This window comes from Patella vulgata, chromosome 1 (genome assembly GCF_932274485.2).
Source record: "Patella vulgata chromosome 1, xgPatVulg1.2, whole genome shotgun sequence".
In the NCBI taxonomy this organism is placed as follows: Eukaryota; Metazoa; Mollusca; class Gastropoda; family Patellidae; genus Patella; species Patella vulgata.
Genome location: NC_065879.2, coordinates 63,605,217 through 63,657,450, shown reverse-complemented (window position 1 = coordinate 63,657,450; position 52,234 = coordinate 63,605,217). Strand labels below are relative to the sequence as shown.

Sequence of the window (52,234 nt, the reverse complement as noted above, 5' to 3'; positions counted from 1 at the left end):
GCTACGATTGGATGCCTTTAGTTCCAAGTAGCAAACTGAATTTCTTTATTAATGCATGTAACATCTTTAAAATAAGATCAGTTTATCCTATTATGATTAATTAAACTTACAGAGGCCAGTGTAATGGCAAAACTGTCGCCTAACTCCAAATATTCGCGTTTAAATTAATGAAGCGTTGTTTTTGTCTGACATTCACCGCCATCGAAATCCATTCATAGTTACAGTGCTTTAGATTGCCCTTTTGATTGGCTGTTATAAAAGCCTTCTATTTAGCCCCGCCTTCATGATGACAGCGTATCGTTTAAAAAGATGGTGGTCTTAGTAACGGCTTAACGCCTCGATTTTAAAAACGACAATTTGTACCCAGTTCAGGTAGGATTACATGTATATGGCAGAAATATTATAAATAACAATAATCAATCGTTGTTTTGATTAAAACTATTGTCAATTTTGTTTACAAATACCGGGTGCGAATCGCTCCCGCATGTGCTACGTTGAAGTTAATAGCATCAACTCTTATCTCGAAAAAATGGAGGGTTGAGAGATAAGATTTGTTATCTAGGCTCTTCCCTGCTACAACCCTCCATGAATAACAGAGTGTAAAAAAGACTTTATTGCAGCATGGATCGTATATAATATGGATAGCTGACCCTGCAGCAGCTGTCATTGGACGATGAATTATGTTGTACATCGCATGCGCGAAATAAACCTACCCCAAGTGATTTCCGGTAGAAGCTATAGCTGTTGTTTACAAAGCAAAGTCGTACGATTTGATTGAGATTGATGAAGTCATTGGTGTAAGTAACAACAATTTTATCACTGATAATTTTTTTAATCCATTTCTGAAATAATACGGAATATAATTCAACAGCTTTTTATTCAATAATATAAAATGTTTAAGTGCTGATCTTGATCTATAATAGGCCTATAACACAACACAGTTATAACAATCACTAGGCCTATAACTATAGGCCTATATAGTATTATACACACGACGTGTTGTGTTATATTATGTTTAATCGCTAAATGTCATTCAAAGATTAGATTGATCTATAATACTAATGAATAAAGGAATGTGATCAATAATAAAAATAATGACAATCTACTTCCAGTTCGTTTTTGCTGAAGAAGAGGCAGATAGTATTATTAAGTCAACAGCTAGTACTAGTACTAGTAGTACCACAAATATGTTTTACTTAATTTCATTATTAATGTAATGCATGTAACATCTTGAAAATAAGTTAATTTTATAGGCTACTAGAACTTATTAAACATACGGCATACGCACCCCTCTCTAGATCTATAATATAATAGTGAGACAACTTTGGTTTATCCGCAAATATTGTCAGTTAATTAAATCAAATGTTGTTTTTATCAAAATTGATACAGACATTAATAATTACAGTTTATATCTCCCCAACTAACAGCTTGTTCGATATTCCCACAATACATGTAATTATATCGCATTATGAGCACTGAAATATCTGAAAAAAGATATCACCTGCCCCTTATTGTAACTGAGCTACTACTTTCATGTATTATTATCAATTCTGTGATGTTTGGACATTTTTTAAGATTAAATATTATTACATGATTGATTGATCTCAGTAGTTAAAAAACAATAGGAAGCATTATCCCTTTTTTCTGCATCCTTATAAACTCTTCTTCATTGTGTTGTAATATTCTTTGTTTTGTTGCTTTGTTGATGCGATTATGATAAATTTGTGAACTAAGAATGTAATTTGTTTATTAACTTGTTATTTTTATTTTGTCCTAGTGTTTTCAATTTTTATGGGCATTTTTAGTTGTATTTATTACTCTAAATTTTAAAGATGCATTATACACAATTTAGGTAAGAGTTGGCTGTTCATGTTGCTATAGTTCCGAAATAAATCATTCAAAATTAAATTAATATATTGAAAATTTCACTCAAATTACTTTATTCTAAGCGATTTTTGAATTTTTGACAAGATCTGGCAAGTAGTGTTTATTACTGTAGCATTGTTAATCAAGACAAAGCCTTGCTTTTCCATTTTTATATTCATTCATTAAATGGTGATCACATTATAAATTTAAATCATTAAATGGAGATTGTATTTTAATGTTTACATCTGTGTCATCTGATGGTCTAGAGAGTAGATTATATGTGAATAAATGTTTAAAGAATAATTTATACATCAGTACAGTTCTATGATTGCAGGTCGAAAGACCTTATTGTCAGTAATTTCGGACGGAGGGCCTGGCAAGGACATTGTCTATTAGATTCGTTGGATTGCATGTAAAAGAATCCTTGACAGAATTCGAAATAAGAGTAGGTAATTACGCTGCTGTCTAGGCAAAATTTAGTTCATAGCACATTGTATGACAAACACCTGTCATCATTAGCCCAGCCATGCAGAAAATAGGTGATAATCCCCATTTCATTTCATTTTCACATCAAATGTGAAAAAAATCTGTTAAAGATGTAGCCTCTATCGTGTTCGGAGAAGGGGGGGGGGGGGCTCTGGAACACCTCATTTGTTATAAATCTGTTAAAAACTGTAGGAGCCTCTATTGCTTTCGGGAAGTTTTCAGCAAAGGGGGGTAACTCCAGAACGGACTTTTGTGGAGCATTGATTATCGATGGTGTTCGTCCTCTCATGAACCAACAATCAGGGGTAATAATCCAGGAATTTAAGGTTCGGTGTGTGTCCGAGTTATTTGGGAAATAAACATATATTGTAAGCTTCTTTTAAATTTGATAAAAATTGTGACCTGTAGAGTGTTCACAAACAAATGTGAACAGACGTAAGGATGAACAATGGTAACCGCATAATACGTGACAATACGTCCACATGAACATGTGGGCGAATAAAAGGTGCTTAAGTATGAATAAAGAAATTGTTTTTATGTATTGGATTATTTTTTGTTAATATCTGTAATTGTTAAAAATGAATAGAATAAAGGAGTTCTTTTTATACGCCCACACTTTCATGTGGACGTATATTGTCGTCGCCCCTGTCCGTCCGTCCGTCCACAATTTGTTTGTGGACATTCTACAGGTCACAATTTTATCCGATTTTGACGACACTTGAATTATAGGTCTATCTCTCAAAGATCTCAGTTCCTTTCGATATTGGCATGTATCGGACCATAACTTCATGGATTATGACCCCTGATTGTACGAAAAATCACGTTTTTAGCTTGTGGACACTCTAGAGGTCACAATTTTAATCCGATTTTGATGATACTTGCAATACATGTTTATAACGCAAATATCTTGTGTTCTGTCGATATTCGCGCATATCGGATCGTAACTTCCTGAATGTTATATTTGGCATAAATATCTTTTTTTTGTACTTTCAGTTTGTTTGCCATGTGAAATAGCTTTTACATACCCTAGGTCTTTAGCTCCAAAAATGGACGACTCATTTTTATTCGCTTGAATAACTTGCCATAGTTGGACGCAGTTAATCGAACTTTATGCTGATTAACCCACTCTAAAAAATCACTTTGTAAAACTGTTCTCTTTTCCAAACTAATAGCATCCTCGACAGAAATCAAAATACTATTAAGTAAAAATTCCCTGCAAACATCTGGAACACGAAATACCCCTAAATCGTGGTCAAGATCGAAGACTTTATTGTCTCTTAGAATCGGGATGTCGGGAAATTCTGAAAACGTATGATGTACGGAATCAATGCGCAGGTTGGTTGGAAAAAAACTTAGGTGGTTCTCTGCCAAAGTCTTCCAATTGATGTGACAGACAGGATCCTACAGGCATGTAGTCAAACATGTAGTATCAACTACAAAAGTGGGTTCTTGGTCCAGTAATAGATATGAAAATGGAGGTAGGGGTTCGTTATTCTTAAGATCCGTTTTCAATCCACATTTTGCATCAGGCCCCCTAGCATCATACAACTTCGATTTGACAGGATCCCATTTTCTTTCGTTCTGATCTGTTGTGGAACGAGCAAAATGTGTTCCCATCACAGGTAAAGGGCATATGCTTTTAGCTCTTGGAATGTGCCATGTTTGGGGTTGACTAGTACATGACATGTTATTTAAGGGAATATCTTTCATACCAAGACTGGAAAAATCGTTAAGCTGGCACAAGAGGGCAAAATCATGATGGCAGTGTACACCACTGCCTCCTTTACGTGAGTAGTAGGCGGTACAAATCTCAGCAAATTTATCATTATCAGATTTTAAACCACTAGACTCTTTTAAAGTTAGAAAAAAATGATGAGACTCTTCGTTTTTCTTTATTGAATGGTAACACCTAGCTTTAACATGATTACTTATATCTGTCACAGAACCGATACAGACATCGTAGGCCTAAACGTAGTTTTCATGGAAAAAATTGTAGCTCGTTTTTCCGACGTTTTTTTTTTTTTAACCCCACCCTTCTTTAAGCAGTTAGCCCACGTAACCGGACTAATTTTAGGGGAGTTTCTGTGGGATTTTGTCCAAATGATATGGTCCTTCTTTGGAATACATTGGCAACATCGCACATGCCCTTTACAACAGGAGCAGTTTCGAACGGTACGCCTGAATCTGTTGACGACGACGGCGTCGCCATCAACGTAGTATAATAGTGAACAGGTAGTTAAATAAATGAAGTCCAATTACACTCAAGATAAAGAAATTAACGTTATTTGTTTACACTAAATAGTTATTAAAAAGTATCAATACTGATAAAAGTTATAAATATGCAGTAATATGAAAAATAAACACGAAGGCAGTCACGTTACTTTAAATGAAATTTAACGGTCCAGTCAGGACGTCACGTGATGTAAACACCCATTTCAAGTCACGTGACTTCTTAGCTGAATCGGTCTCTCTCTCTATCATCTATGAAGGTTTTATATTTAACAACAATCACATCAGCTTCGCTAGCTCTACTCAGGCAATGTATGTTACATATTACTACTCTGCTTCATAAATAATAGCCATACATTTTACCGGAAGTAACTTGCGGTACATTTACTTCGCGCATGCGATGTACAACATAATTCATCGTCCAATGGTAGCTACCAATGACGTATATATGTTATGCATCACAATGTGAAATGTTTTTTGTAACTTCCATACTCATGCTTGTACATGTAGTTGTGAATAAATTGTTATTATTATTATTATTAACATGTGTACACGTCATCGGTGGCTACTGCAGGGTCAGCTATATGGTGTCATAATTCTAAGCTCATTTTGTTAACAGATGGCGCTGTTTACAATTGTATTGAGGCTGGTTGGGGGCATGTAAAATCTGGCCCTTTTCATAACCCAACAGACAGAAATCATAAAATATTGTACGTACAAAAACAAATTATTTTAGATATTTTTAAATAAATAAATAGGCTTTTCATCGTGCATTTGCCCTAATGCTACTATATTCATTGATTTGGCCAATAGGTTTTATAAGTTCATATATCATCAACATTCTTTTCTTTATAGCTTCACATTTATTTTTGCAACATTATTATAATACAGAATCCAAAAAAAAAAAAAAAAAAATACTGCAGAAATGGTAACCCTTTAAAGTTATGTATTGTTTTGTATACCGGGTTGCAGTTCAGGTCCATGGGCCTTTTGTTAGAATTTATTATTCTTTCTTAATTTTGTCAAATTGTGAGTTCTGTAAACAGATTTAAAGACTTTCAAACAAATCAGATCAAAAATGTTCAAAATATTGGAATATTTTTCAAAAATTGACTTTAATAATTTTACCTTTTTCTACAAAAGTGAAATTTAATGGTGGTCTGCCTCCAACACCCTCGAGGGTAATTCCCCGTATATGTATAGTGGGCGCTAAACAGAAAATTTCAAAGCGTGATTGTATTATTTGTTGTATTTTGTGTAGGTTTCAATCAATTTCAGAAAAATTATCAAAATTAAATGGAAGACGACGACACGGGTGAGTGAAAGGTCACTTTGTCATCTTTGTTATTAATTTATTAACACATTTTGAACTGAATAAAACGTCACATTTATTCCAAACTTCAAATCAAGTCGAAAACTAAGCAGGCTAATGCTAATCTTAAATCTAGTCTTTGTCCTTAGTTAACTTAGTATCTATCTTAATCTAGTCTAGAAAAATAAGTAAATAATGAGCTTTTGTAAAAATCGCTCGCTAAGCAAATACAATTTTGGTACAACAATTAATTAACAATTAAATTAAAGTAGCTAAAAAACAGTTGGGTAAAAACTGAAATGATTGAATGTATAATTTTTTGTATATACATTTATATTAAAACATTAGCGTGTGTACCAAGCTCAAGGGCAGTTAACTCTTTTTGGCTTAATATGGACTAAGACTAGCAATTATATTGACTTCAATGTTAATAAAATGGCTGTAACATCACAGGCTGTAGCTTTTTGCTCAACATTCTGTTGGTTCCAATCTTTATAGGCCCAATGGGGACCACATTTGGCAATCTCCTCATTGTAGGGGGTTGACCGTTTAGATTTTTTGCTACAGGGATTTGAAGTTGACTGGGGTGAAATCTCACTTCTGCTCTGCAGAAAGACACTTTTCACCCCCTATCCCTCCGCTGTAATATCATCAGTATTACCCAAAACTGCTATGAAATTGCAAAGACCCAGCCCTTACCCTAACCCACAATCTCGTAAACAAGCATGTGCCCTAGGCCTAAACCAGGGCCTAGTCCTGACACTAGCCCTAACCGACAATCTTGTCAAAAATTCATGTGCCCTATCCCGATTTGCATGTTGTGACCTTTAACTAAGTCTGCAGTTGGCCTTAAATATTTAGACCTAGCCATATTTTGACATACAATGAAATTTTAACACGTCACACCAAAATTCACACTCAGGTGACCTTTGGCTGAATCTGCAGTTGGCCTTAATATTTAGGATAAACCTCAAAACATTGTGTCTACCCTTGAGATTGGCTTAGACTTATGTGACACTCAAGGTTTACTTTTTTATTGATTGTTAACTGGTTTCTTGTTGGAGGTTCAGTGACGGGATGTTCGCTAGAAATAAAGAGGCATATTATTTCTATCTCCAGTTGAAACCATTTTTGTTCTTTCTTATTTTCTCACTTTTTGATTGCATATTTATCCCCATCTTTCTATCATTTCAGGTGCCAGGGAAATTTTTCACAGAGTGGAATGATTGATCTCAACACAAGTATTGAAAAAAAAAAGCAAAACAGGTGAGATAAATGTGAATTTTGTACACTTTACGAAGTACATCCAACCTGATCCTCACTTCTGCTCACTAACAGGCTAGAAATTTGGTACTGCACAGGCCTTTTTTATCCCCTTGGCATGTAACTGAATGATAGAATTCCACATTTTGATCATTGTCTGCCAATGTCTGGATGTCTATGATCCATTTCCCTGGATAGTATTCGCCCCAGAATTCTCATTCTCATCCAAATTTAGCATTTCAGGTCTACATCTCAAAACCCAATGACTTCCCGGACTGGCTTTAGTAGAACGATGATGCATATCAATTTCATCTCTGATCTCTATGACACCTGTGTAAGTGGAGAGCAAATCGTAATCAGGTTGAGTTCAAGCCGCAAGGACCTCTGTAAACTTGATTTTTGGTGTGGACTTCATTTCCGAACTTGAAAGGACACCCTTGTGTTTATTATGGACTCTCATGATATTGGAAGATAACATAAATGGCTTGTGTTTTGACAGTTGTGCATATCTCTTGGGTCAGGAAAGTTGTAGGTACCACCACCACTGTAAATCATTTGGCAGGCCAGAGTTAACAGTGAGACCTATAATTGGTCAGATGTATTTGATCTGAATTATTTTCACCTGATCTATATTCAGATAGAAGGAATTGAGTGGGCCGAGTGATCTAACGTACATGCTGTAGATTATAAGATCACCTATCCATGCAAGTAGTTATTGTTTCCACTTCTACATCTGTTGACAGATAGTTAGATATTGTGTGTAATAATATATTACTTATTTTTATAGAACCATGTAGTGAAAACAGTGATAGTGATGATTATCCATGTACATGTATTGATGGATTTTGTGCAGGTAAAAAATCACTATTCTATTTATAATCACCTATCAATATCACCTGATTTGTATATTTAAAACATGTTTAACTACTTTATTTGAATAAGATAAGATTCAAGCACCCTTCGTCATAACAACAAACAATAAGTTATGACTTTAAGTATATTCTCCTAATAATATAGGTGTATCGGTACTATAGGTTTACATTGTCTTTTTACAAACATTCATTACTTTAATGTACTTGGTACAAATCATAGTTGGGATGGTGGCATGATCCACTACACAAACATTTGGATAGGATTCAGAATGGCAGAGATAATAACAAAATGTTGAAAAGAAAAACACAGCATCTTGTTATAAGACAACCCATATTATAATCTTATCTTTTTTACATCTAGTGACCTCAAATCAGAGAGACTACATGTCATGTTGTTTTTGAGTAAACTCATACATAAACTCTCTGGTCAACGCAGGGATTATTCTGCCATCTTACCAAGATAGCGTCGCCAGTCATCCATTTCAATCCGTTAAAATAATTAATTTACTTGTTTAACTTTATGTTGTAAAACTAACATATTGCTTTTCCAACAAATCTTATTTCTAATATAAATTTATTTTCTGACTTGTTTATTCATAATATATAAACCATGTTTTGTATTTTTCAGAATCTAAATGTGAAGAATCATTCTGTGCTCGGTATGCACTCTAGTTTGTGTTATGCTGTACCCACTGATACTGTACAGTGAACATCTATTATTAAATTCAATAAAATAAATTGTGATATTTAACCACTGATATACGGATTAAATATAAACTATATTGGAATATTTAATCACTTGTTTAAAATAAATGAATGCTATTTAGTTCTTTCCTTATAAATTATAATACTAAGCCAACAATGTATTCATCTAAACCAATAACTACAATATATTCATCGGTATATCATCATAAAAACCAGATGAACCAAGATTTTAAAATGTAACCCAGATTGAAAAATAAATAGTTTGTTCTTTCTTTGTTGTTTATTTTGTTTACCTCATGTTGCTGTGTTTGTCCATCATCCATGTTATCTTCTGTAGTTTGTTGTTTATTTTGTTTACCTCGTTGATGCTGTCTTTGTCAGCCATCCATGTTATCTTCCGTAGTTTATTAACCTTAATTCGGTGATGAGTGGACGAAAAAGCAGCTGCCCGGGCAAAATTTCACCCACAATAAACCGCTTTATGTCGATTCATGCTCAACAGTAAAGTTAAGCTTATCAGGAATAAACTGACATGAATTAGGGTGCTCGCCTACTAAAATGAGGTCACTGCCTACAGGCCGAGCACAAAATCTTCTAAGTCTAGGAAATGGCATTTCAGAGAAACTAAATTAAACAAGCCAACAGTGAGGCTGATGTCCCCCGCCAAAATCCAGAAATAAATAGATGACACATATTAATTAATCGCACATTTATTTTTTTCAAAAGTATCGAGCAATCAAACTGATTATCAACTTTATAAGTTTCATCACTCTCTATCAGATAGAATCAAACTTATCTTGTCCCAAAGCATCGAGGAATGGAATTGCTTAGCTTTAGCTCAAAATGTTAATCATTGAACTTGGTAATGAACATTCTACCTCAAATAAAAGTAGAGTTGTTATGTTCCGAAGTCTTGACCAATCAAATTGCTTATTACTCCTTAGCCTAAGCAGAAAATTCTCACCATCGAACTTAGTCAATGTAATTATATAATGAGTCTATGCTCGGAGTTTCATCACTCTCACTCAATTGTAACAAAAGTTGTCGTGCCCCAAAGCATCAACCAATCAGATCGCTTATCTTTGTTTATCATCGACCTCCATCAAAGCATTGACCTAATGAACACCTACACCAAGTTTGAACATTTTACCTCAATTAGAAGGAGAGTTATTGTGTTCCAAAGTCTCGACCAATCAAATCGCTTATCGCACGACTTACCTTGAGCAGAATATGCTCATTATCGAACTTAGTCAAGGTATTGATATACTGAAATTATACACCAAATTTCATCACTCTCTCTTAATTAGAACTAAAGTTATTGTGTCCCAAAGCATCAGCCATTCAAATTGCTTATCTCTACTTACCCTAAGCAGAAAATGTTCATCTTCAACTCCGTCAAGGCATTGACCTAATACACACCTACACCAAGTTTGAACGTTCTAGCTCAATCAGAAGGAGAGTTATTGTGTTCCAAAGTCTCGGCCAATCAAATAGTTTATCGCTCTGCTTACCCAAACAAAAAGTTCATTATCGACCTTAGTCAAGGTATTGATGTAATGAAACTATACACCAAGTTTCATCACTCTAACTTAATTAGAATTAAAGTTATCGTGTACCAAAGCATCAACCAATCAAATTGCTTATCTCTGCTTACCCTCAGCAGAAAATGCTCATCTTCGAACTAGATCAAGGCATTGACCTAATAAATACTTACACGTTCTAGCCCAATTAGAAGGAGAGGTATTGTGTTCCAAAGTTTCGGTCAATCAAATAGATTATCGCTCGATCTGCTTACCCTGGGCAGAAAATTAATTAGAACTAAAGTTATCGTGTCCCAAAGCATCAACCAATCAAATTGCTTATCTCTGCTTACCCTAAGCAGAAAATGCTCATCTTCGAACTCCATCAGAATATTGACCTAATAAATACCTACACCAAGTTTGAACATTCTAGCCAGGGGCGTGCTGTTCGGGGCCCGTCGGTCGCGCGCCGCTGGTAGGGAGGTCTGGGGGAGTTCTCCCCCCACAAAATTTTTGAAATTTGACAACGGGAAACGCGTTTTGCAAGCACTTCTGGGAGAAATCTAGGTATCATATTTTCCAAATTTATGCTGCTATTTTGACTATAAGACATACTACTGTACTACACAAGACACTCATGACAGGTCTGCTTAATATAATGCTAATACAATGTATTTCTATCCAAATAATAAATTTTTAATCAAAGACCATTTCACCTTAAGGTGACAGACATTTGCACGTCAGCATAATATATTTTTACTAATCGTTGTGTATGTATGATTTTTCGCGTGCGCACTCTCAATTTTTTGAGGGGATTCCACGTGAAAATTAGAGCTCTCATGGGGGCCCGCTTATACGGGTGGACTTATTGTTTAATGGGGGCCTGGGAGGACACCGTCCTCCTAAACTCCCTGCCAGCACCCCCCTGATTCTATCTCAATTAGAAGGAGAGTTACTGTGTCCCAAAAAGTGTGACGGACAGAGACGGGCGAACCCATTTTAATAGTCCCCTGCTTTCTTCGAAAGGCGGGGGACAAAAATTTCTCCGGTGCTGAACTCGTGGCTGCGTCACTCGTATTTGGGGCCAGTGCATCAGATGGTCTGAACAAAATCGATTGGTACGCCCCTGGTTAACACCTTACAATATTTTTATCAGTTGATTGTGACACATTGAGCGATGAAATGGTATGGCACTTAAGGGTCCTACTGTTCTGCTCCAACTAGGCTAATGAAGACGGGCAATGTTATGAGGGAAATTTTACCAGAACTGCAGCGCCAAGGACTAGTCTTATATCGAATTTCAACTGCCAAGGGATCTAACCACGCCAATGTGTAATCGGGACCTCGATTTTTCGTTCTATCCGTAAAGACTATGCTATACGTTTTTCCTTGTCATGCCCTCTGTCCTGTACCACTGACAAGGTGAGACAACGCCAGAAAATCCCGATCGACGCAGGAATCGAACACAGGACCACCAGGTTAGCGAGCCAACGTCTGATAATGAGAATCCCTCTTATGAATACGATAGAGGCTGTTTTTAATGGGGTTTTTTTTTAATGAAATATTGAGGTCATAGAATTACAAATTATATCGCTTTTCCACATCCTTTTGCGGCAATAGTGTTATGAAGGCATTTGGGTTTATTTCTTAAAATTTGTACGACCGACTATATGAATTCGACCGAAGCTATATTTATGTTCAAAGCTGGTATGGAGCCATGAGAGAGAACAAACCCATCGATTATGAGAGGGGGAGGAGGGGACCTTGAAAGATACATGGTCTCTTTGGCGGCATACTTATTCCTTATACCCTAACGATGATCCCTATTGTTTTTTGGGGGCATGTCCGACCCACGCCCATTTCTTGTCTTTATTTTGTGTCGTCTACAAGCCGCATTTCTTAACGCATCTTGAAATTTTGCATAGGCCTACTTATTCCTTATGCCCTAAGGAACATCCCTATTGTTTGTGGTGCATATACGGGGGTAGGGGTGTGTATGGCTGAATGGTTAGCACGTGCGTGCTGTATCATGAAGTCTGTCATTGAGTCAACTGGCGTGGTTTCGATTCCCCGGTTGTGAGTGAGGAGTAGGGTCGCCTGTCCAACCTCGAGGGTTTTCTTCGGGTCCTCCCACTGCTAGAGACCCCTACGCGGAAGCGAATTATGGAAATAAAATTGATTCATATGTTAGTCCCGAAATGACCTAGTTTGTATCGGTTGCTCTCTCTCTCTCTCTCTCTCTCTCTCTCTCTGTGGTGCAGAGTCCCGCCCATTTTATTTGTGTGTGTCTATGTGTCGTCTACAGGCCGAAATTCTTAATCAATTGTATTGAAAACTTTTCATACTTATTCCTTATGCCCTAAGGATGACCTCTATTATTTTTGGTGCATTCCCGGACCCCCTGGAACATGTGTGTGTGTGTTTCGCCTACAATTCTTAACAGACCCCTTTGAAACATTGCATACCTATTCCTTATGCCCTAAGGATGATCCCTATTGTTTGCTTTGGTGAATGCCTGACCCCCAGGGACAGAGTCACGTCCATGTTTTCTTTGTGTGTCTGTGTATTGCCTACAGGTCACAATTCTTAATGGATCGTCTTGGAACTTGGCAAAATATTCCTTATAACCTAAGGACGGCAACTATTGATTTTGGTGCATGTCCCGACTCCCAGGGGCAGAGCCACGCCCAATTTTTATGTTTATCGTATACAGACCGCAATTCTGAATGGATCAGCTTGGAACTTGGCACATGTTTTTCTTATAGCCTAAGGGTTGCAACTATTGATTTTAGTGCAACTCCCGACCCCCAGGGGCAGAGCCACGCCCAATTTATGTGTTTAGCGCCCGAAGGCCACAATTCTGAATGGATTATCTTGGAACTTGGTATACTTATTCCTTATACACTAAGGACGGCAACTATTGATTTTGGTGCATGATTCCCAACCCTACCTCACCTTTGAGTGGTGCCACACCCACTTTTTGTTAATATTTTGTTTGTAAATGATATATAGGCTGCAATTATTAACAAGTATGGATCCAATTCGGAATGATCCATCATAGGGTTGTACCTATTTATATTGGTCCATCTCCAACCCCCAGGGGCAGAGCCACGCCCAATTTGTGTGGTTTTTTTTGTCTACAGGCTGGAATTCAGAATGAATGATCTTGGAACTTGGCATATTTATTCCTGTAAGGATAGCAACTATTTATTTTGTACATGTACTGACCCCCAGGGGTGTGGTACCACACCCATTTTTTGTCTGTAAATACTCTACAGGTTGCTATAATTAACAGATTTTGTTCAAATTCAGCATATTAATCATTTCGATACCAAGGTGGTACGTATTTATATTGTTCCAAATCAAACCCGAAGCTAGGGCAGAGCCACGCCCTATTTTTGTATTTATCATATACACGCTGCAATTCTCAATGGATCATCTTGGAACTTTGCATACAGGGGCGTAAATGGGGGAAAAAATAGTCGGTCGCAAAATCAGTGCAGTCGGTCGCAAAATAAGAGCAGTCGCAAAATCAATGCAGTCGGTCGCAAAATAAGAGCAGTCGGTATCAAATAATTAATAAGTGCTCACCGCACACTTCACGCTACTCATGCAAAACTTTAGTATAAAATAACCTTGTCAACTTAATGTGTTTCACTCTTATTCTGTTGTGAGTATGTAGGTCTAAGAACAAAAGTTCCCCCAGGGAGAAAAATAGTCGGTCTCAAAATAAGTGCAGTCACTGCAGTCGGTCTCAAAATTATGCATCGCCGTCTTAATGAATTAATGAGGTAAACAAATAATTCCAGAATAGATCCCAAATACTAGTCGGTTGCAAAATCAGTGCAGTCAGTCGTAAGATATGAGCAGTCGGTATCAAAATAAGTGCTCACTGCACACGTCACTCTACTCACGCAAAACTTTAGTATAAAATAACCTTGTCGACTTATCATGTTTGAAAAAAATGTTTTTCACCCCATGGCAAAAAAATAGTCGGTCTCAAAAAAAAGTGCTCACCGCAGTCGGTCTCCGACTAAATGAATTAATGGGGTGTTTTATGACCATCAGAATTCTGCAACGAGAATTTGGATCCATATTTGCCATGACATTGACTAAAATTGTCAGGCCCAGTCCCAAAAATTAAAAGCTCGGTTACACATCTCAAATTTTTTCGCGCATGCGGCGCTCGATTCCATTATAACATCATTTTTCCACTCCTCTGTTGTCTTATACTGTCTCAGCACTATCATATTCACGGTTATACTGAACTGCCTAGTTATGTTAGTAGCACCACTGGCACTGGTGTGTGGGTCGTGGGGCGTCAGACTATACAAAAGTTCTGTCAACTCTTGCAAAACAGGCGGAATTGATAGGGGCAGATCTCGAGATTTTGTCTAATTGACTCACATTTCTGGTCCTCTCGTCCACAATAATTTCTCCCAGCAATGACCTCAAATGCCAAGATATTGACTCAATTTTTCAAAATGTTCTCAGGTTGCTCAGTGTTATAGGCACAATCATATATGACAAACTTTATGTCAACTTAAATAAAACTGCTTTCCAGCGAGACAACGATCAACAACTATATAATTATACAATGCCATCTATGTTCTACTGGGACGCTTAATGTTATAGCCAGTATTTTTGTGGGGTGGGATTGTGGCTGGGGTGGCGCCCTAGATTTGGACCTCCCCCACCCCATCTAGATCCGCTACTGCACATGGCCCCTACAAAACTCGCACCTGTGGTGCTCGGTTCCTGACTGCGTCACTCGTACTAGGGGTATGGCCATTAATCGGTCGCATTTTGGCTAAACACCCCCCCCCCCAAACAAAATCGTTATGTACGCCCCTGTTTGCATACATATTTCTGATATGTTAAAAGACAGCAACTATTTATTTTGGTGCATGCCCCGACCCCCTGGGACGGTGTCACACCCATTTTTTTGTTAATATTTAGTCTCTAAATTTAGCAAAACAAACCCAACGCCTAGCCTTCTTTGCCTCTTGTCATATTACAGTAATTGCAGCTATTTCATTCTCTTCATTTTAAAAAGTACCATATCAATGAAAGCAGAAATGTGGACGTATATTGCAGCGTTAGCGATGCTCTAGTTTATTATTGTTAACACAATTTGATATTAGTAAACAAAAACATAAATATATAAATATTTTAACAAAACAATCATCTAAATATTATCTTAAAATCATCTTAATTACCCCTTCAATAGAGCACTCAAATTACCTGATAAATAAAACTATCAAATATATATTCATTTAAATATGACCTAACAACTACTTATATTCAGAATTGGAAGGAAAGGTGCAGAACCTCCTAAACCACTTGGTTCTGCTTAAAGGAAAAGTCCAACCATTTCAGATTTTTTATATTTTATTCATTATCAAAATAGTTTTCATAATGCAGAATCAAAAGTCCTCAGGGTAACTGTCATTCATTGTTTATGAACTAATCCATGTGTTTACACAATAATTGCTACTTTTTGTACTAAAAAATTGAATACCCTAAGAAAGACTTATTATGGCATGTACCCACTTTGTTTATATACATCTGTAATGGGTGAACTTCTCCTTAAAGTAAGAAATACAATCACACTTCTACTTTCTTCATAATAAAACAATAAGTTCTTTATTCGATTATTACAGATAGTTTGCCAGACAAACAAAACATACACCAATAGCACCTCAGTCGTCCATAAATGTTGTCGTGTTATGATAGCATATGCAAATAAAACTCAAAATATAATTGAAGCCTTGACAAGATTCTATAAAAATAATCATGGGTAATTGTTGTAATGTTATAATCAAAACAAAAGAACATAAGCTCAAAGTAAATCAGATGTATATAAAGAGAGCAAGGGCCATTTAAAACACTGCCAAAAAATTAATAAAAATTAATGTTGTAAAATTTATAAAATAAACTTAGACAGTAACAAAATCCCAAAATAACCATTATTATATTTTCACTAACATTTTGGGAAAAGAATACAACCATTCATTATATTTTCATTAACATTTTGGGGAAAGAAAAAAGCCATTCATTACATTTTCACTAACATCTTGGGAAAAGAAAACAAACATTCATTATATTATTTTCATCTTGCATAATTATACTGACCTCCAACTTCCAACAGAAACCATACCAAGAACAAATTAATGAAATCCCTATACAAACAAAACTGAAATTATTGTTAAATATGTCATCTAAATACAACCAATGAAGGCTATTTTAGTTTTAATTTCGGATATATCTTTTCCCTTAAATCCTATTCGTTGTGAAAAAGGGTCATATATTTGAAACCTTTTTTTTAAATATTCTTCTTCACAATTCACATACTTACTTTTAAGACAAACTTTGTTAACATTAAAAACTATTTAACTGTCTCTCACAATCTTACGATGTTTCATGATAAAATTACATTCACATACTTACTTTTAAGACAAATTTTGTTAACATTAAAAACTATTTAACTGTCTCTCACAATCTTGGGATGTTTTTTATGATAAAATTACATAAATAATAATATAACATTATATATAATAAACAATTACAAGTATAACAATAATTTATAGAGACATCAGCTCTTAATTTAGAAGTATTCCCAGGTTTGTAAAAAAATAACTTTTGATTCAATGTGATTTGATTATACGTTACATAACTTGAGATATTTATTTTCTTGGTGAATGTTATATCTCCTTTGATTGACAATTGTTAGTAGGTTTCCCCACACAACCTGAAATGAGCATTTTATTTACACCCGTCGAAATTCTAACAATTCTAAAGTGATTACATGACTTTTCAAATCACACTTATAATCTTTCAAATCACATTTATAATCTTTCAAATCACATCATAATTTTTCAAATCACATTTATAATTTTTTAAATTATGTGAGCATCATTATAACTCGAGTACTGGTTAAAATATGTATTTTATGGTAAAAAACAATTCAACAAGTAAAAATAAACATACTGGTAAATGAACTCCACATAACATGGGTTATTTAATTTTGAACATAAATGTTTAGTTTAAAAAATCCAGGCATGAATATACATCATATCATTATCTGTTGTATATTAACTTGAGAGATTAAAATCAACACTTATGTTATTCTAAATTTTAGTTATGTGTTTTGCTGATGAGGTGCCAAATGTTCGTAATCATGGTGGACAATAAGTCTTAAGGGAACTAACTCTAAGGGGTCTAGTGATGTGTAAAAAAGGATGCCATGCGGGAGAATTTGTCCTTTAAATTGAATCAAACATTTTGATTGTACATCATTTGAAATGTTCGTAAACTCTGCAAATAAATATCATCTGGAGCACCTGATATGATCACATATTCCCACAGCTTATTGTCACACTTGACAGCATTTGGTACATGTATTGACCACTGTATTTCACCGGTTGACTAATTTCACTGATAAAACTACTTGTGGTTTTACCTCATACTCAACAGATAACATAACTTACATGGACATTGTATTGATTAAGCTGTACATAAATTTATAGTTTATATGTACTACTAATTGGCAGCCAGTCTATTTTTGGCATATTTTGTTTACAAGACTTTTTTTAAAAAAAGATTATGACAATATTAATGTTTTAATTTATAAATCAATCTATAAGTGTATTATATACATCTATTTGTAGTTATAAAGTCTGTAAAATATTCCACTGTAATTTGACTGACATGTAAACAAGAACTGTGGCTATAACTGTGTGTTTTCATAACTACCGGAATCTACAGACAGAGTTTGACTCCAGATAGCAACTTTTCCATCCTTACTACATGCACCTGATAGGATATACCTATCTTCAGCACGACACATAGATCGTATTGCATCATGATGTGCTGTCAGTTTCTTCCATAATTTATGTTCTTTGGCTCTATATATATGTATTTCTCCTTGTTTGGTGCCTACCCACATCTGAAATCAATAAGAATTCATGCTAACACTCATTCTTGTAACACAATGTAAAACGTAAACAGCAGCATCTTTTTTTCCAACATTGTTTTAAAGATACATTCCCGCTACAAACTGGGTGATTTAATGGTTTTTATGGACTAAAAACATATTCAAACTAATTAATTTGTCATAATTTTGCTTCAAATCCTTCTCAAACATTGTAATTGCGAAGGAATGCCCTGCTATAAAAATTTGATCAAACCAGGTCATGTTTACGTCACGTGACTTACCTCTCTTGGAAGTCAGAGGAGAATTCATTGCATACATAAGACGATGTTGTCTTTAATCGCTTACTATTTATTACATTCTCGGATTATCCACTACCCGGGTCTTTTTCCGTCATTTTTATCACAGAAAGTGTTGTACGTCTAACTCTTCATAAAGTTTATCAACTTGAACATCAAGCGCTCAATGATCGCGTGTGACCTTTGACATCACCCGTGCAGAAATTCCTAATCGTCGGGCTGTTGATTAGGGGAACCCTTACATTTTTGTCCTGTATACGCTTCATGAGTGTTTTTCGGGGAATCCAGTATTTTTCAAGTAAGATTGGATATCTCTACTTTCCATATATACCAAAATTGCCATACTTTTATTGGAAATAACCACCTGATAAATACTTTTCTGGGAACCCATCTTTAAATCTTACAAGCACTTCAACTGAGGGCTTTTATTCATTTAATTTCTGAATTATACCTTGAGTCCATGGCATGGACTTTCCAGTAATAATGTAAAAAAATGAGATTCTATTCTATCACCGGATGCTGCTACCACTATGATATAAAAAGATATAATGCTGCTGATTTCAATTTAATCTGATTGTATAAATATTCTTGTGAATTGTTAATGTAATTGAAAAATACCAAATCGCTACAGCACAGACTGAAAGAAAACTTAAAATTCTAAAGTTTCCTCATGATTATTCTAGATTATTTGAAACCGAGACAGATTTGACATTGTGCTGAAACAACTCTCCACAAAAGTCTTAACATCATAATTACTTGACCATCTTGTCCATGCAGGTGCCAAGTTCAAACAAGCAAGAATCTTTTTAAGCTTCCCCTTTTCTTTGTTGTTAATTTGTCCTTTGATGTCAGGTATACAACTATTTATCATGACTATTACAAAGTTGGGGCTATATGTAATGGTATTTACTAGTCCGTTAAAATGGTTATTGTTTGAATAGTTATTAGTCATGCTTTCAGGGTAGCAGTGACCTGTTATACAGCTAGTAACTCACCTGCTAATTACTGTACTGTATACTTTATTAACCATTTTAAAGATATACCTAACGTTAGTAATAATGATTTGTATCATTTAGTAAAAGCCATCGGGTTATCAAGATATATTTCATATGTATGTTTTTGCTTCCTGTCTTACAAACCTTATCATTGGACAATACTAGAGTACTGATGCCTCTGGCACCCAATCGTATTGTAGTTTTCAATTCTTTACTCTCTCTATCCCATATCAGTATCATACCTTTTCGTCTTAATCCAGCCCACAGCTATAATAAACAATACAAACAGTGAGTATAAATAAAGTTATTAAAAGCTCTGGATAGATTTGAAAGTCTCATTCTCCTTAGAAGACAGTTTCTTGTTTCTTCCTCATTTAATTTTGTGGGGTGTCCATAATGCTACAATGTCAATTGTTAAACCAATTCAAAACAATGTCATTATGATAAAATGAAATTGTATGTAAGATAGTTACCAATCTGATTAAAATACAGTTCTATATTTGGTTTCATTTTTTTTATACTTTCGATGGCCTACACTACATAGCGATAGGTCATGTCAGGGGTCAAAAGACTGACTTTTGACCCTATGACATCAGAAATTTGATTAACCAATCAGCATTGATGTTACTAGTGGATTACCCACAGTAACAGATCGTCGTAACAGATCGTTTCATTGGCTTATCCCTGACACCATTCAGAACACGAGTAAAATAACAACTCTTCCAGATCCTAGTGTAGTAAAAACAAGTAAAACAAAATTTTGAACTATAAAAACGAAACGAAATAGGATCTGTGTTTTAACCAGATTGGATAGTTACATGACATGATACCGATCATTTGATTTAAAATACTGCATGTGAAGGATGAATTTTAGCGACAGAGAACAAATTACAACACAAAAAATTTAGTTCATCAATTAATATTTGCAGCATGCAAATCTAAATATTACTGCCATTCTAACAATACCAAATGTGTCATTTTAATACAATAAACATTTTCATGAAACAGTTTTCACAGTAGAATGAGATAATATTAAGGTTTATGAAGAAGATTTTTAAACTTGACCCGCTTAAATACTGACAGAGGGTAAAATAGTGATTAATAAATATATAACAGACCTCATTGGGTGTAATTTCGAAACATTCAATTTCTTGTGTTTTACTGTCTTTAATAGGAATAGATTGAAAATCTAACTTGGTTAACCAGGAACCTGTCTCATTAAATACATGTATACCTTCCCATGTACCTGTACAAAACAAATACATTAAATACGTGTATACCTTCCCATTTACCTGTACAAAACAAATACATTAAATACGTGTATACCTATCCATATACCTGTATCTGTACAAAAACATACATTAAGGTTTTCATTCTAAGATTTGAAACAAAAAAGACATAGTTTTCTTCAAGATGCTATTCAATTTAAAATTATTTTCAACGTCAGCATACTTTGTGAAAATGAAATGAAATGTGATTTAATGTACTACTTTTCTGCATCAACTGGGTTAATGAAGATGGGCATATACCATGCAGTGTGTTAAGAGGAAAACTTTGCCCGGACACAAGTGTCTACTATTATTTCGAACATGAAACATTGGTTTTTTCGTCCCCTTCGAATGACTTGACACTGCTCATTGCCAGGCCCTCCATCCTGCACCACTAACAAAAAGAAACCATGCTGGAAATTGAAGGGAATTTTGTGCATTTGTATGGGGTGTTGTATGGATTATAACGAAAAACACAAAGATTCTCACCACACCACAGTTTATCATCTGCTAGTTTTAAGGATCGTAAACAAAGTTTATCCTCCAGGTGTAGGACTTGTAATGTTTTTAATGATGGTATTTCCCACTTTATAATAACACCATCTAAACTTGCTGAAAATGCGTACCTGTTGTCAAAAAAAAGAAAGATGTAAAACATTTTACTACAGCATTATTCACTGTATGTATTACTTACTGGTTAAAAAACCTGATTTATTATAGTAGTTATGTTGAAAATATGTAATAAAATTGTTAATTTTGCTAACGCCTATATCACAAATACCTTTTACTGCCTAGTAAAGGTAATAAGGTGTTTACTACCTTTTATCATCAGTAAGGCATACAGAGCTAATTACCTTTTATCATCAGTAACATATAGATCTAACTATCTTTTATCATCAGCAATATGAAGATCTAACTACCTTTATTCATCAGTGATATATACTATTTTTTTATCATTAAAGTAACATATAGATCTTACTATCTTTTATCATCAGTAAGATCTAGGTCTTCATTATCTTTATACCTTGTATCATCAGTAAGGCCTATAGAGCTCATTACCTTGTATCATCAGTAAGGCCTATAGAGCTAATTATCTTTTATCATTAGTAAGATGTATAGAGCTAATTACCTTTTATCATCAGTAAGATATATAGAGCTAACAAGGTCTTTATGATCTGTTAATGTTTTACTGGTTGTCATAGTTTTTGTATCTATGATATATATTCCAAGAGCACCTGCCCACACCTGTTCTTCACCAACAGAAGCAAATGTTATCTACATAGTTAAATAAAAACAGATGCTTTAATACGGTGTTACATACATGTAGAATACCACTCTTGCCTTAAATAGTGCCATACTTAAAGATAGGTTCCCAGAAAAGTATTTATTGGGTGTTTATTTCCAATAAAAGTATGGCAATTTTGGTATATATGGAAAGTAGATATATCCAATCTTACTAGAAAAATACTGGATTCCTCGAAAAACACTCATGGAGCGTATACAGGACAAAAATTTAAGGGTTCCCCTAATTGAGCGCTTGATGTACAAGTTGATAAACTTTATGAAGAGTTAGACGTACAACACTTTCTGAGATAAAAATGACGGAAAAAGACGCGGGTAGTGGATAATCCGAGAATTTAATTAGGATTCGATATTTGTAATAAATAGTAAGCGATTAAAGACAACATCGTCTTATGTATGCAATGACTTCTTGAAGCATAATTATGACAAATTAATTAGTTTGAATATGTTTTTAGTCCATATATACCATTAAATCACCCAGTTTGTACGCGGGAACCCATCTTTAAAGTAGCAATGAGTCATGAACCGAAATCATCCTTTGATCATATATAAAATGTTTAATACGCATATTAATTTAGAAATTCTAACAGTTTTAGTGCTGGTAATTGAATTATTCACGAATAATACCTATTATTTAACTCTCGATAACATTGATTACTGTAAATAGACATTATTTGAGAAATGTTGTGGTTTGTAAGATACATGTAGTGTGATGAAACTCCTTGTAAAAATTCGACATGATTGGTTATAAATTAATAACAATACTGCTACTTTAAAGATGCCACACAAAGTCAATAAGTAAATATACCATCTTGGCAAAGATGTTCATGAATAGAAATGAGCAATCATTCAACATTGAATCAATATAAAGTAATTCTAACTTTAGATCATTCAACTTTAGAACTGATCAATATTTTCTGTTGGATCAATGCTTTTTGGGAAGATTGTGTATGGTCTGAAAGTCAATATTTACATTTTATTCTTGAATATTTTGTCTTTAACAATAGTCTTTATGAGTTATTTTAAGGAAAATATGAAATTTTTCAATGCTTAATCTTAATCTATCCTAATATATACTCCAACAGAGAACACTTTGACTCAATAAAGGGTTCCGGTTAGAAGTAATACATTTGGTAAACTAACAAGATACGAGTGCCTAAAATTCTAAAAATTAAAATCATGTAAAACAGTGTACATACCACGTTATTTTTGGTTGTAATATGATTTGCTTCCAATAAGAAAGTTGAGGCATCAAATATTCTGATCTTTTTGTCCCCCATACCACACCACAATCTAGGGGGAATTTCTTCTTCATCCGTATTAACTGTAACATACAAATAACCTTCAAACCAGAATAAAAAAGAAATCGTGCCGACACAATACTTTTAACTTATTTTCAGAATAACATAAGGCCCATATTTGCCACAGCTACACTGGAATTTCTGCTGTCTGGGGATCTTTTAAATTTCTATGAATCTGATTTGTGGATTAGAGAACAGAAGGCGTTTGTCTAAACCTGTTAACTACAGTGTGGTGTAGAAATGGGTTAAAGGAAAATCTGGTAATTTTTCAGTAAATACTTGTAACTGACAGGCAAAGTTCTTAAAAGCATTGCACAGATACTTAAAGGAGCTAAATCACTAATATTTTGGGTCTAGAAATTGGCACAAATGGGTCGCAGCACATATAATAATGTAATATAAATTTATATAAACTGTTTTACATTCAATTGTTTCCGTTTTACTGTGAATTGTCATCAGTTATGTTCAGCGAAATACGCCAGAAGTCTCAACCGAAAGACAGTTTCTAGCATCTGGTTATTCTAGTCAACATCGATAGTATATATTGCACATGCTCTCCAAATAAGAATATGGCATCACCGTTTGACATGACTTGTGGAATATGTCTAGCCTCATTCTTTGAACACCTTGTTACAAATGGCGCTGAAACGCATTATGGTACACGATTCGTGAACCAATGGTAAAATGTTTATTTTGTCTTTAATATTGGATATCAGAAGCCCATCTTTTCCAGGTAAGACCACAGCACCAAAGCTGATTTAAATTGCTAAAAAATTTGTGTATTCAATGTCGAAGATTTTGGATGATATTGAGTTACGGACTTAGCTACTTTAAAATAAATTAACTCTCTAACCAAAACTTCTGGATCTGCATCAAGTATTTCTTTTTATCGGTTTATTCCTCCCTCTATATCTTATGTAACCCCACGCCACTTTCAGTGTTATATTCATCAATTATACACAAAGATATACATAAAAGCATTTTGATATGATTGACGGTTTCAGACTGTTCAATACAAAAGATGTTTAATGGGTGAAATAGCCCTCCTCTATCCCCTATACTCAATAATTAGGTGTGCTAGAATTTGAAACAGCTATTTTCAGTGTGGAAGATGTAAGTTATAAGCTGCTCTCAATATTGAGGGTATATACAATATTAACCAGCTTCTCTCACTGTCACAGACACATCAGAGAGAGAGCGAGAGAGAGAGAGAGAGAGAGAGAGGGGGGTCTCCTTGTCACTTACAACCTTAACTCAATGAAAGACCCCACGATTTAAAGCGTAGGTCTTAGACCCCTTGACCTCACCCTCAAGTATATACAACGGGTTGGTTATATAATGGCTGATTCATGGAATCGCTACTTTAATAGCCTAGACATGGGAATGGATCATATAATTGTGAGTGTACAATAATTGTAGCTGTTTTTTTTACCACTTACATCCTGGAGTGTAGAGCAATGCTTCCACTGTTGTTCTTTGTCTCTCTCCCTGACAAGGATCAACTCGTTTTTGTAGAGCTGATAAAGTGTTGCTAGGTAAAATATGGCGTTCTTCAGCTACATACCGCGAATAGAAACACAGTGACTCAGCCGAATCATTGATACGATTATAATGAGCCGTCTGCTCAAATAATCCACTGTAACATGATAGAAGGACAATAAATTCAAATATTATAGAAGGAGAATATGTTAAAATATTATAGAAGTACAATCAATTAAAATATGATAGAAGGACAATAAATTAAATAATTATAGAAGGTGAATATGTTAAAATAAGATAGAAGGACAATAAATATAAGGAGAATATGTTAAAATATTATAGAAGGACAATCAAATAAAATATGATAGAAGGACAATAAATTAAATAATTATAGAAGGTGAATATGTTAAAATAAGATAGAAGGACAATAAATATAAGGAGAATATGTTAAAATATTATAGAAGGACAATCAATTAAAATATGATAGAAGGACAATAAATTAAATAATTATAGAAGGTGAATATGTTAAAATAAGATAGAAGGACAATAAATATAAGGAGAATATGTTAAAATATTATAGAAGGACAATCAATTAAAATATGATAGAAGGACAATAAATTAAATAATTATAGAAGGTGAATATGTTAAAATAAGATAGAAGGACAATAAATATAAGGAGAATATGTTAAAATATTATAGAAGGACAATCAAATAAAATATGATAGAAGGACATTTTTAAAATAGGACAATAAATCAAAATATTATGAGCTCTTTTCAAAAATGCTATTAGTACAATTATAATTAACAGTCTGGTCATTTAACCCACAATAATTTGAACCAAAATCGCAGTAAAAATTATCTAAAATGTATTAAACAAATTGGGTAAGAATATTTTGAGTTCAGATTTGAATTGGTGACAACCATAACCTGTGGATAATGGATTTTTGTTTGTAATAGTATGATCTACCTTTTTACAACGGCATCAATCAGAAGAACGTTTTGTGCAGCCTGATGTGTAACAGAATGATCTTTAGTTGCTATGGCAACACGTCTACCACACATCATTTCCTGTATGAGCAGAAACCAGCAATTACGATCTGCTTTTAACCAAATAGAAAACTTTATGCTGCCATCTGGAAAAAGAAATGGAATAACGTCCAACAAATATGGAATAACTTCTCAAAACATAGGTTGCCATGCAACAAAATATATGCCCACAGCAGCTAAGCCATCCAAATTGTTCACAAAGGGTGTCACATATTTGTTTTTTGGTAGGTAATCAGAGAATTTACAAGTCGCTAAAAACTGATCAAGAGTAACAACAGATGAAGTAATTATCAGAAATAATTAAATTTAACTTTCTTCTAGTGGATTGCTAACATTTATTATACAAAACATGAACTTGCAGTCATCTACATATTTTAGCTATTTGAGTTATCGAAAATTAAATGGTTCATTAGTTGGACTTAGTATTTGCCCACACGCTAGAATCTACATTTGATTTTATATTATTAATCTTACCTTCATTTTGTATGGTAAGAGCATCAACAGCTTTAAGGAAGGAATGAAGTTGTGTTTTTTCTAGTCTGGCTATACGATGTAGTCGGATCAATTCTTTAAATGCATTAGATCCATCTTTCAGGAAGAACAACCTGGTTTATTAATAAATGCCAATACTGAGATGTAAATAACGAGTTACTAATATTAAATTATTAATCTGAATTATAAATGTTAAGTCAGTTATAAATGCTAGTTGAGTTATATACACTAATCAAGTACCAAATACTAATTTGATTATAGATGCTGATTCAGTTACAAATAAAATTGATTTATAAATACTATGTGACTTATAGTCACATTCTAATTGCTAATTGATTTATATGTGCCTAGGAGTGGTAATGGAATTAACAATGAGTTGTTTAATAGTGCTAATTGTACGCTTATAAATGCCAATTGAGTTAGTTAGAAAAGTTAATTAAATATCATGAATGCCAATGAGTCTGATTGCATAAATTTTAAATTTTTAAACCACTAGTTAATTAGTTCTTTAAAAAAATATGTATAGAATAACTTTATTATAAAAGAAATCCTAAAGGCCAAGACCCATCAATCAAAATGTGTCCAAAAATAAAATTTTGTTCCAGTACTTTTCTATCAAATTTTAAAGTCATATTTTAGAGAATGGGACAAGAATCTCTACATTGTTAAAACAAGAACAAAACTTAAACATACATTATGCAAGAGCTAAATCTGTGAAGGGGAGGTCTTTCTTTAGGCCTGGCATGTTATCTAAATAATTAATTAGACATTAATTAACCTATCCAGACCATAATCAACTCTAGATGGCATCTTTAGTGGATTGTGAGCTGATTTGCTGCATAACTTTCCTTCACGATTTAATGATTAAATGGATAATCGAGACTATGCTGTTTATCGTACTGACTTTAGTAATGATGATTAAGGCTAGGCGGAAATTCAATCGCTTTGTTCTCGGTTCATAGTGGATCAATTTGAATGAAATTTTCAGCAAATTGCCTTCACATTATCTAGTTTTTAACTATTATAGTAAGAACAGACGACTCGTTATCGAATCTCCCATAATGTATCTTTAATAATAAGATTTGTTTCGATCATCATTGTGGTGCCTGTCAAATCATTATGTCATTAATGTGCTTTCATACCTTGTTATGGCTATAGGTAAATATGTGTATAGACATGCGTGGTTGTTATTGAGATGTACAGTTCCCCCATATGGGATGGAACTAACCTTTTATCAGTGAGACCTACACGTCCTGTACCATAATCAGTTTTAATAAGTGGTGAAATTTGAAGAATATTCTCGTCTGTACCAAGAACATCATCTGTTAAACTTGCTAGACATGTTAAACAATTCTTCTGATTCTCCATATAACATAAATCAAATACTTCATAAGTATACTGATCTACATCTATAATACAAAATATACAATAAAAAACAATAAACATACAAAAATCAAATATACAATAACTAAATATACAATAACTAAATATACAATAACTAAATATAAATATACAATAACTAAATATAAATATACAATAACTAAATATAAATATACAATAAAAATACAATGAATATTAAAAAATCCTAAAAATAGTATCTGTTGATCAAGATGGTTTTAAGCATGCAAATCACCTGGATGTGAAGAATTACCAGAATACTATGGTGTTCTTTTTTGGCCACCACCACGCCACCCTTGAAAAAATCGCCATGCAACACAAATTCATGTCGTGCATCACTTTTTTCAATGTTAAGCTATAGAGCAAAATGACCTAGACAAACTCCAACAATGGTCAAACAAATGGCTACTAAGATTCCACCCAAACAAATGCAAAGTGGTTAGAGTCACCAACAAGAAACTCAAAGAGGAACAAATGACACAAGAATACAATCTCTACAATCAAGCAGGTGATAAGGTAATACTAGAGTATTCAGATGGAGAAAAGGATATGGGGGTGCTAGTTGACAGGGCATTAAACTTCGCGTAAACATATACAGCAGCAAGTAAACAAAGCCAACAGTATAATGGGTCTGATCAGGAGAACATTTACGCACCTAGAAGAGACCAGTTTCAAATATTTATTCCAAGCTTTAGTACGCCCAAACCTAGAATATGCAGAATTAGTTTGGTCACCACACAGAAAAAAAGATATAGATTCAATTGAAAACGTACAAAGAGGGCAACAAAACTAATATACCGTCCCTCAAGAAGCTAGAATATCATGAAAGACTGAGGAAATTGAAAATGCCAACATTAAAATACAGAAGAAGAAGGGGGGATATGATAGAAGTATATAAAATAATGACAGGAATATATGACCAGGAAGTAGTAGATGATTTGCTTGTATTGAACACAAGATCCACAAATACAAGAGGGCACAACTTAAAATTAGATAAAAGGGCATGTAAAACAAACCTAAGAAAATTTAGCTTCACTAATAGAGTAATTGAGATTTGGAATCACTTACCACAAGAAGTCATAGCAGCAAAGACTGTGAAACAATTTGAGAGGAGACTAGATAAGTTTTGGGCAAACCAGGAGGTGAAGTATGACTATAATGAAGATATAAAACTAACAGGAAAATGCGCACAGGGACAAGAAAATAATGAACAAGAAGAGGTTGATATAGAGGTGGAAATGCCTGCGTCCATAGATGATCCTAAGGTATCCTAAGGTATGTAAATATTGGGTCTGTAAAAAAATTATCGCTTGATTTGCTTAATTCTATGTTACTGGTCCCAATGGTCAACAGCTTACTGAGCCTATTTCTACATAGCTAATGTAATAATAAAATTGGGTGGAAATTGTGACACAGTCACACATAACGGCAAATTGGTTTTGGTCATTTTGGTTAACAAAGTTACATAACTCATTTAAGGAATTCCAGTGTTTAGATGTACGTATAAGAGCCAGGAAAACCATATCTGTATATTTTATGAGTCATAGTGGTAATGCTTGTTGTGATTATCAAGTCACTCTTACAACTGAACCATTAAATTCCATAAATAACTAAATTTGTGCCATTCAATTTTAATGACAGATGAATTTTTTCGACTTATCAAGTTTACTGTCATTCGTCATTTTGGGCAAATATTACTGAAATGACAGTCCCAAAAAGAGGCTAAAAGTCTTACTTACAGTTGATAGTCTTGAGAGCGTCAAACAGTGTAGTAGATATATCATAATCTGTGGACATATCATGTAAAGATACGATATCTAAAAACTCATCTAAATCTGAAATAACAATCACAAATATAAATCACTGTGCTGATCTGATCTTGGGCCAGCTGAACAACCCTGTCAGCGACAGCTATGGTCAAGAAATTTTATATCTAGATTACTGGGAAGAGATATATGGTGAGAAACATTCTATATCCAGATAACTTAGAAGTGTCATGATCGGTTCTATGTCTAGATTACCTATAAGAGTGCTGGTTGGAAATTACTGTGGCCAGGTCAGTCTATATCTAGATTACTTAAAGACCTCCAGCCAGGAAAATCTCTATCATTCCAATAGTACACAGAACCGACACTTGCATGGTTAAAATGACATAAGGGGAAATATATCTAAGCTGATTGTCAAAATGGATTCAAAACGAGAAGCTACATGAACCTGTCCCTGGACAACATACGGGGTCAGATCAAATGAGGTCAACAGCAGATGGTAGCAAGTGTTCTGGAACAGATATGCATACCCTTACTCATGTTGACACCCATCCTACTTTGTAGCTTACTTACAACAGTCATGATCAGGATATTCTAGATCTTGATTATTTACACCAGTTATAATCAAGACATTTATACAAGACCAGATTAGGACATTCTATATACATAGATCACTGACACAAGTCATATCTACATAAGGTTTATTTACACAAGTTACAATCAGAACATTCAATATATCTAGATTACTTACATAAGTCATGATCAAGACATTCTATATATAGTCCAAGCTGTGATCAGGACATTCTATATATAGGTTATGATCGGGATATTCTCTCCATAGATGGTGATCAGGACATTCTATAAATAGGGTACTTACACAAGTGATCAGGAAATTGTATCTATTGGTCCTGATCGGGACATTCTATAAATAGGTTACTCACACAAGTCGTGATCAGGACATTCTTTATCTAGTTTTATAGGTAGACGTTTGACTGTTTCATCTTCGTTGAGTAATCTCTCTAACTGTTGTTTATAACCTTTCTGTTTATATAACTCTTCTTTATCTTTCTCTCCTAGTACATCTATCATACCACGAATTAAACTGAATAAAATACAAACATTACAAAAGTAATAAAGGTAATATATTATACATGGTCCATTGTAATGCTATCATCTTCTTTAATTCACTAACAACCATTTATCCATCTTCAATACTATAATTTTTCAATGCTGTATCCGTAGAAAACTGCAACCTCGTACATAAAATACATACACTGCTACTAAGATCGAGTCTGCAAGAAGCATAATATCTGAACTTAAGATTCCACAGTGTATAACAAGCTACATGTACAGAAGGTATACCAACACAGTAATACAGGACAGCATGACCTATATATATGTTAATAGATTTCTTTGTGCACTACTCACGCATCATTCGTGGGGCTGAAAGTCTGATTCCACAGAGGTTGATATCGCAGACAAGTGTTTACAGAAGCGCCAGTTGTATGACAGGATTATCTAGCGTAGGCTGCAGATAGGGGAGCGATTAAGAAAAGTTTTACCGCCTCCATTACATTGATTAAATGCACATCTGTGCCTTTTGAGATAAGTGTTCAATGTTACTGTTATGGACCATTGGGGTAAGGCATGCAGCTGCAGTCTGTCCAGCGTTGCCACGTACCCTAGCTCCTATCTAAAGAGGGGTGATTCATACTACAGTTGTACTATGGCTGGCAGTAAGGGCATCAATGTTTCATTCATGCATCAATTCCCCCCTAGTTTCATAGTACACAGCTCTATCTACAGACAGTGACATACTTCATCCAATTGACAACACCGAAGACAATGATGATACAAACTTTCAGCCAATCCTGGATCCTGGTATAAGAATTGTCATGACTTTCGAAAACCCTACATGTCACCAAATATATAGCAACATGATGACATGTGCTGATATACCAACAGTCACATAGTACACCAGATACATCTATACTCAATAACAAACAGAAACAGTACCTATAACTCACTAAATAAAATACCTACTCTTTGGGTTGTAGACTAGTGAATCCAGTCGGAAGGTTGAAAAGATCCTCCAGTGCCTGTACGTAATTGCCTGCTGCGGCACGAAACATAGCTCGTAAATAACGATAAGAACATCTGGCTGTATAATCACGACTACTCTATAAATAGAAATCACAGTAATCCTCATCAAATGGATTGATTTTTTGTTGCTATTTTCTCACAATATGTCATGTCACCATTCAATATATAATTAAATAAAACCTGTGGCATGATGTTGATCCAAAGCTTGTTTGTACCATGTGTTAGTCCCACAATTATCCCATTTCTCTCTCTTTAGTATGTTCTACTCCATTAATATCCAATATACTTTCTTTAAAGCCAATGTTCAGATCATGGAAACTTATTGATGAATTGACCAATCCGATAATCTCTATATAATGTACTGTCCAAATCCTTTGACAATCAATTCATTTCAATCTTCAAAAATTCAAATGCTGTCAAAGAGGGAGGGAAATGGAGATTGACATCCACTCAATTCAAACCGAGTCACTTAAAGACTAAAATATGGCATTTAGCTGTGAGAAGGAAATGGGAGGACCATTTCAACTTTTTTTGATAACCACAAAAAATAATAAGGCTGTAATGACAATTTACATAATGCTGGCACGTAAAAACACAATACTTTTTGAATTTATGCCTGCATTTAATATTATATATTGTTGCAGGTAAACAAACCTACTTCTATTTTCATACTTACTTCCCTTGTGCTACATACCTCAATTCTACATGAAATACTCTCGATGCATTTACGGACATACATGTTAACAGTAGTGAGACTCGGTAAATAAAACGTCTCAAATTCTTGTCTGTTGAATACAGAAAAACATGACACTGACACATGTCTATTTAACGGCTTACGAGATCTGAAATAACAAGTCAAACTTGGTTAAAAGTTCATGACGAATAATTAACAAGTTTAAAGTTCATGACGAATAATTAACAAGTTTAAAGTTCATGACAAATATAGATCCAGGTTAAAGATCATGATGAATTTTACCAGGTTAAAGTTTGCAAATAACAAATGAAATATGTTTGAACGTCTTACATTCCTGTACCAAGAAAGCTAAGACTAGGCATACACCATGCAGTTTGCTATGAGGGAAGTTTTATCCCGATAGCAGCGCTACAGCCTACAGTTTCAATTGATAGGGTATCTCTAATGTGCTGCCATTGCAAAAATCTAAATAGCCCCTACTTGTAACTTTTTCCACCACAGGGTTAAAGTTCATGTAATGTAAATTTTAGGGTATAAAATTAATGGGATCTGAAAGATGAAGAAAATAAATCTGTCATTTAACGGTAAATGACAAACACAGTTTAAGAGGTTAATCATCTCTTTTCAATTCACTTTGTTTGTAGATATTGCAATAATGGCAATATATTGAAGATTTTGATAATATTGTCCAACAATAGGAAGCAGAAGTGAAACCAACTGCTAGTTGTTACCATTGGAACCCAGTATGTAATAAACCACAAGCTAACATATGGGGAGGGGGGTGTTCTTGTGACAACTTCACATTTTTTCAGTAAATAAATCTCCAAACAAGACAGGTATTTTTTTAAAAAGCTGCTACATACTTTGTAGTGAGTTGAAATCTATCACCAGTTAAACTCATACGTTTGGCTACAGGTCGTGATTTTAATTCTAATTCTGACCAATAATCTTGTTTCTCATTCAGACGATCTTCTAAAAACGCTCGAAATATAGATGTAGGTAAGATCTATAAACATTATAAATATTCATTTCATTCAATGTAAGCAACATAAATCAAACTTATTAAACATTGTCATCCATCCTTGTTTCATGTTTGGATTTCAAACCCAAAGCATTCTAATTGAGAATTCATTGGTCAGATCGCTCGACTACCATGACCCCCAATTTCTATTCAAGTTGCAATAATAGAGAAATTGTGAGCTGTATCAAGTTGTAACAATAACAAACACAGTTCCAAGCTTCATGTTTAACCTACCTCTAAGTCAACCTAGCAATGATAACTAATCCAACTTATCCAATACACTCATAACCATTGCTTTGGGAATATTGGGTAGAGTTTAGCATGACACTTTATTTACTTTTTTGGTTAGTGTAACAAAGAGAATATTGTCTGCACAATGTTTCTGTCTGAGTTGTACAAAAAAACTAGACATAGTTAATCCCTTAAAGTAGTAATATTGTTATCAAATCCACATAACTCAAATCATGTCCAATCTTTGCATAGTGTAAAACATAATATGGCTATGTACAGCTTACTGTATCCGAAAATCTCACACATTTTCTCAATATAAGTCTTTGAAATTAGTTGGGTGTTTTATATAGAGAGAGCATATTTAGTGATTAGTAGGACTAAAGGTTCATAGATAACGGCAAGTTATTCAGACTTGCATAAACTTATTGTCCCTTTAAATTATTCCATGTGTCTTATTCCAAGTTTTAAATCCTACTCAAATTATTGATACAACAAATTATGGCAATAACTGCTCAAAAGATAAATCCAACATGCCTAAGATTCAATGCTTGCAGCAACTTCGAAATTATTTACATTATTATACCGATAATTGTGAACAAAAGTTTACCTTTTCATAAAATGGTCGACTTTCTTCAGAAACTGTTTCTAGGAAGCCAACCTTATTAAAATGTCTAACATCTATTTTCAGTTCTCCAATCACTCCCCTGTAATGTTTTAAGGGTAACAAATAACAGATTTAAATGATAAAGGTTGTCAGTCAACAAGACACATACCCAACAATATGAAAGTAAATTGTGAAGAGAAAATAAATGCCATTATTTGCATTCTGTTCTATTCTAAAGTCTTGTCAAATATTACTTCAGTGAATTTGAGACTAACATAATGGTAAGTTCTATTGCTATGGATACCTATGTAATGCTTGGGAGGAGAATTTTGCCAGGATAGTGACAATTTTGCCAACTCTCAATTGAATTCCACCAGTCATGGATTCTTTTATATGTACTCCAACATGTACATGGGTGGACATTGGCCTATTGTCCCATCTGAATAACTAGGCAACACATTACTTGTCAACTACTCCTTACCACTGATAAGTACAAACCAGGATTTAATTTACTGGTGAAAAGGATAATGAGGTAATTATTACTGAGGAAACATTTATTATTAATAGACATACCTAAATAAATTGACCATCAATTCCAAACATGCAAAACTAATTTCTCCATTAAATATCTGTATCTGTTTCATATTATGGTTCTTCTCTTCTTCAAACTTTAATGGAAACGGCCTAAAATAAACAAACATTTTTTTTTTGTAAAATAACAGGTAAAACTTAGTTGAATTGTGTCAAAATAAGTGGGTTCATCTGATGTGTCATTTCCATCAGTGATGGGGCATAAGTAAATGTTTTTTGTTAAAGATGGGTTCCTGCGTACAAACTGGGTGATTTAATGGTATATATTGACCAAAAACATATTCAAACTAATAAATTTGTCATAATTTTGCTTCAAATCCTTCTCAAACATTGTAATTGCGAAGGAATGCCCTGCTATTAAAATTCGATCAAACCAGGTCATGTTTACGTCACGTCTTGGGAGTCATACAGGGTTCCCGCGGCTTCGTCAAACATTTTTTCAAGGATATTCAAGGATAAATATACGTCAAATTCAAGGATTTTCAAGGACATTTTTTAGCCTAAAGTTACAATTTTTCATCTTAAAAATAACCAAAACATTACCAACTATCGGTATAATCTCATATTTAAAAGGAATTGAAGACATTTGAAACAAAATTAAGGATCTCAACTGAAATTCAAGGATATTTTCCTATTTCCACGAAATTCAAAGATATTCAAGACCTTGAAAATGGAATTTTAAATTTAAGGATATTCAAGGATTTTCAAGGACCGCGGGAACCCTGGTCATAGGAGAATTCATTGCATACATAAGACGATGTTGTCTTTAATCGCTTACTATTTATTACAAATATCGAATCCTAATTAATTTCTCGGATTATCCACTACCCACGTCTTTTTCCGTCATTTTTATCTCAGAAAGTATTGTACGTCTAACTCTTCATAAAGTTTATCAATTTGTACATCAAGCGCTCAATGTTCGCTTGTGACCTTTGACATCACGCATGGAAAAGTTCCTTGTCGTCGGGCTGTTGATTAGGGGAACCCTTACATTTTTGTCCTGTATACGCTCCATGAGTGTTTTTCGAGGAATCCAGTATTTTTCAAGTAAGATTGGATATCTCTACTTTCCATATATACCAAAATTGCCATACTTTTATTGGAAATAACCACCTGATAAATACTTTTCTGGGAACCCATCTTTAAATCTTACAAGCACTTCAACTGAGGGCTTTTATTCATTTAATTTCTGAATTATACCTTGAGTCCATGGCATGGATGTCTCTACTTTCCATATATACCAAAATTGCCATACTTTTATTGGAAATAACCACCCGATAAATACTTTTCTGGGAACCCATCTTTAAAAGATTAAGCAAATGTTTTTTTTACAAAAATTTTAAACAAACACTAAGGTTAGTTAGGCAACCCTACTCCTAAAAATGAAATAATTTGACTTAAAAAAAAATTTAAAAAGAGGAATCTTGTCTTGAAACATCAACCTACAGATCAGTGTTTTGAAATCATGTAGACCATTATCTACATTAATTTTTCTGTAGTTTTGATGCATTGTCAATGATCAAAGAGTGTATAAATTAAATTCAGAAATGTCAAACATTTTGGTAAAAGATAAAGAACTGACATGAAAGACATAATATAGGATGTAAGATCATACATACTACAAGACAAACAAGTTTAACTATTTTTCGTCAGTCAAAGTGTACAGCTGATTATGCATGGGCACATGTCATCATTTTGCCATGAAGATAACTTACTGTGCGTACCCAAAGCAAGCCTACGTTTTTAAACCAACCTGTTCAGACCGCCAAAATAAAGCAGCTTTTCAGAATAACCTTCTCGGAAATGCTGTTGATTTTTTAAATTGGTTTATTTGTCCCACCATTACATTTATCTTGAGCTTCTTAACAAGCTTTAAGACAACATGGTAAATTAAAGTGTTCCTACCTTGATACATCAGCCAGGTCTCTTTGGTATTTGTTACGAGTAAAATGATGTTTAAATAAATTAACAGAATGTTTGGGCATGGATGGTAGTCTTGAACAATTTGTGTCAGAAGTCAAATAAGAATCACTATTGTGGTCAGACTGGTTAATGCTGACTGTACCGTCATCTATATTTACAACAACTATATCATTGATCTGGAAACAATAAAATATGTAAATCAAAAATGTTAGAGAGAAAAGAAAGGAACTGAAAAGAAATGGGGTTTCACCTCCTACGTTTCTGCATGACAAGGTGTGGTATGTGGGAAATATTGCTTAAGACAGCTGTGTTTTTGACTTTAAAATTATATTTGTATTTCATTTCATCTTTGATTTTCTTGATACTATTATTGCATATGTGCTGGTTTGTTGTTTACAGTTGATGACATTTATACCTGCAAAACATCATAGCTGATGCATGCTAAACTCAAAATGATTTTAGCATCTTTATATCAATACTAGACTGTTAATAAAATATAAACAATCTGCAGCATCTGTTGCTCCTACTGGTACCTACAGATGTTTACTATATAGCTCCTACCTGTTTTACTACTGATAAGTGATTTCTATAGTTCCTACCTATTTTACTACCACTCTTACCTGTTTTACTAATATTGTTTTCTATAGTTCCCACCTGTTTAAATACTACAGATGTTTACTATATATATGTTTACTACTGACAAGTGTTTTCTATAGTTCCTACCTGTTTTACTATTACAGATGTTTACTATATATACCTATTACTACATAATAGATGTTTACTATTGATAATACATGTTTTACTACTACCAATGTTTTTTATGGATCCTACCTGTTTTACTACTACAGTTTTTTACTATGGATCCTACCTGTTTTACTACTGATATATTTTTACTACTGAAAGATGTTTACTATTGGCTCCTACCTGTTTTACTACCGATAGATGTTTACTATGGCAGCCCATCATAAAGGCACCAACAGCCTCCAGAAAATCTAGGGAAGAATCTGTTATTATTGGCACATAAGAATATCTCCAATTAAACGGTAAAATAAAATACAAAAAACTCTAAAAAGAAAAACAAATATTATTGTAAGAGGAGAAGGGGTCATTTTGGGATTAACATATATTATTTTTTGTGAACTGGATATCTTTTTTTAGCAGTGAGAGGACACTGAAAAATTTTGACACTTGCATCAATGGCAGACCTTATGATCTAAAGCATGCACAATAGATAACAGGGTTACCTGACTCCCTATTTAAATATGTCCAGACTTTATAGTCAGTTTGGTACTAAATTCATTCATGTCCACTATCATTAAATTCTCCTGTAAGAATTTTGGGTTGTTTTTTGTAATGGTAAAGTTTTCTAGAATAAAGGGAAATACAGATTTTTAGACATATAATATGTAGCCTTGAATTAACCAGAAAGAATACTGATCTAATATGTAAGTAATTAAAAATACATTATGCAAGAGCTAAATCTGTCTATTGCAGGTCTTTCTTTAGGCCTGAAATGTTATCTAAATTATTAATTAGACATTAATTAACCTATCAAGACCATAATCAACTCTAGATGGCATCGCTAGCCTGCGATCTTTAGTGGCTGGTGAGTTGATTTGCTGCATAACTTTCCTTCACGATTTAACGATTAAATGGATAATCAAGACTATGCTGTTTATCGTACTGACATTAGTAATGATGATCAAGGCTAGGCGGAAATTCAATTGCTTTTTTCTCGGTTCATAGTGGATAAATTTGAATGAAATTTTCAGCAAATTGCCTTTACATTATTTAGTTTTTTAACTATTATAGTGAGATCTGCCAGCTCTTTATCGAATCTCCCATAATGTATCTTTAAGTTATGGGCATTTATACTTTACAGATATAGCAATAATAATAATTTTATCTTTTTGTACAAGCCAGCCCATTCACCACAAGTTATGGGCATTTATACTTTACAGATATAGCAATAATAATAATTTTATCTTTTTGTACAAGCCAGCCCATTCACCACAAAGGTCTTTTTAACACTTGGTTGTACGCAATAACAACAGTCTTTACAGAAAATGTACATATTTTATAACTTGTGACACATGTTACTGATCTGGATTGTTGTGCTTTAAAGTAGCTATAAGTCTCTAACTCAATATTATCCAAAGTCTACCACACTGAAAACACGAATTATTTGTCAATTTAAATCAACATTGATGTTGTGATCTTACCAGGAAAAGACAGGCTTCCGATATCCAATATTTAAGACAAAATAAACATTTTACCATTGTTACACGAATCGTGTACCATAATGCATTTCAGCGCCATTTGCAACAAGGGACTTGAAAAACGAGTCTAGACATATTCCACAAGTCATGTCAAACGGTGACGGCATATTCTTATCTGGAGAGCATGCACAATAGACTGGAATAACCAGACACTGGAGATTGCCATTCGATTGGGATGTCTGACGTATTTCGCCGAACATACCTGATTTGAAATTAGAGTCAAAACGGAAACGATTGAATGTAAATGAGTTTATATACATTCAGATTAAATCTTAATCATTGCGACCCATTTGTGTCAATTTTAAGGTCCCAAATATTAGTGATGTAGCTCCTTTAAAATTTAAAAGATAAACTGTTTTATTGGCCTTATAATGAAATAGTGGCAGAAATTTGTGTAAAACGACTGTGGAATTTTACACAAATGATCTGAGAATTTTCTACAGTTGAATTATGTTAGAGACTTCAAGTAAATCTGATTCTCAGAATGTCTTAACCTGTAGCCATGAGGCCAAAACATGGCAGATTTTAGAGGATAAAATTTGTAATGCATAATATAACACAAAGAAATTCAATGTGCATTTTCATTATCCAATGGCTGACTTCTAGGGTTTTTTTGGTTTGCTTACCTCCATGACAACTGTTAATAAAGCATAGCTAGATGAAACAAAAGTTAGTTTTTCTTCTGTCAACATGGCCGTTATGATCTTCAAGACGTCCTCAACAGAGAAAATCAGGAACACAAGATGAAGTGGAACGTTTATCACAGGTTTATCAGGCCATTCTGATGGAGGTAGAGTAATAGGTAGATTGAAAAGCATAAATTCCTACAAAATACATGTCTAATTGAGAGACTATGAGGAATATATGGAAATATTAAAAGTATAATTTAATTATCAATCTTAGAATCAGATTGAAAACAAAATTTAGTTGTAGAAGGTAAGCTTAATATGTGACTTATACATCCACTAAAAAAATATCATGGCCTTAATCTTAGGAGAAAAATGATCTATAGGTGTAGAAAAGGTGAATCATTTCGTCACGTCACATATTCTTCATTCAAATTGGGGACCAAGGAAATCAGTTGGTATGAGGGCCCACAGCTATCCAGTCAGTCCCTGTTCCACTGCATGATGTCCGATAATCAATTCATAAAAGCTGAAAATTACAAGAATTTATAGAAGAATATTGATTGATATTACACTATTGGAGTTACCTTTGGAGTGTTTTATGATTAGTGTGATGTATATTATGCTATCATACTTACAATTTGAACATTTCCTGATGGTGGAACAGGTGTTAAACATAAGATATAAGTAAAATCTTTTATAAAGGAATACATTTCTTCTACATCACGTTCTATATGGTCAACCAAACTGTAACATAGAATACAATAAAATAATGACTCAACATTCAGTATACAAGCTTCTAATTATCTTTGTGAACTAATACAGCACTGTATTCCTAAAAAGACAATTGTATTCAGACAATCTCAATCAGCTAGTGAAACCAAAGTGGAAACTTGCAACTTTTTGACAGAGAGCGTTATCTGTTGCAACTATCAAAAGACAGAATTCACACCAGTTGAACTTTGTTCTGTGATTTCTTGCCAATCTTCAAATCCTGCTTAAAAATCGTACGAATTGACAAAAAATAGAGCTAAAGAACCGTATACAGTTGTGTTTTCACTGTCAGCATGCTTAGTGGATTTGATGTAACATAAATGGACACATTATTATTGGTGAAGAAGATGCAGTGTGAAACGTCTGAAGAATAATGTTGAACTACCTGTAAGAAGCATGTGCCTTGCTAATACCAACACTAACGATTTCATTTCAAACAGGCTTTAGGTCATCACTTTCTTGTTGAAAAAAAACATAACTTATTTTATGAGAGATGAGCTCTGAGCTAATGGGTATTTATATGTAGGACCTTTATATCAACTCTTCAACATAGCATGTACTTGTAATGTATGATTTTTATTGTTCATAAAGTGATATGTAAACTGTAATTAGATTTGGACTTTCAATATGCAAACCAGCAACCACCTTCTCCAGAATGCTTCTTATGTTTATTGAGCTACACCCTCCCCATTATATGTACAAAATACATATGTATCACCTAGGTATTATTCAACAAGGAATAACCTTGAATGCAATCCTGTATGATATTATTGTTGTAATTAAATCACTCTCTAAATTTTGTGGATTCTGATTGGTTGAAAAGTGGTGTCTAATGAGTATAAAGGTCCTCTAAATTTCATTCCTATGCGATCTCGACCTCCAATGATTTAAGCGGTATCAAATGAAAAATAACAGTCCTCTAAATTCTAAACAGTCATTTTTTATCTCCTAAATAATAAAAATCAACTCACCATGAAAGACATTCCTTCAAGGAATAATAATATGGATGTTTTGATATAAGAACACAGCATTGTGGTAAATAACAAACCAGATCCGATTTCTCTCCTCGATTACCTGATGTATCCAAATCAACATGAATGTTAAACTCTGTATCCTACAAAAGCAAACTAATAATAATCCAAACTAATTTAATTTTCAGTTTTTCAGGGGCCTCATAAATAAATCACATGGAAGATGTTTAGTTTAAAATTTCAAAACTTAAAAATTTGGAACTAAAAGCTTCTGAACAACGCAACTTTTAGTTTTTAAATTGTCTTTATCCCAAAGAAATAAGAAGCAAAATTTGAACAGGTGTTCCTGATGAACAGAAAATCCAACTGGTGTGGCCTTATTGATTGTCTTCATTTTAAGGTGCATTATTATAACCAAAAGTCATTTCTAAACACTTTTAAAAAAGTATAGATATTTGGTAAAAGGTGTTTTTTCAATGTTGTCTTACAAGCAGTAAATGTTCCATTTTCCTGAATGCATCTTGGATGATCATTCTCCAAAGAATTTTTTACAGTTTGGAACACACAGGAATGTTGAATCCGCTGGCTAGGTCTTTTCATAGACACAAAAGAGTTCTTCCCAAATACTTGCTCCAAAATCTGTGTCTGATGGACAAGTCACTTGCTGGAGCGGGAAAATTTAATAGGTTGTGCATTGCATATATAAAATATGTTGTCTGTGAGTGAGTGAGGTATCATGGTAATCTAGCGTTCAGGACACTGGAATGTGGATTGTATGTATGCCTTTAACTGTCACTAGGGACCGGGTATCATTCAGATTTGATGAAAAAAGGAAAGAAACTGAGCTTACCATCTATAATCTAATACACATATTCAGTTAATAGATTGCCATGCAGAAAGTGTTAAATACCATCAAGATTCATCAAAAACCGCCCAGTTTGTGCTACCGTTTAGTTTGACATCGGTTGTCTAGTTTATGAAACTAAATGGTCATAAACTGGATGACCAATATCAAAACTAAACTAAATGCTCATAAACTAGATGACCGATGTCAAAACTAAATGGTGTTTCTTAAACTAAACGGTAGCACAAACTGGGCGTTATTTGATGAATCTTGATGGTATTTAATACTTTCTGCATGGCAATCTATTAACTGAATATATGTATTAGATTACAGATGGTAAGCTCAGTTTCTTTCCTTTTTTCATCAAATCCGAATGATACCCGGTCCCTAGTGTGTATATGGAGTCAGGTTCAAATCTAGTTAAGAAATGAAAAAGTTACCTGCCAGATGATCATAGGTTTATAGAATGTGATACACGTTGCAAATGTCTTTTTTCCTGTTATATCCGTAAACACTAGAAAATGGACGACATTCTCAGGTTTTTGACGATAAGCTCTAGCATTATCTACAAATAGACAAGAAATATTATTGCGGACAGGTAGAAACAAACAGAGATAGGGGCTTGTCACATCTCCCAAATAGTATACATGTGCATCCAAAAGACACAACGTGGTGGTCAATGTTAGCTCTAAAACCAAATCTGCATAAAAACGTTTCAAAAAGTACATTGAGAACTCCTGCATCATCTTCACAAGCTTTAGAAATCAAAATGTAAACTGATGGATAAGCCCACAAAACATGTTTGAAGTTTGAAACTTATGGTATGATAACTCTGTGGAAATGTAATTCTGCAAAATCCATCTTAAATTTTACAATCCAAATTTTCTAGCTTTTTTTTTAAGTTTGTCTAATGAAGACCGTCAAATATGGGCAATAGTCTACCAATATGTATCTCATACAGACCATAGCTACATGTCATCACTTATAGACCATTGTCTACCTATCACATACAAACCATAAGCTACATATCACATACAGACCATAACCTACATGCCACATACAGGCAATACTCTACATGTCACATACAGACCATAACCTACATGTCACATACAGACCATATCCTACATGTCACATACAGACCATGGCATACATGCCACATACAGACCATAGCATACATGTCACATACAGACCATAGCTTACATATCACATACAGACCATAACTTACATGTCACATACAGACCATATCCTACATGTCACATACAGACCATGCCTACATGATACATACAGATCAGAGCCTACATGACATATACAGATCAGAGCCTACATGTCACATACATACCATAACCTACATGTCACATACAGACCATAAACTACATGCCACATACAGACCATAACCTACATGTCTTATACAGATCATATCCTACATGTCACATTCAGACCATGCCTACATGATACATACAGATCAGAGCCTACATGTCACATATATACCATAACCTACATGTCACATACAGACCATAACCTACATGTAACATACAGACCATGCCTACATGATATATACAGATCATAGCCTATGTGACATATACAGATCAGAGCCTACATGCCACATACAGACCATAACCTACATGCCACATACAGACCATAACCTACATGTCATATACAGACCATATCCTACATGTCACATTCAGACCATGCCTACATGATACATGCAGATCAGAGCCTACATGTCACATACATACCATAACCTACATGTCACAAACAGACCATAACCTACATGTCACATACATACCATAACCTACATGTCACATACAGATCATATCCTACATGCCACATACAGACCATATCCTACATTTCACATACAGACCATAGCATACATGTCACATACAGACCATAGCTTACATGTCACATACAGACCATAGCTTACATATCACATACAGACCATAACTTACATGTCACATACAGATCAGAGCCTACCTGGAAAACAGAATGTGGTAATAGAATTTAACATTTCCTCTGAGACTGGTAAATCTGGGGCTGGTAAAGGTAAAGTTCGTTTATTAGACAGACGACGTTGATGACCTAGTTGACTTGATACAGTTCTCGATACACCAGATCTTTTCTTTATTTTCGAACCTAGAAAAAAAAACCAGGAAGATGCATTTTTTATCACCTTAAAAATGATGATGATTACAGAAGACAAAAAAAACCCTCACACAAAAGCCCATATCCACCCTCTCACACTCGATGTACACTATCGTGCACAAACCATCCCAAAATATTTCATCCTTACACACCATTCCACACTCAAACTTTCTAACACACATGGAAGGGTACTAAAAACAAGTTAATGTATCTGTGTTTGTCTATAAGGATTGTGTAAGTGAATGGAGACAGTAAAAATTAGCATTCGGCCAGTAGCTAGGGCAGCTTTATGGTTGACTAAAGAGAGTGTACTGTATGTCTTCCATATTGAAGATTGTGGTTCGAATCCTGGCAGGATTTATACTGCTGCCTTATATTATACAAGCTGACACTCTATCGCATACTTAGATTACATAACATAATTATCATCTGCTTTGTTGTTAAATACTTGTCTGGCTGACCATTTCTTTGTATGTTGTTTGATGATCAAAAGGATTCCATATTTCAAAAGTACATGTATGTCTTTGAAGAACTGATTTTTGAAAATCCAAAGAATTTGTGGCATAGATGAAGCTTCCGGAGTTTACATGCATTTTGATCTTGTAATCTTTTTATCAGCTTTGAAAACAAAAATATGTCTGCTGCATTAAGGTCATAGTATTCTAAGGAGGAGCATATTTGGTTTTGTTTAGTCGTGGGGGATTGAGGTCTGTATTATAAATGTATGACATCTTTATGGTTTACTTCTTACCTAAACTCTGAGTTCAAGGTCTGTATTTTAAATATTTGACGTGTCTATGGTTTATTTCTAACTTAAACTATGTGTTTGAGGTTTGTATTTCAAATGTTTGACATCTCTACGGTTTATTTCTAACCTAAACTCTGTGTTCAAGGTCTGTATTTCAAATGTTTGACATCTTTATTGTTTATTTCTTACCTAAACTCAGAGTTTGAGGTCTGTATTTTAAATGTTTGACATCTCTCTTGTTTATTTCTTACCTAAACTCTGAGTTTGAGGTCTGTATTTTAAATGTTTGACATCTTTATTGTTAATTTCTTACCTAAGCTCTGAGTTTGAGGTCTGTATTTCAAATGTTTGACATCTTTATTGTTTATTTCTTACCTAAACTCTGAGTTTGAGGTCTGTATTTCAAATGTTTGACATCTCTCTTGTTTATTTCTTACCTAAACTCTGAGTTCGAGGTCTGTATTTCAAATGTTTGACATCTCTATTGTTTATTTCTTACCTAAACTATATGATCGAGGTCTGTATTGGAAATGTTTGACATCTGCAGAATGTAAATCGTCTGGTGCAGGAGGGTAGTGGGGATCCTCCCAGAGAGTTGGCTGGAAATAATATGCTTTATTCCCAGTAATGGCTGCCAGGACGGGTGCTTCAAAATCCTGATAATATAAATTATCAAAAATCTCTTTTGTTGTGAACTGAAAAGAAGACAATGAGGAAAATCAAAAATAACACCATTCTCTTACCTATTCATGAACCATATGTAACGTAGAGGGTACATTTAACACATCAAACTCTAGTGTAAGTATTGTAAACACTGCAGATAGCAAAGTTGGTGTTCTTTAGTTCAGATCAGATCTTGTTTGCAGATTATTTAGACATTAATTCTGTTTGAAATATATGACTTTTAACTATTATTATTATTGTCTTAACAAAACATAACCATTAAGCACTTATAGATTGAGTCAAACAGATATAATATTTTTTTTAACAGAAATGTCTTTAACAAGATTTGTAGGAACTGCATGATGCACATTCACGATAGACTTTAGATAGTTTGTTCTTAAACCTTGATCTAAAGACATTAATGGCATACTGGCTGTAGTGTATATTGTATCCTGGCACAGAAAGATAAATTAAACCTAAAATTATTGAAAATGTTTATGCCTATTCTTGAATTACAAATTGATCTTTGATGGGTAAGGTGGGGGACATCAGTATATCATGTGGATGTACAAATATGGCACTAACCTTTTCAATTTCATCGACTGGTCTTAATCCTGTATTTTCATCAATACCTAACACCAGCATTATATCAACTAGACCATTATATACTGATCCATTCTTTAATATGGCACTAGCTGATGCCATCTTTGTCAGCTATTTCTTCTCTTGTATTTTAGCACTTTTACATCCTTAAAAAGCTAACAAAAACAAATTCTAGTGCATATATTGTGTGCAATCTAAGGGTAATTCTCATTCCTATCAATGGAGTGGATCAATACAGGCCTGCTCACTGACCCTGGGGTCTGGATTTGGCCAAGAATATGTTGCCCTGTGTTTGGAGTGTACGTAATTGCTGTTTGGTCAAAATCTCGCCCCTGGACAATGTACAGCGTATTCACATCTTCATCAACCCGGTGTTAAACCCCATGTCATTTATTCATTCCTATCACTGGATGTGTTACAATTGTAACAAAAGTTAACATGATAGTCTCCAGACATACATTTTCCAACTTGGTTCCCCCTTGTCAGTGATGCAGGACAGAGAACCTCTTATAAGGACAGCTGTCTAGTCATTTGGATGGTCAAAAAAACAAAGTCCTGTATTTGCTTGCAAGTTAAACCGCCCTTGACAGTTGGAATTTGATATAAGAGTAGGCTGGTCATAGAACACAGCATTGCATATGCCCATCTTCATTAGCCAGAAAAGAAGAACGTTAAACCACTTTTTTCATTTCATTTTCACGTTGCTTGGTGACTCTGATTTCCATTTGTTTTCCTCTTTTTATTCCAAATGACATGCCCTCTTTGACTATATTGTCAGAAATAAAATAGTGTTCTGATCAGTAGCAGATCTAGAAGCTGTGAATAGGTCTAGCCTATAGTGTAAGGGGTGGTTCCAAATCAAGGGTGCCACATCATAAAATAACATCAAGCACCCGAGTAAGAACATTGATTGGTTTGTATTTTTTGAGCACATGCAAAATTGCGTTTATGTGGCGGGAACAGTGGACGGTCGGTTTGCAATGATTGACAATATCATTTTATGAATCATGATATCATAATCAATTAATCATATCACACGTACTGATGTATCTAGGCCATTTGGGTCATCATGTAGCTACGAGAACGTAACTAAAAACGCTGAGATATACTGATGTGCTTGTTTTTAGCTATGATTGGATGCCTTTAGTTCCAAGTGGCAAACTCAATTTCTTTATTAATGTATGTACCATCTTAAAAATAAGTTAATTTTATACTATTAGTACTTATTACACATACGCAGTCCAATCTACTGAAACAACATTCATTTATCAGCAAATATTGACAATAAAGTAAATCAAGCGTTGTTTTATCAAAATTTATTCGGACGTTCATAATTACGCCGTATTACTACTGCGCAGCTCTGATCAGATGGGTACTTTGATTGGCTATTGCACACGAGGCCCCGCCTTTATGTGTTCTTTATTAATGTATGTACCATCTTAAAAATAAGTTAATTTTATACTATTAGTACTTATTACACATACGCAGTCCAATCTACTGAAACAACATTCATTTATCAGCAAATATTGACAATAAAATAAATCAAGCGTTGTTTTTATCAAAATTTATTCGGACGTTCATAATTACGCCGTATTACTACTGCGCAGCTCTGATCAGATGGGTACTTTGATTGGCTATTGCACACGAGGCCCCGCCTTTATGTGTTACAGATGTAAATTTAAAATGTCGGAAAAAGCAATCTACTGTCGCTTTGATTTAAAAAGAGGGGATTTGTACCCGTTTCAGGTAGGATTATATGCTTAATTGTAGTTGGGTGTGCCAGAAATATTATAAATAACAATAATCAATCGTTGTTTTGATTAAAAATATTGTCAATTTTGTTTACAAATGCCGGGTGCGAATCGCTCCCGCGTGTGCTACCTGCACATTGAAGGTAATAGCATCATCTCTTATCTCGAAACACGGACTGACGGAGGGTTTAGAGGTAAGGTTTGTTATCTAGTCATCATGTTGATCTAGATTACGTTAAATCTTTACCGTAGGTATCAAATTCTCTGTGGCCAAATCAATATTACCAGATTCGATGGATAATCAAGTCCATTAATCTATTCCCCTCTCCTAGAGAACCTGCTTCACGCCTCACGTTAGCCACTACTTTTGCTTTCACAATAACATTAGCACGTGATTAGTGTGATGCGTCGCACAATTAATTTATGAACTAAGTTATTTTCAGAAATCTCATAAAAACTCTACGAAATCAAAAACCAAACAAGCTGGCAGTTTATGTCAAATGAAGGTGTTTTGTAATTGAATTTTGAAACGAAAACATTTTATTTAAACAGTAGAAAATCGTTTTTTGCAGTGCGTCATTGCAGTTATAAATAATAAATATGGCGGCAAAATCAAATATTTTGAGAAAGCTATTCTGTTATTGTGCAATTTTCACGTTGATTTTGTTTTCTGTTACATATTTTTACATTAGATGGCTTTTAGGTAAAGTAGGGAAATTCACCTCTTTGTATTTTGAAAAGCTATTGTACCCACTGGGTAATTATAGTTAATATAGTAAATGAAATGAAATGGGGTTTAACGTCCTACTGTACTGACACTGTTCTAATGAAGACGGGCATACGCCATACAGTGTGCTATGAGGGAAATTTTGCCCGGGCAGCGGCACTATTGCCTACTCTTATATTGAATTCCTGGGATCTTTTACGTGCATTCCAATGTATACACGGGACCTCGATTTTTTGTATCATCCGAAGGACTAGACAGCTGTCTATAGTTAATATAGTATACGTACTCATAGAGCTGTAGAGTAGCAGTAGTAGACGAGACTGCTTAGGCCTATAACTTGCAACGACGTGCAGCAAAACAAATAAAAATTCTTGAACACCACAAAATGATTTGAACAGACGTTTATTGTATATGCAGATGTTATAGAAATACAATCAGGGCCTTCTTAACTATATATCATATGTAATGTATAGACCCCCGGCCGTGGGTAATGGTCGATAAAATTAATCAATTGGTAGTGGTACGGTACATTGTAACATACATAGTCATACTCATAGATTAGCATTGGGCCCCAATGCGAAGGGGGGCTGGATTGGCTCAGTGAGTAAGAGGCTCGCTAAATGGAGGACGGAGGTACCATCGATTGGTATCTGGCTGAGAAAGTTGATCTGGATTTTCTGACGTGGTTATCCTGTTCTTTGTCAGTGGTGCAGAACACGGCCTGGCAAGGGATGATGTATATTCATTCAGATGGGTAAAAAACCTGAGGTCCCGTGGACACACATTAGCATGCACATAAAAGAACCCTTAATTGGCAGTTGGAATTCGATAGAATAGGTCAAAGCGCCACTGTCGGGTAAGATTTCCCTTATAGCACACAGATAATGCCAGTCTTCATATTTGCCCAGTTGGAACGCACAGAACAGTAGGACGTTGAACCCCATTTTATTTCATTTCCTATGCTTTATTAAGACAGCCCTTAATACAATCAGCAAAATTTGTTTGTTGTTTTATTATATATTTTTAATTTATTGATATTTGAACTGTCCCAATGTATTTTATCTAATTATCTTTACAGATCTGAATGATTGCTTCAGTGAACAAGATGCTGAATCACCATGGAGAAAATATTTTACCTGGTTTTATCAAAGGGAGAAAACTTCTACAAACTGTGATATTTGGAGCCTGGAGACTCACACACAAACCATTCAAACCAGTCTAATTGACATGATGAAAAACATTTTTCAAGAATTAACAAGTCGGGAAATATTTCTCTTTTATCTTTTTGGGTCTTTGTTGATTTCAGTTGTAGTTTTTGTTTTGATTTTTATAAAATGGCATCGCAGTTCAAAAGTTGAACTGCTTCAAAACCTTGTTCCATATGGAAACAATTCTATGCACAGTCCACATCCAATAAATGATGGACATAATAACAGTAAGCCTTTTGATTACAAAAAATTTTCTATTAATTTGTTAATTCTTGTTGGCATTGTTAGTATGCCGTGGGAATTTGTACGATTATATCAACGTGAAGTTGCCAAGAGAGCATCTCGTGCTGCACAGGTAGGACTGTATTATAATATGAATAGTTTTAACAACACTAAAGTCATTGAATGTTGTTCAATTTCTTTGATAATACTAATTTGAATATTAGTTGATAATACTAATTAATTTAAATTTCAAAATATTTTGCACAAGCGACAAACAACTGATCTGATTCAATTAATTTTATTTGACATTGAAAATCAAATATCAAAAAATACATTCAAATAGCCCTGAAAAACTATTTGAATGCAAGTATACAAATATTTGTGCAGCACCAAATATTAAACTGAATTAAACACTTAGAGGAAAACTCACCCATGCCACATATTTTGTTAATGGAATAACCCAGAAAATGGAAACCTCAGTTTATGAATTTTCCAAATTTGAATGTTCATAAATATATTTTGTCTTTTCAGGGAGCGCCCCATGAATGTACTACAGGATCAGTATCACTGGTTCAAACGTTGAAATCATTTTTACAATGGCAGTTTTCGTGGTCTAATACTAACCACTGTGAGAATTATTATTACGTATTGTTAGTAGATCCATTGTGGGAACTTAGTCCACTTTTAGTAAGTATATTTACTGCTCTAAGTAAATTTAACTCTGTGATGGACATGCACAGATGATGGGGCATGTACATGTATATTCTGACTACCTTACATACATGAAAATGCTTGAAAATTAATTTGTAGTGCACGTTAAAGATCCTGTGGCAGTTGAAAACCGTCGCACTGCACATGCCACTTGAGCAATAAAATTATTGTTTGTTACTCTGAAAATGGCCCATCAAGATGTTAAGCCTCATTCCCTTCTTTCTGACACATTCTCCTATTTTATTTTACACGCACACCTAATTGTGATTAATTGTTTTTTCCCTGGTTTTATCTTTCATACTGTCTATCTGGATATTTTTTTACCCTTTTGGATGCAGTTTAGAATGAATAATTTTCTTGGTAGAATAAATGTATTATATCCTCCTTGATAGTTCATTTGCATTTACAGGAAGTTTTTTCATGTCACATGCGAGCTATTAAAGTAAGTTTATCTCCTCCAATATAAAGGTCTGATTTCAGGAATAAAATATGCTCCTTCTTACATCTTGTATTCCAATAAATTCCAGGTTGTTTCATCAGCTGTGACAAGATGTGTGATCCATCCAATGGAATTACTTTTCTCAGGACTGGGAAGGAGCTTTAGGGCATTCTTCGCAGAGATTCCTATACAATGGCAGCCTTTGTTACTAGTTATATTAACTATGATTCTGTTGGTCGTTATCCTCATGACATGTAGTTACCGCCTTCATATTCCGTTACTATTTAAAATTGAGCCCAAGACTCCTGTTTACGTTCAAGACATAAAGCATAGCAACATCAATCAAAATAGCTCTTACATGCAAATGTTAGACACTCCAACCAATCAGAGTAGCTCTTACATAAGGAGTGGTTATTCTGAGAATTCGAAGAAGATTCAAAATGGTGAGTTATTTTCTAATGCTAAATATATCCAGGATGAAATTATTATTGACGATTCTCCGCCGCAGGTTTCAGTTAAACAAACATATGCGGAAAAGAAAAAATTGTTTTATGATGATACTCCATCACCAATTTACAATAGTTCATTACTGAGAAGAGATAAGGTTTCTAAGAGAAAAGATATTCCAAAAAAGGCAACAAAGACAACAAGGAGTCGGAAAACCCGGAAATATGAAGAAGATCCCAATTACAGTGATGAGTATTGAAATTGTGAACTGTTCAACAGTTTTGATGGATGTTGTTTCGCACCTTTCTTAAGATATATTTCTATAAATCTAAGGAGTTAAGGACCTGCTTGTGGTGAGTCCAGAATGATTGAAATTGAATTA

General features: G+C 34.2%; 1 protein-coding gene across 4 annotated transcripts; it reads right to left on the bottom strand.

The window, feature by feature from the left end:
* Positions 1 to 15,360: 15,360 nt before the first annotated feature.
* On the bottom strand, positions 15,361 to 48,476 carry LOC126828237 (DENN domain-containing protein 3). 4 transcript variants are annotated; one of them, XM_050557936.2, is made up of 27 exons: positions 48,346 to 48,476; positions 46,330 to 46,502; positions 45,581 to 45,776; positions 44,166 to 44,324; positions 42,635 to 42,759; positions 41,351 to 41,493; positions 40,244 to 40,352; positions 39,606 to 39,803; positions 37,625 to 37,765; positions 36,683 to 36,876; positions 34,760 to 34,870; positions 34,190 to 34,286; positions 33,194 to 33,336; positions 32,331 to 32,478; positions 31,577 to 31,713; positions 30,475 to 30,635; positions 29,507 to 29,602; positions 27,598 to 27,778; positions 26,352 to 26,482; positions 25,798 to 25,963; positions 24,791 to 24,987; positions 23,250 to 23,374; positions 21,878 to 22,023; positions 21,238 to 21,374; positions 20,599 to 20,726; positions 19,625 to 19,747; positions 15,361 to 18,201 (listed from the first exon to the last, which is right to left on the bottom strand). In XM_050557936.2, the coding sequence occupies exons 2-27, from the start codon at positions 46,447 to 46,449 to the stop codon at positions 17,983 to 17,985; spliced, it is 3,831 nt and encodes a 1,276-aa protein (XP_050413893.1). In that variant the 5' UTR covers positions 46,450 to 46,502; positions 48,346 to 48,476; the 3' UTR covers positions 15,361 to 17,982. The 4 variants fall into 4 exon arrangements, 3 of the variants coding, with proteins under 3 accessions (XP_050413893.1, XP_050413961.1, XP_050414040.1); XM_050558004.2 differs by lacking the exons at positions 40,244 to 40,352; positions 41,351 to 41,493; positions 42,635 to 42,759; ... (2 more) ...; positions 46,330 to 46,502; positions 48,346 to 48,476 and adding an exon at positions 37,945 to 38,066 and having other exon boundaries at positions 15,370 to 18,201; positions 39,606 to 39,734; XR_007683014.2 differs by lacking the exons at positions 15,361 to 18,201; positions 19,625 to 19,747; positions 20,599 to 20,726; ... (13 more) ...; positions 34,760 to 34,870; positions 36,683 to 36,876 and adding an exon at positions 37,945 to 38,066 and having other exon boundaries at positions 37,626 to 37,765.
* Between the last annotated feature and the right edge of the window lie 3,758 nt (positions 48,477 to 52,234).

Excerpts from the sequence above, each read along its gene's own strand:
- LOC126828237 (XM_050557936.2), bottom strand. The coding sequence starts at position 46,449 with ATGGCATCAGCTAGTGCCATATTAAAGAATGGATCAGTATATAATGGT. Across the intron at positions 33,337-34,189 it reads GTCGACCATTTTATGAAAAG|ATCTTACCTACATCTATATT; the intron begins GTAAACTTTTGT and ends TAATGTTTATAG. Across the intron at positions 24,988-25,797 it reads ATTGATGCCGTTGTAAAAAG|TGGATTATTTGAGCAGACGG; the intron begins GTAGATCATACT and ends ATCATGTTACAG.